Source organism: Henckelia pumila, chromosome 2, assembly GCF_033568475.1.
Source record: "Henckelia pumila isolate YLH828 chromosome 2, ASM3356847v2, whole genome shotgun sequence".
NCBI classification, from domain to species: domain Eukaryota; kingdom Viridiplantae; phylum Streptophyta; class Magnoliopsida; order Lamiales; family Gesneriaceae; genus Henckelia; species Henckelia pumila.
The window spans coordinates 149,832,328-149,885,005 of record NC_133121.1 but is presented as its reverse complement, the minus strand read 5'-3'; the positions used below and the strand labels follow the sequence as shown (position 1 = coordinate 149,885,005).

General features: G+C 36.4%; 1 protein-coding gene across 1 annotated transcript; it reads left to right on the top strand.

The window, feature by feature from the left end:
- Positions 1-24,743: 24,743 nt before the first annotated feature.
- Positions 24,744-28,110, top strand: LOC140883358 (probable polygalacturonase At1g80170). Its single transcript, XM_073289793.1, has 9 exons — positions 24,744-25,026; positions 25,740-25,871; positions 26,005-26,175; positions 26,473-26,493; positions 26,637-26,844; positions 27,015-27,096; positions 27,182-27,290; positions 27,426-27,542; positions 27,649-28,110. Exons 1-9 carry the CDS (start codon positions 24,781-24,783, stop codon positions 27,943-27,945), a joined length of 1,383 nt encoding a protein of 460 aa, XP_073145894.1. The 5' UTR covers positions 24,744-24,780; the 3' UTR covers positions 27,946-28,110.
- Positions 28,111-52,678: the final 24,568 nt, after the last annotated feature.

Sequence of the window (52,678 nt, the reverse complement as noted above, 5' to 3'; positions counted from 1 at the left end):
AAGAGACCAAATCTTAACTATTTTCATATATTTGGCTGTGTGTGTTATGTTTTGAATGATAGAAATCACCTAGCAAAATTTGATTCCAAGAGTGATAGTGTTTGTTCCTTGGTTATTCTACTAACAGTCGTGCTTATAGGATGTATAACCTTAGGACCAGAACAATTATGGAATCTATTAATGTTGTTTTTGATGATGTTGCAGATCTTAAAGGAAAAACTGCTGAAGATGATATTGAAGGCTTGCTGGAAATTCCTCCCGAAGAACACAGTATTGTCCCGGATGTTACAACACCAAATACAACACTGGTTCCTCCAGAAACTGTTCATGAGGAAAATTCCCAAAATACTGAGGAAAGTGAGGTCATTACTGAAAAGGACATTCCAAGCAAGATACAGAAGAATCATCCATCATCACAGATTATTGGAGATGTTCATGGAACAAGACAAACTCGAGCTAAGGACAAAGTTGACTACCGCAAGATGGTTGGGTTAGTATGCATGAGTTCCGTGTACTCACAGGTAATGTATTCCTGTTTTGTCTCCAATATTGAACCCAAGAATGTTACTGATGCTTTGAATGATGAATTTTGGGTAAATGCCATGCATGAAGAACTTGAGCAAATTGTCCGAAATGATGTGTGGTTTTTGGTTCCACCTCCTGATCATGGTAATGTCATTGGTACAAAATGGATTTTTAAAAATAAAACCGATGAATCAGGAAACATCATTAGGAACAAAGCAAGGTTGGTTGCTCAAGGGTATACTCAGGTTGAGGGGGTTGATTTTGATGAGACCTTCGCTCCTGTTGCCCGCATTGAGTCAGTCCGCCTATTGCTAGCTATTGCATGTCATATAGGTATAAAACTTTACCAAATGGATGTGAAGAGTGTGTTTTTAAATGGTATTTTAAATGAGGAAGTGTATGTGAAGCAACCCAAAGGTTTTGAGGATCCACACCACTTTGATCATGTTTACAAGTTGAAAAAGGCACTCTATGGCTTGAAGCAAGCTCCACGAGCATGGTATGGTAGGTTGACCGAGTACTCGAAATTGGCTTCAAACGAGGTGAGGTTGACAAAACCCTTTTTATTCAAAAGGCCAAAGGTGAAATTCTTATTTGTCAAGTCTATGTGGATGAAATTATCTTTGGTGCTTCTTCTCAAAAGCATGTTGATAGTTTTGTTGAATGCATGTCTTTTACTTTTGAAATGGGCATGGTAGGAGAGTTAACCTTTTTTCTTGGATTGCAAGTTAAGCAAACAAATTATGGGATTTTTCTTTGTCAAAGTAAGTATGAAAAGAATTTGGTGAAAAAGTTTTGCAAAGAGAATGTTAAGAACATGAAAACTCCTATGGGCTCAAGTGAGAAATTAGGAAAAGACAGTGTTGCGGCTGGTGTTGACAACACCATGTATCGCAGCATGATAGGGAGTCTTTTGTATTTGACTGCTAGTCGTCCTGATATCATGTTCAGTGTGTGTTTATGTGCTAGGAACCAATCTGATCCAAAGTTAACTCATTTAAAAGCTGTTATGCGAATTTTGAAATATGTTTCGGGTACATTGGATTTGGGATTGTGGTATACAAGGGAAACCAACACTAATCTTATTGGGTTTAGTCATGCTGATTGGGCAGGTGATGTGAATGATAGAAAGAACACTACGGGTGGGTGTTTTTATCTTGGTAATAATTTGGTTTCTTGGTATAGTCGTAAGCAAAATTGTGTGTCACTTTCGACTGCTGAATCTGAATATGTGGCAGCCGGAAGTTGTTGTTCACAACTTCTTTGGATGAACCAAATGATTGAAGACTATGGATTTAAGAGTGAACCCCCCATTGTTTATTGTGATAATTCGAGTGCTATTGATATATCAAAGAATCCAGCTCAACACTCACGCACAAAACACATTGACATTCGTCATCACTTTATTCGAGATTTGGTAGAAAAAGAGTATGATTCGAATGGAGTTTGTTGGAACCAATAACCAATTGGCAGATATTTTTACTAAAGCATTAGATCATGAGAGATTCTCAACTCTTCGTAGGTCTCTCAGCATGTGTGCATTATAATTCTGTGCCTGTGTTATTCTAGGTGTTACAACACCGTAGACAACACTGGTGTTTTTCTTCTCATGCATATCTAAGTTTTTAGGCATTCTACATTCACTTTGTATTGTGTAGTGTTTAATCTCTGTTACACTGATTTGATTAATGCCAAGTTTTTTTGCAAAAAATTTGTTTTACACACTGGTCCTTGTTACTCGAACTCTGACTAAACCACTAAGTAGTTGAGGGATATACGTGTATTCCATGTTCTTGTTCCATGTGAAAGGTGGTTTTGCAAATTCAGTGTTTAGCTTTTTAATAAGTTTGATGACCAATGTCATGAAAACAAACTTTTTTTATTAGAAGAAAATGGAAAAAGCTACCTAATTGAGTCCAATGAAGACTGTTCTTTTAGTGTGCAGGCTACCACTTCTAGAATCTTCCAAAACCAAGGATAATCAAGTGTGTAAGTGCAAAATACTTTTGCAAAAATGTGGTGTTGTTGATGATGTTGCAACACGAGAAGCAACACTATACTCGTAAACATATCATATGCGTGTGATTGCATTTTTGTCGCATGTTACATTCTGTTTTAGGCATAAAATAGGTCATTCATATGCATTTTATTTTTGGTTTTTGGATAAGGTTCCAAATAGACGAATTTTGATGAATTACCCTATTTACTAAAAATTGAATTTTTGTGTATGATTTTTGTTTCAGTAGAGTTAAGCCGATGTGGAGTTAATCCTGGAAGATTTGGGCTGAAATACGTATCTTGGATTATTGCCTTATTTATGGGATTTTATATCTTTAATCTCGGTTTTTAATATTTGGTCGTTGGGAAAAAGTTACCGTTGGTAACATGATGAGATAAGAAAATCTGAGTAATTATGGGTTTGTTAGGATTTTATTACCGTTTGTGATAAGGGTTCTATATATATGAATCTTCGCGATTATCGGGCATTATCATCTTCTCAAATTTCTTTGTTCCCGATCGAGTTTCTTGCAAACCCTACACTCTTCTTCTTCTCTAATTTTTATTTGCAATGGCCGGTTTTGATCCACAGGATATTAGAAGCGAGATGGGCCACAAAGAACCTGATGTTGCTGCCGGTGTTACAACACCGGAAAACCCATCTTCCACTTATTCTCTGCCGATCGTTCCAGTCCCCATGGAACCCGTTCCTCTCGCAGTTCTCATGCCCGGTGAACCAGGGAATGCAATTGTTCTGGAGAATCCTCCTGATTTCTCCGTACTGAACAGAGTGAATCCTCCGGCACCAATGGCTCGCAGATCAAAAAGGCAGGCAGGTTACAACCCTGACTTTACTCAGTCCAAGAGTTTTTACAAGGGTCCTCGCATCTCTATGGCCGAACAAGATCGCAGCTCTGGCGATGATTCGGATGATGCCAACTACGAGTTTGTTTCTCGTACGAAACCCTCATCTACTGCTGCTTCTGCCTCTGCCTCCACTCCTGTTGCTGAATCTGTCCCTGAGAGCGATGATTCTAGTGATTCGGATGCTGATACTCCTAAGGACACTCCCTCAGCCACTGTACCTCTAGAACCTACTGCGTCTGATGAGGATGCCACATTGGCACAAATTTTGGAAAGCCTTAAGCAAAGCAAGGCTTCTTCGACTGTTCCTTCCACTGCTCATCTCTCCGATGATGAGCCTGATGCTGAGATGATGGAGGAGTTTGCTGCTGGCAAAGCATATCAAGATTCTGTCCTTTCCTCTTCTTCCTCCTCTGAAAATTCTGATGCTGACTCCTCTGATAAGAGTGCTGATATTGGAGAAGAAGAAGACTCTGAGAATGTTTCCAGCATAGATGCTGATGAAGACCCTCTGGATCAAGAGGATGTTTCTGCTGCTGATGCCAGTGTTGTTGTTGGTGTCGTCAACACCACGGACAATACTGTTGATGAGGACTATGACATGGATGCTGCTCATTCCCTCATGTTTTACTCTGGTGATGCTGCTGCAACTTGGCCTCTCCTCGCTCACAAAGGTCTACTGGATGAGAGGACATAAATGTCCGATCCTACAATAGGTAAAATTTAATTGATTTTTTGAAGCTTCGACAGCTATATTCTACTGTTGTTGCTGTGACACCCTACTGTAAGAGGGTGATTTTGGAATTCTATGCCAACCTGACTGCAAGCATTGAAGATCCAGAATCTGTAAAGTATGTCTTGGTGTACCTTTGGGGTAGGCTGTTCAAGTTCACTCCAGTTGTGATCAACTCTCTATACTCAACCCCCGATGTTGATGAAAGAACCCATCCAGATGTTAATGAAGTTATCTCTATCCTTACTGGTGGCTTGGTCAAAAAGTTTTCTGACCACTTCTCTGCAGCCAAGTTGACTTCATTTTATTCGGTCCTTCACAAAATAGCTGTGAGGAATTGGACACCCTCCTCAAACTCTACAGTTATCACACGGCCACAGGCGTTCATTTTGTATGCCATTGGGACTGGGAGTGTAGTAGCCCGGTTCCATTTCACAAGATTAAGTGATTTTAAACATGTTAGAAAATGACATATAATTTTAAAAGTGTCAAAACATGTTTAAGGAGTCCTTATTTGGTAAAAATAAGTAGAAAATCAGATCCAAAACGTCCGAAAATGGTGGGGTAGGTCCCGGGGGTCTTGGGGGCCCAAAACCAGTTCGGAAACATGAGAAACAGTTCGGAGCTTCTGGGCAGATCGGAGCTTCCGATCTCAACCAGAAACAGGTGTCAAGGAGATTTAAACACGTGGTCAGATGCAGGAGATCGGAGCTTTCGATCTCGGCCGTCCAAAACGTGGCAAACATGCACCGATCGGAGCTTCCGATCAGGTGATCGGAGTTTCCGATCGTGGCCTATAAATAGGGGTTCCGAGGGCCACAATTTCACACCAATATCACATCTTTTCTCTCGGTTTTAGAGTATTCTAGGTGTTTTAGGGGTGATTCTAGCCTTCCTAGGCTTGGTCCGGAGGTTGGCGAGGCGCTCCAGGGTTACGGTGGAGTGGTGCCCAAGTTCTAGGGCAATCGTCATCAGTTGGCTGACGACGGACGCAGGTATAGCTCTGGCTCCTTATAGTAAATAGGGAGTATGCTATAGCGTAGTTAAGACTTTTAGAATAAAGTGGTAATGCATGAGTACTTTGCATTGTAGTGCGGACTGTAGGCTTGGACATAGTGCTGGTCTAGCTTGCCTAGTGTATGAGGTACAGAAGTATTATTCGAGATATCCAGATTGAGTATGCATGTATTATGTGTTTGCATGGATTATGTGATTGCATGTTTTATATGCCTTTATATATACAACATGTCATGACTGTATGTTGCATACAAGAGCATATTGAGCTTTTACATTAGAGGTATCCTGTAGTAGGGCGCTCACCCTACGAGTTTGTGGATGGTTGGATACGTAAGTCTTGTGTCAGGTCACCTTATGGTTGGACACATGTACTAGTATCAGGTCACCATTATCCACTGGGTATATGAGCCATCTCCTGATGCGACGGCGCAGCGTGCTATATACCCTGGGCCCGGTCTATGAGCTTGTTTCTTGACCTGAGAGTCTTGGTACCCAGTTCACTTGCATACATTCACACATAACACCGTATACTCATACTCTCGTACAAAGCTTATCATGCTTACGTCCCGTACTTTGTTGTATCTGGACACCCTATTCCATTTGGAAGGTCTGCGGCTGGACGATGTGGGTGGTTCCACGAGAGCTTAGGCGATGGAGGTCCAGCAGGGTTATTGTCTAAGCTTTTGTTTCAGTTGTATTTGGGTTAATACACTGGTTTTATTCGATATGGTTGTAAACAATATTTTTATTATTGTTTAAGTTTCCGCTGTTATTTTTGATATTTAATTTGATTAAGTTAAATACATGCTTAAGCTTCTGATTAGTAGGTGATCACGGTGCGGGTCACTACATTTATGGTATCAGAGCATGCATAGTAATCTTTGGATCTAGATTGTTGAAATTGGGATTAACTTTTAATCATCGTGTAAATGGCGGGTCATGGTGACGAGAGTAGTCACGGCAGCATAGGTGGATGCTGGGGTGATCAGGACGATCGAGAGCATCGTCGGGGCCGTCATCACCATCGCCATGATGATCACAGGCGTTTCTGCATGCATAGGTTTATGCAGATGGGTCCAAAGCCTTTAGTCGGAGGAGAGTCACCGTAGGATGCGGGAAACTGGCTACGACGTATGGAAGTTTGTTTCCGGGAGTTCCGATGCACTGAGGAGAATCGGATGGAGACTCTTGATTTCCTGGTCGAAGGACGAGCTCGGAAGTGGTGGGATTCTACTTCTGCGCCTTTTATTGCAGCCCGAGGAGTTGCTACCTGGGATGAGTTCTGCACGGCTTTTTATAAGCTTTATTTTCCTCCTGCTCTCCGACAGACGAAGATAAGTGAGTTGCTGGGTTTGCGGAAAGGATCAATGTCGATCGAGGAATACCAGTTGAAGTTCTTTAAGTTACTGCCTTATTGCCCCCAGATTTCTGATAGCACGGAGGCGAAGTATAATTTGTTCCTGCAAGGTCTTAATCCGGAGATTCATGACCGAGTTGCTGTGGGAGATGACATGACTTACGAGGGATTAGTGAGCCGATGTCACCAGGCAGAGGACAGCATCCGCCGTAACAGATCCTTCTACTCATCTAGACCCGCGAGTTCCTTGGGTCCCCGTGCTCAGTCATTCAAGAAGTCTAGTTCTACTTCTTCTTCCTCAGGATCTGGGGAGGTGATGCGTTTCGGCAGAAAGAATCAAGGTCCTTGCAAGCATTGTGGTGGGAATCATCCTGCCAATAGGTGCCGGAAGGTTTCAGGGGCGTGCTTTCGATGTGGAGAAATTGGCCACCTGAAGAAGGATTGTCCACAGGCCGGGGGAGCTGGTTCTGGCTCAGGTTCTGGTTCTCAGGCTTCAGTGCAGCAGAGGCCACGGGGACAGTCGACAGGGGGTTCTAATTTGAAACCTCGTGCTTCCAGTCAAGTATTCGCCTTGAGACATGATCAGGCGGTGGATGAGAATGAGAAAGTTATAGCGGGTACGTTCTTGTTATTTGATATACCTGCTTTTGCACTTATTGACACTGGTGCATCTCATTCTTTCATATCTGCACGTTTTGTTAAGAAATATAAGTTGCCATACATTTCATTAGACACAGTGGTTGTTGTTTCTACCCCGACGGGTCAGTCTGCGTCTGCTAACCGTCTAGTGATGGGTTGCCCTTTAGAGTTCGAAGGGAATATCTTGATGGTGAATCTCATGATATTAGCAATGGAGGATTTCGATTGCATTTTGGGAATTTATGTGTTAACTACATACCGAGCTTCAGTGGATTGTTACCAGAGATTGGTAAAATTTCATTCGGTTGGCAATGATAGCTGGTTCTTTTACGGTGAGGGAGCGCGACCTCAGATGCCATTGGTATCAGCTTTGAAAGCTTGTCGAGCTTTGGAATCTGGCGCGGAAGGCTACCTCATCTATGCAGTTGATACATTTGCTGGAAGTATTGGTATAGAAGCTATTCCTGTTGTGAACGAATTCCTAGATGTATTTCCAGAAGAAATTTCAGGATTTCCTCCAGTACGCGAAGTTGAGTTCGGTATAGATCTGATGCCAGGGACTTCGCCTATTTCTCGAGCACCGTATCGCCTGGCTCCGTCAGAGATGCATGAGTTGAAGCAGCAGCTTCAGGATCTGTTGGACAAGGGTTATATTTGTCCAAGTGTTTCTCCTTGGGGAGCACCTGTTCTATTCGTAAAGAAAAAGGATGGGTCTATGCGTTTGTGCATTGATTATCACCAGTTGAACAGGGTAACGGTCAAGAATAAGTATCCTTTGCCTCGTATAGATAATCTGTTTGATCTATTGCAGGGTACTTCGGTCTACTCGAAGATTGATTTGAGATCTGGATATCATCAGATGCGAGTTCGAGATTAAGATATAGCCAAGACAGCATTCAGGACTCGGTATGGGAATTATGAGTTCCTAGTAATGCCATTTGGGTTGACTAATGCACCGGCTGTATTTATGGATCTAATGAATCGTGTATTCAGAGAATTTCTGGACAATTTTGTCGTTGTATTTATTGATGATATCTTGGTGTATTCACATGATGTAAATGAACACGCTTACCATTTGAGGCTGGTATTGCAAACTCTGAGGGATAGACAGTTGTATGCCAAATTGAGTAAGTGTGAGTTCTGGCTGGATCGGGTGGTGTTTCTTGGCCACATTATATCCAGAGATGGAGTTTCTGTGGATCCGAGCAAGATTGAGGCTGTAATGAACTGGTCGCGTCCGACGACGATAGCTGAGATCCGTAGTTTTCTGGGTCTAGCAGGATATTATCGTCGCTTTATCGCGAATTTCTCGCAGCTCGCTCGACCTTTGACACAACTTACTCGGAAGGGCGTGAATTTTGAGTGGTCCTCAGAATGTGAGGAGAATTTCTGTGAACTTCGTAGACGGTTGACTTCTGCGCCTGTGTTGGCTTTGCCGTCTGGATCTGGAGGGTATGTAGTGTACACGGATGCTTATCTTCAGGGACTGGGATGTGTCCTGACTCAGAATGGGCATGTGATTGCATACGCCTCTAGATAGTTAAAAGTTCACGAAAATAACTACCCAGTGCATGATCTTGAGTTAGCAGCTATTGTATTTGCATTGAAGATCTGGCGTCATTATCTTTATGGAGAAAGATTTGAGATCTTCACAGACCACAAAAGTCTCAAGTATTTGTTTACTCAGGCAGAATTGAACATGAGACAGAGACGTTGGATGGATTTGCTTAAGGATTATGACTGTGAAATCAAGTATCATCCAGGAGCTACTAATCTCACTGCTGATGCCTTGAGCCGCAAGGTGCGACTGTCCGCACTACAGACTTGTTCTGTGGCAAGTGAAATTGAAGATTGTTGTTCTTCAGGGTATACCTTCAAGCATAAGAAAGGTATGCAGAGTATCCAGATGTTTGCGATCTTATCTGAGCCTTCTTTGTATTCTCGGATTCGAGATGCTCAGATGGCTGATCCGAAGACCCAGCGTTTGGCTCGTTTAGCCAGGGATGATAGTTCGTCTGGATTTCATTATCAGTTAGATGGTTTTCTTTGTTTATCTGGCCGTATTGTTGTTCCGAATGATGATACTCTGAGGGAGGATATTTTATCCCAAGCTCATCGTTCTAAATTGAGTATTCATTCGGGGAGCAACAAGATGTACAAGGATTTGTGTACCAGGTTCTGGTGGAAAGGAATGAAAAAGAGTGTGTATCTATATGTTTCTAGATGTTTGGTGTGTCAGCAGGTTAAGACAGAGCACCGACGACCTGGAGGGTTGCTTCACAGTTTACCTATTCCTGAGTGGAAATGGGAGTTGATCACGATGGACTTCGTGACCCATTTACCGGTGAGCTCGAGGAATTGTGATGCTATCTGGGTTGTGGTGGACCGACTCACCAAGTCAGCACATTTCACTCCTTATAACCGAGACTTTAGTTTTCATAGGATGGCGCACGATTGTACATCCAGGATATTGTTCGATTGCACGGAGTGCCTGTGAGCATCATCAGCGATCGAGATCCCAGGTTTACTTCCAGGTTCTGGGGGAGTCTTCAGCGCGATATGGGTACTACTCTTAGTTTGAGTACAGCATATCACCCAGAGACTGACGGGCAGTCAGAGCGCACGATTCGTACTCTTGAAGACATGTTGCGAGCATGTTCTATGGATTTTGGTCCAGCATGGCAAGATCAGTTGCCATTGATTGAGTTCGCGTACAACAACGGTTACCATCGCAGTATTGGGATGGCTCCGTTTAAGGCGTTGTACGGGTGATGATGTCGTACTCCACTGTTCTGGGAGGAAGTGGGGGAGCGACAGGTTGAGGGACCAGAGTTAGTCCAGCAGGCTGTTGATATTGTTGGACAGATCAAGAAGAGAATTAAGGTTGCGCAGGATCGACAAGCTAGTTATGCGAATGTCAAGCGCTGACCTTTACAGTTTGAGGTGGGTGAGAAAGTATTCCTGAAAGTCTCACCATTTCGCAGGATTTTTAGATTCGGTCACAAAGGTAAGCTATCTCCTAAGTTTATTGGTCCATTTGAAATTCTGGAAAGTGTTGGAGATCTGGCTTACAGGTTGGCGTTACCACCGTATTTGTCAAAAATCCATGACGTGTTCCATGTTTCACTGTTACGACGGTATGTGGCGGATGAGTCTCATATTTTACAGCCATCTGATGTACAGTTGGACTCGGATTTGACATACGTGGAGAGACCTTTGCGTATCATAGGTCATAAGGATAAGGTGTTACGCAACAAGACCATTCCTCTTGTTTTAGTTCAGTGGCAACGTCGAGGCACTGAGGAGGCCACTTGGGAACTTGAGAGTCGTATGCGTACAGATTATCCAGAGTTATTTTGAATTGTTGTATTTTCAGATTGTAACTTGTAAAATGAATCAGTTTGAATAAAAGATGTTTATTCAGTGTTTTACTGCATTCAGTACTTAAGATTGTTCGAGGACAAAATATCTTAAGTAGGGGGAGAATGTAGTAGCCCGGTTCCATTTTACAAGATTAAGTGATTTTAAACATGTTAGAAAATGAAATATAATTTTAAAAGTGTCAAAACATGTTTAAGGAGTCCTTATTTGGTAAAAATAAGTGGAAAATCAGATCCGAAACGTCCAAAAATGGTGGGGTAGGTCCCGGGGGTCTTGGGGGCCCTAAACCAGTTCGGAAACATGAGAAACAGTTCGGAGCTTCCGGGCAGATCGGAGCTTCCAATCCGAGATAGGAGCTTCCGATCTCAACCAGAAACAGGTGTCAAGGAGATTTAAACACGTGGCCAGATGCAGGAGATCGGAGCTTTCGATCCTGCGATCGGAGCTTCCGATCTCGGCCGTCCAAAATGTGGCAAACATGCACCGATCGGAGCTTCCGATCAGGTGATCGAAGCTTCCGATCGTGGCCTATAAATAGGGGTTCCGAGGGCCACAATTTCACACCAATATCACATCTTCTCTCTCAGTTTTAGAGTATTCTAGGTGTTTTAGGGGTGATTATAGCCTTCCTAGGCTTGGTCCGGAGGTTGGCGAGGCGCTCCAGGGTTACGGTGGAGTGGTGCCCAAGTTCTGGGGCAATCGTCATCAGTGGGCTGACAACGAACGCAGGTATAGCTCTGGCTCCTTATAGTAAATAGGGAGTATGCTATAGCGTAGTTAAGGCTTTTAGAATAAAGTGGTAATGCATGAGTACTTTGCATTGTAGTGCGGACTGTAGGCTTGGACATAGTGCTGGTCTAGCTTGCCTAGTGTATGAGGTACGGAAGTATTATTCGAGATATCCAGATTTAGTATGCATGTATTATGTGTTTGCATGGATTATGTGATTGCATGTTTTATATGCCTTTATATATACAGCATGTCATGACTGTATGTTGCATACATGAGCATATTGAGCTTTTACCTTAGAGGTATCCTGTAGTAGGGCGCTCACACTACGAGTTTGTGGATGGTTGGATACGTAAGTCTTGTGTCAGGTCACCTTATGGTTGGACACATGTACTAGTATCAGGTCACCATTATCCACTGGGTATATGAGCCACCTCCTGATGCGACGGCGCAGCGTGCTATATACCCTGGGCCCGGTCTATGAGGTTGTTTCTTGATCTGAGAGTCTTGGTACCCAGTTCACTTGCATACATGCACACATAACACCGTATACTCATATTCTCGTACTGAGCTTATCATGCTCACGTCCCGTACTTTGTTGTATCTGGACACCCTATTCCATGGGGCAGGTCTGCGGCTGGACGATGCGGGTGGTTCCAGGAGAGCTTAGGCGATGGAGGACCAGCAGGGTTATTGTCTAACCTTTTGTTTCAGTTGTATTTGGGTTAATACACTGGTTTTATTCGATATGGTTGTAAACAATATTTTTATTATTGTTTAAGTTTACGCTGTTATTTCTGATATTTTATTTGATTAAGTTAAATGCATACTTAAGCTTCTGATTAGTAGGTGATCACGGTGCGGGTCACTAGAGGAAGTCCTTTCAATTTTGGGAAGCTAGTATTCAAGACTGTGCTCCAGTTTGCTGATGGTGGTCTCAAGTCTACTAAGCTGCCATTCCCATCTTTGATTTATGGCATTTTGGAATCTCAGACGTTTATCCGCAATATTACAGAAGATCTCACTGATCAACCTGAGATTTTGAAGTTAGCAGCTGGTCTTCTGAAGGGAAATCGTGTACTGGATTTACCCTGGACTGCCACTCCTACTCCTGCTGCTGACATTGCTGGTTTTGCCTCTGATGATGCCAACACGGGTGACAACACTGAAGACACTGTGCCTACTCCTACCTCCCTGGAATTCACCACTGCCACTATTCAGCTGCTGATGACTCGTGCTGAAGAGAAAATTGTGCAAGCACAAGAAGATATTGCCTTCTACAGCATGGTCTTGGCTTATTGTCGGAGACAACTTGGCATTTCTGGCCAAACAGAGGGAGATAGTGCACAAGCTGAAGCTGGTCCATCTGGGAATAAGGATGATGAAAATGAAGCTTCTGATCAAGATGGATCCGAGAGTGATAAGATTTAGATTTTACTTGTAGTGACCCTTACCCGGATCACCTACTAAACAGAACTTAGGCATGCAATTAACTTAATAAAACAGATATCAGAATAAAACTGCGGAATCCAATAACATTATACAATCCCAAGTAAAGGAATCTGTAATTATCCAATATTATACAACCAAATCGAATAGCTGTATAAACCCAAACAACAGTAATAAAACCTAGACGAAGCTCCAGCTGGCCAACCACTGACTAGCCCCTCCTGGATCCACCCTCCTCGTCCAATCGCAAACCTGCCCCATGGAATAGGGTGTCCAGAAAATACAGAGTACGAGACGTGAGCATACAATGCTCAGTGCGAGAGTATGAGTATACATGCATGCAAAGTGAACTCCCTATAGACTCGAGGTCAAGGATCAGATAACAGAGACAGACCGGGCCCTGGTATGTAGCACGCTGTGCCGTCGCTTCAGGAGGTGGCTCCCATACCGAGATAACTGTGGATACGCCGGACCCAAATCGATGGAAGTCCATCCACTAACAGGATAGGGTACAACCCTACTATAGACATCTCGAAGGAGATACAGCAAGATGCAAATGAATGCAGTATAATATCATGGCATATAAATCATGCAGTCATATAATACATGCATACTCAGTCAGGATATCTCGAACAGTACTTTCGTACCTCAAATACCAGGTAGGCACTACCAGCTCTAAGTCCAAGCCTAAAGTCCGCCTACACAGCGAAATGATGCCACTATCATCAAAGTGCTCTAAAAGCCTTAACTAAGCTATTGCATACTCCTAAATATTTATAGGAAGCAAAAGCTATACCTTCGTTCGTCGTTAGCCCTTTGATGTCGATGCCTCCAGAACTTGGGCACAACTCCGCTACGACTATCGAACGCCTCTCCGACCTCCGGACCAAGCCTAAGAAGACTAGAACAGCTCGAATATGACTAGAAATAGAGAGAAAATCCGGAATTGGCAAGGAGAAATGAAGTCTCGGCCTTCTATTTATAGACAACGATCGGAGCCTCCGATCCTCGATCGGAACGTCCGAACCTGGATCGGAACGTCCGATCCTGCCATCGGAGCTTCCGAAGATCCTGATCTGCCACGTGTCAAAATATCACTTGTTGACTCCAGATAGGGGTGATCGGAGCCTCCGGTCCTGATCGGAGCTTCCGATCCAGCCACACGTCATGGATGACGTAATATCATCGGTGCCTCCGATCCTCATCGGAGCTTCCGATCGTCCCTTCGGAGCTTCCGATCCGTCCAATCCCCAATTTATTTAATTAGCATTAATCCTTTAATTACTCAATTAGGGTACGGGCTACTACATTCTCCCCCACTTAAGATATTTTGTCCTCGAAATCAGATCTTAAGTACCGAATGCAAATACAGAAATCAGAAACATTCTTTATTCAATCAAACGTTTACAGAGTTTGCAACTGAATACGACTTAAAGAATGAAATCAAAACAACTCAGGATGGTCTTTACGCATCCTGTCCTCAAGCTCCCAAGTGGCTTCCTCAGTGCCTCGGCGCTGCCACTGGACTAAAACCAAAGGAATGACTTTGTTCCGTAAAACCTTATCCTTATAATCCAGGATACGAAGAGGTTTCTCAACATAAGTCAAATCCTTGTCTACCTGAACCTCAGATCGCTGCAGAATATGAGATTCATCCGCCACATACCGTCGCAACAGAGATACGTGGAACACGTCGTGAATGTTGGATAGATGCGGTGGCAAAGCTAGTCGATAAGCCAAATCGCCAATACTCTCCAAGATATCAAACGGACCGATAAATCTGGGAGACAACTTGCCCTTAAGGCCAAATCTGAGAATTTTGCGGAAAGGTGACACTCTCAGAAACACTTTCTCCCCGACCTTGAATTGCAAAGGCCTACGCTTGATATTAGCATAGCTGGCCTGACGATCCTGTGCAGTCTTAATCCGTTTCTTGATCTGATCAACAATGTCTATCGCCTGCTGGATAAACTCCGGTCCTTCAGCCTGTCTCTCCCCCACTTCTTCCCAGAAGAGTGGAGTACGACAACGTCGCCCATACAACGCTTCAAAAGGTGCCATCCCAATACTAGTGTGATAGCTGTTGTTGTAAGCGAACTCGATCAACGGCAAATGATCCTGCCAGGCTGAACCAAAATCCATGACGCACGCTCTAAGCATATCTTCTAACGTACGGATAGTGCGCTCTGACTGACCATCAGTCTCCGGATGATAGGCTGTACTCAAACTGAGAGTAGTGCCCATCGCACGCTGAACACTCCCCCAGAATCTAGAAGTAAACCTGGGGTCCCGATCGCTGACAATGCTCACAGGCACTCCATGAAGTCGGACGATCTCCTGAATGTATATCCGTGTCATGCGATCCACAGAGTACTCTCGGCTATAGGCAATGAAATGCGCTGACTTGGTGAGTCGGTCCACCACAACCCAGATAGCATCACAGTTCCTCGGGGATACCGGCAAATGGGTCACAAAGTCCATAGTGATAAACTCCCATTTCCATTCAGGAATAGGCAGACTGTGAAGCAATCCTCCAGGTCGTCGGTGCTCTGCCTTGACCTGTTGACACACCAAACATCTCGAAACAAACTGATAAACACTGCGTTTCATTCCCTTCCACCAGAAACGAGTACGTAGATCCTTGTACATCTTGTTGCTCCCAGGATGAATACTCAACTTAGTGCGATGTGCCTGAGATAAAATCTCCTCTCGCAACTCTTCATCCTGTGGAATCACAAGCCTACCAGACAAACACAGAAAGCCATCTGACTGATAATGAAATCCAGACGAGCTACCCTCGTTAGCTAGACGAGCTAAACGCTGGGTCTTCAAATCAGACATCTGAGCATCTCGGATCCACGAGTACAAGGCTGGCTCAGATAATATCGCAAACATCTGGATACTCTGCATACCTTTCTTATGCTTGAAGGTATAACCTGAAGTACAACAGTCACTGATCGCACTAGACATCGTACAAGTCTGAAGTGCGGATAATCGCACCTTGCGACTCAAAGCATCAGCGGTGAGATTAGCAGCTCCCGGATGGTACTTAATCTCGCAATCATAGTCCTTAAGCAAATCCATCCAACGTCTCTGCCTCATGTTCAACTCCGCCTGAGTGAACAAATACTTGAGACTCTTATGGTCGGTGAAGATCTCAAATTTCTCGCCATACAGATAATGACGCCAGATCTTCAAAGCGAACACAATGGCTGCCAACTCCAAATCATGGACTGGGTAGTTGTCCTCGTGAAGCTTCAGCTGTCTAGAAGCGTATGCGATCACATGCCCATTCTGAGTCAGGACACAACCTAACCCCTGAAGAGAAGCATCCGTGTAAACTACATACCCTCCAGATCCTGACGGTAATGCTAACACCGGCGCAGAAGTCAACCGCCGCCGAAGCTCACGGAAATTCTCCTCACACTCGGAGGACCACTCAAAATCCACACCCTTGCGGGTAAGCTGTGTCAACGGTCGAGCTAACTGAGAGAAGTTCAGAATGAAGCGACGATAATACCCTGCTAGACCCAGAAAACTACGGATCTCAGCAACTGTCGTCGGACGCGACCAATTAAGTACCGCTTCAATCTTGCTTGGATCAACAGAAATCCCCTCCCTGGATATGATATGGCCAAGAAAAATCACTCTATCCATCCAGAACTCACACTTGCTCAGCTTGGCGTATAACTGCTCATCTCGAAGAGTCTGTAGTACCAACCGCAAGTGAGAAACATGCTCTTCCGTATTACGTGAATACACCAAGATGTCGTCAATGAAGACCATGACAAACTTGTCCAAATACTCCCTGAAGACACGGTTCATCAGATCCATGAATATAGCCGGCGCATTGGTCAAACCAAATGGCATCACTAGGAACTCGTAATGCCCATAGGGAGTACGGAATGCAGTCTTGGCTACGTCCTGATCACGGACTCTCAACTGATGATACCCAGATCTCAAGTCAATCTTGGAGTAAATTGATGTGCCCTGCAGCTGGTCAAACAAGTCATCAACACGAGGCAACAGATACTTGTTCTTCACAGTCACTCGATTCAGCTGCCGGTAGTCAATGCACAGCCGCATCGACCCATCCTTCTTCTTCATGAAGAGAACAGGAGCTCCCCAAGGAGATACACTAGGACGAGTGTACCCCTTGTCCAAAAGATCCTGTAGCTGATTCTTTAACTCACGCATCTCTGACGGAGCCAGACGATACGGTGCTCTAGAAATAGGCGAAGTACCCGGCATCAACTCTATGCCAAACTCGACTTCCCTAGCAGGAGGAAAACCCGGAATCTCATCAGGAAACACATCTGGAAATTCATCCACAACAGGAATGCTCTCTATCCCAATACTCTCAGCGGACAAATCAACTGCATAGATAAGGTAGCCTTCCCCGCCAGACTCCAGAGCTCGACAGGCTCTCAAAGCTGATACCAAAGGCATCGGGGGTCGCGCTCCCTCACCATAGAAAAACCAACTCTCACTCCCTTCCGGATGAAAGCGTACTAATCTCTGATAGCAGTCCACTGAAGCTCGATAGGTAGTCAGCACATCTATTCCCAGAATGCAATCAAAGTCGTCCATCGCCAGGACCATGAGATTCGCTAACAGAATGTTCCCTTCGAACTCTAAAGGGCAACCCATCACTAGACGCTTAGCCAAAGCATATTGGCCCGTCGGAGTAGAAACAGACATCACTACGTCTAGTGCAATGCATGGTAACTTATGCCTCTTAACAAAACGTGCAGAAATGAAGGAATGAAATGCACCAGTGTCAATAAGTACAAGAGCAGGTATACCATAAAGCATAAATGTACCTGCGATGACTTTCTCATTCTCCTCCACAGCCTGATCATGTCTCAGGGCAAACACCTGGCCAGAAGCTCGTGGCCTCAAATGAGAACTCCCAGCAGACTGTCCCTGCGACCTCTGCTGAACGGTGGCCTGAGAACCCGATCCTGTACCAGAACCAGAACCGCCTCCCCCAGACAGTGGACAATCCCTCCGGATATGACCAGTCTCTCCACAACGGAACAAGCTCCAGAAGCTCTGCGGCACTTGTCGGATGGATGGTTCTTCCCACAGTGATCACACTTGTCCTTCTTACCGAAACGGACAACACCTCCAGAACCAGAGGAAGAAGTAGACCCGGACTTCTTGAAAGTTTGGGCACGGGGACCCAAAGAACTAGCAGGTCTCGACTGAGAGAAAGACCTGTTCCACCGAATGCTGTCCTCTGCCTGATGACAACGGCTCACCAAACCCTCGTAGGACATGTCGTCGCCAACCGCCACACGGTCATGGATCTCAGGGTTAAGGCCCTGAAGGAACAGATTATACTTCATCTCTGAGCTATCAGCAATCTCGGGGCAATAGGATAGCAGATCAAAGAACCTCTGCTGATACTCATCGATAGACATGGTTCCCTGTCGCAGACTCAGTAGCTCGCCTGCCTTCGACTGTCGGAGTGCAGGAGGAAAATACCGCTTTTGGAAAGCTGTGCGAAACTCGGCCCAGGTGGCCACTCCTCTCGCCGCAACAAAAGGTGCAGAAGTAAACCTCCACCACCTGCGCGCACGCCCATCCAGAAGATAGCCAAGGGTCTCCACCTTCTGCTCATCGGTGCATTGGAAAGTCTGAAAAGTCGTTTCCATGCGGTCTAACCAGTTCTCCGCATCCTCCGGAGACTCACCTCCAACTAAGGGCTTAGGACCCATAGCTAAGAATCGACGCACAGTGAAACGCTCGTCGTCATGGTGACGATGACGCCGTTCTCGACGAGGCTCCCGGTTGGCATCACCCCAACGCCCACCAACACTGCCATGAGAACTCTGGTCGTCACAATTTGACATCTACAAAAATACCTCAAGATGAGACTAAATCCCAAGAAATCTTTTGCATGCTCTGATACCATAAATGTAGTGACCCTTACCCGGATCACCTACTAAACAGAACTTAGGCATGCAATTAACTTAATAAAACAGATATCAGAATAAAACTGCGGAATCCAATAACATTATACAATCCCAAGTAAAGGAATCTGTAATTATCCAATATTATACAACCAAATCGAATAGCTGTATAAATCCAAACAACAGTAATAAAACCTAGACGAAGCTCCAGCTGGCCAACCACTGACTAGCCCCTCCTGGATCCACCCTCCTCGTCCAATCGCAAACCTGCCCCATGGAATAGGGTGTCCAGAAAATACAGAGTACGAGACGTGAGCATACAATTCTCAGTGCGAGAGTATGAGTATACATGCATGCAAAGTGAACTCCCTATAGACTCGAGGTCAAGGATCAGATAACAGAGACAGACCGGGCCCTGGTATGTAGCACGCTGTGCCGTCGCTTCAGGAGGTGGCTCCCATACCGAGATAACTGTGGATACGCCGGACCCAAATCGATGGAAGTCCATCCACTAACAGGATAGGGTACAACCCTACTACAGACATCTCGAAGGAGATACAGAAAGATGCAAATGAATGCAGTATAATATCATGGCATATAAATCATGCAGTCATATAATACATGCATACTCAGTCAGGATATCTCGAACAGTACTTTCGTACCTCAAATACCAGGTAGGCACTACCAGCTCTAAGTCCAAGCCTAAAGTCCGCCTACACAGCGAAATGATACCACTATCATCAAAGTGCTCTAAAAGCCTTAACTAAGCTATTGCATACTCCTAAATATTTATAGGAAGCAAAAGCTATACCTTCGTCCGTCGTTAGCCCTTTGATGTCGATGCCTCCAGAACTTGGGCACAACTCCGCTACGACTATCGAACGCCTCTCCGACCTCCGGACCAAGCCTAAGAAGACTAGAACAGCTCGAATATGACTAGAAATAGAGAGGAAATCCGGAATTGGCAAGGAGAAATGAAGTCTCGGCCTTCTATTTATAGACAACGATCGGAGCCTCCGATCCTCGATCGGAACGTCCGAACCTGGATCGGAACGTCCGATCCTGCCATCGGAGCTTCCGAAGATCCTGATCTGCCACGTGTCAAAATATCACTTGTTGACTCCAGATAGGGGTGATCGGAGCCTCCGGTCCTGATCGGAGCTTCCGATCCAGCCACACGTCATGGATGACGTAATATCATCGGTGCCTCCGATCCTCATCGGAGCTTCCGATCCCGATCGGAGCTTCCGATCGTCCCTTCGGAGCTTCCGATCCGTCCAATCCCCAATTTATTTAATTAGCATTAATCCTTTAATTACTCAATTAGGGTACGGGCTACTACATTACTTCTTCTCTCATCTTGGCTTAGCTGTTTAATTTTGATTTTAATATAAGTGTTTTTGTTTGATCTAGTTATGTGCCTCACGTGCTCTTACATTCTTTAACTAGACTAACATCTTCTACCCCACTTATTCTCTGATATATGAATTATAGAATCCCATGTGTTATTGTCCATGTTATCCACCATGTTACGACACGAGGGACAACACTTCAGGGGGAGACTTTAAAATTCAGGGGGAGAAGATTTTTTAAACTCAAGGGGAGTTTATGATTATGGTTACTTGTGCAATGTTTTGTCCAGAAAGCAAAAAAGGGAGATTAAAAGGAATTTTATTCCTTGATATTTTTTACCCTTGTATTAATTGATATTATTAGATTTTGCTTTCTAGACAAGATAAAATATTTGGTAAATATTCTGAGTATATATCGATTATGTTAAAGATATATTTGCCAGGTTTAAATCATGTCTTGATAAAGAGATTATTTGATATAATATAATTTGATATTATCAAGATTTGATTTGCAAAATTTGATAGAGTTTATTTCCTACTAAAACATGTTTCCTTATTCGTGTAGGACTCTATCTAAGGAAATTTTCAAGATTTGAAAGCATATCTATAAAAGGGGATTTCACGCACAAGATGAATAAGACTTCAGACGATAATTCACTGCGCATACTCTGAAGAATTCTGTTGAAGAATTTAAAGAACTCTGAAGCAAGGTTTGCAACCATCGTTGTTGCTTGTCCCCGTATTGCCGTTCGTGTTGAAGACATCAGAAACAACACTGTGGGAACTGTGTTGTTCGAAGATTTGTTGTGTCTCTTCATTTTAGGCTACGGGAGTTGCATCCAATTTTTTTTATACTCTGTTGTATTTTAGGATGCAAGTTTGATTTCTCAACGTGTTGAGAAATTTAGGATTTAATGACTTTTCGTAAAATTACTAGGATTGCTTTGTAAGACTGATCTTACATTTACTAGTAATATTTAGCCTTAAGGCACCCGCACGAGTTTTATACTCGTGTAAAATTTATTACTTGTGTTTTATTTACGCTTTAAATTTCCGCTGCAATGTGTTGTCTTTGGTGTTACGAAACAAAGTACAACACTGCCTTGTTTTACATAACAACCACGTACATCGCTTCTTTCACATCAAACACAAACTAATAATTACAAGAATTTAAAACAAAATTTTATTACCAAAGGCGGCGTTGGCGGGTAGGCGGCGACGGTCACGGAGTGAAGACCATGACGGCAGATGGTGGCTCCATGGCGGGCGATGGTGTTGCGGCCGAAAAAATATAAAAACTACAAGAAAATGAAGCCTAAAACACGTAGATCTGGAATATCATATTATTTAGAGTGATAGATGTATAGAAACAGACGGCGACGGAGGGCGGCGGTAGGGTTTCGCAGAAGAAGGGAAAGAAGAAAAGGGAAGAGGAAGAAGAAAAAGGGGACCGGGGAGAGAGAATATATTATTTATTGTCAAGGTTTAAGTAAAACCGTGGCAATATAGTCACGGTTAACATACAACCGTGGAAACGTATAATGTATATTATTTAATTAGATTTGTCACGGTTTATTGTCACGGTTTATTAATAACTGTGGCAATATGGTCATGGTTAAAATACATTTTAATTAGATTTGTCACGGTTTATTTTAAACCGTGACAATATTAAATAATTAATTATTTTGGACACGTAGAATGAAATTTGTGCCACGGTTTTATTTAACCATGGAAAACCGTTGTCTATTGCCACGGTTTAGAAAAAACCGTAGCAATACTTTTGCCACGGTTTTAAATTAACCATGGCAAATGGTGACGGTGAGAAAAACCGCGTAAATTTTCCACGGTTCAAGTTAAACGCGGCAATTTTCCACGGTTCAAGTTAAACGTGGAAAAGTTTGCCACGAATAAATAAAAACCGTGGCAAATTGTCACGGTTACAATTAACCGTGACAAAAATATTGCAACGGTTAGAACAACCGTGACAAATTGCTACGGTTCTGTTTAACCGTTGAAATTTACCACGGCTTTGTTATACCGTGGCAAATTTTGCCACGGTTGAATATAAACCGTGACAAATGCCGAAATTTTTTTGTAGTGAGAAGATCTTGTAATTTTTTAATTCAGCAATTTTTGTCAATTTTCAGTGGGAGTGATAATGTAGCACAATATACATCAGTGTCGCATCAACACGACATTAGTTCCATGTCAGCGCCAAGTCGAAAAAAGGATTAAAATTGCCAAAAACAAAGATAATGAACTAAAACCATGAAATGTGATAATATAGAAGATTAAAATTGCAAAGAGGCGAGCATATATTAATTACCATAAAAGCAATTTCCCCCTAATTTAACTAATTAAGTAAGAATATTTTAATTAATTTAAGAAAATTCTGAATATACCCTTTAGGTTACAATCAAACTTATATTTTACATGATAATTACAAATGTACATTGATAACAATTACTTTTTTTAATAAACAATTGGTGCATTTTTACAATTATAACTGATGATAGTAACGGGGTCGAAACTTTTAATTATATATCAGTTCTGTTGTCTTTTGTTGTTTTAAGATGGTGTATGAAATTGTTTCTATATATGAACATTAATTTAGAGCTTTTATTTCATAAAATCTGAAAATTTATGAATGAAAAACTTAAAAATACTTCCTAAAAGCAATCTCAAATGCTTCTAAATGATGCGATAATTGCTTCCTAATAATCATCTTTTCTATAGGTGAAGATGAAAATTGATCTTTAATTGGTTCTACTATTAATATAAAATCGAAGGCTTGTTAGGAAAAATCATAACTACTGATGACAAGCATACAACTAAATATCTTCTACTCCATAGTAATCCAAATGCATGCTATGTTTGTTTTGTCAAAAAAATAAAAAAAAAATGTTATATTTGAAATCTGATCAATCAATCATGTATCAAGTACAATTTATACAATCCATATGTTATTCGACAGTAATTGGGATAATTTCTTCAAATATCCCTATTGTTTTCGTGATTTTCCATTTATGTTTCTCAAAACATTTCGGTGCTATTAATATCCCTAATTCGAACTTTAATTTCTAATAAGGGTAATGCTACATATACACTGAGAGTTACACGTTAGGTTACACATTGCAATTGAAATTATATGATTATCCTAATCCGAAAAACTCCAGAACATAAAAAAACAAAGCCTTGGAAGGTCACCTAGCCCCACAAAGATGCAGCACATTCGAAGCCTTATCGATCGGCATGCGCATTCGTTTGGCGAGCCAAGTATCAAGGCATTGAACCTGGATCCCAATTGCAACAAACGAAACTCCTGTTTGCGGTCGCGGTTCGAGCCATGCACCCGTCTCGGAGAAATACTTCGGGAATGCAATAGTTTTGACAAACGCACTGTGCACTGCCGGAGAGATACTCGAAAGCCCGCTTTCGTATACCGTAAAACTAGTCCAAGTAGCTGTTAAGATCGTGACGTACAGATGAGTATATGAGATTAGCCATAGATTATTTTCAAGTTATAACTCGAGCTAGCTAGGCCATCCTTGGCTGCGACTTTGCTTATTAATTACTACTTGGTCCAGGCTATCGTTTCATACGACGGATTTCGGCTGGGCCGGGGGAGCCGGTTGCGTTGGGGCCGGTCGGATTGCCGGGAAAGGCAGTGATTCTGTTTTAATTTGGGTTCGTCACTTTGAAAGAATGGAGTGTTAGAACTTTAATTTGGGCGTTTCCCGACTCACGTGCCATTACATTGACGACGGAGTAGTTGACCGTGGAGAATTTATTGGAAATTAAAGTTCCATATAAATAGCACCGAAATGTTTTGAGGACATAAATGGGAAATCACGGAATATGGACATTTAAACGTATTATCCCACAGTAATTTTAATTAATTTACGTATTTTCTAATTAATTTCACCTTTTTGTTTATAAAAACAATTTTAAGGATGTTTAGTTGATTTTTTTTTTTAGAATACAGGTCTTTTGTGAGACGATCTCAAATAAAAATCTAATCGAGTCGAGCCAAGTCTAACTCTTGAATGTTTGACTTGTTTATAATTGAGTCGAGCTCAAATTTGATTTAACAAATATATTCATGGTTCACGAGTTTATTCGAACTTTTATTCAATCTAAATGAGTTTAATTATAAATATAAATTATAAATTTAAATATTAATTGAATTCATTAAAACTAAATTTTATATTTAGAGAAAAATATAATATTTTTATTAAAATTTGTAATTATTATTCCAATAAATCAATTTAATAAATTTTTATATATTTGTCATAAGTAGAAGTGTAAAATCTATACATCAAATATCAAAACGATTCTTTTTCATATAAGAACTGACTCACAAGTCTTTTCAAAAGCTAATGAGCCGCATATTTGTAAAGCTTGAGTTTTGTTTGTTTATCTTAATTAACCTAATTAAACGAGCTCAAATGAATCGAGTTTCGAATAACTCACAAACTGTTTTGTTAATTTACATACATAATCTCACGGATTCATATGAATCCGTGAAAAGGATTGATTTAGTTCATATCTATAGTGAAAAAATAATAATTTTAATTAAAAAATTTTTTTTGTGTGGATAAAGCATTTCAATGTATATGCCAAATGAAAAATAATTAATAGTTTATATTAAAGATATGAAAATAAACATAAATAATTAAATAATCTCTTTTATTACGTTTCTTATCAATGATGATAGTATTTTAATTTTAGGGGTTAATTTAATGATATTTACAAAAGAAAATAGTAAAATGTCAACTTTAACGAGAAAGTGAGGAGGCTATGTGAGGCGAACGGGATATGGCTCCCCACTGGCACCAAATGCCAGAGCTCATTTCTTCGTTTGTTTCTTCATCGTCATTCAAAAATTCATTTCTGCAAATAATATATGTAATCAATTATTTTCTCTTCAATTTCGCCAATCCAAAATTGTTCGGCCCTTTATCATCTGGGATTTACGGTAACACTTCCGCCAGCTCAAATTTCCTTCTTCTTAACATCGATGATTTCGGTGCCAGAGGCGATGGCTGCACCGATGACACCAAGGTATAATTTCAAAACTCCGTTCAAATTTGCAGCAGCATTTTATTCGATTCTTGGGTCTCCGAAATGGGTAGATTTCACGGTGACTTGGAGATTTTGTTGATGTGGGATTTCAAGTTTGTGGTGAAATTTATCCGTTTTGTCTAGTGGGATGTATGTCATCTTCTATCTGTCCGTTCTAACTTTTGTTTTGAAGTGTAATTTGTATGTTTTCAGGCTCTATTTTCTGTGTGTAATGAGATCCCGTGGGGTCAAATTTTTTGCACCTAACATTCTTGCAACTTACAAGAGAATAAATTTACGAGTGATTTTCTTTTTCTTTTTCTTTTTCCTTTCTTTTTTTCTTTTTGGAAAAAAGCCCCATTTTTTTGGTGAACTCGTGTAGCATCCAGCTTAACTTTTTTTCTTGCATCTAAATTCTTGTTCCATGCAATCCTTTTCAAGTTTCTACCTTTTTTCATTGTATTACCTTCTTTGAATTTTATTTGCTGCAGAGCAAGCACTGAACTTTGGTGAGCATTCATGTATTTAATGTGAATTATGGGCATCCTAAATCTGTCTTTGATGATATAAAACTCCCATACCAAACTATGAATATTAGCCTGAACTGGTTTTCGCAGAATTTGAGCTGTTGTGCATGTCATATATGTGGTGTCTGTCGTGCGCGGTGTAAGAAACATTTGTTTCTTAATCTTATGCTAGTTTGATGGTATCAGAAATTGCAAGATGTTTGGAAGCTAGCTTGTTCATCATCATCGCGGGCGAAAATAGTAATTCCCGCGAAGAAATCATATCATGTTCGACCAACTAATTTTAGCGGCCCATGTCTTTCCAAAGTGACCTTGCAGGTGAGAGCTGATTTCTCTTGAGGATACTTGGTAATCCTTTAAATTTATTTATGAACTTAATGTGCAAATTATTCGGGTTTGCTAGTGATCTTTGACCTATACGATTTGGTTTTCTGTGGTGTACTCTTAATAGATTTCTGGTGTTATTGTGGCACCACAAGATCCTGAGGTTTGGAGCGGTTTAGACGTGCATAAATGGCTTTATTTCCGTGGCGTAGACTACCTCACGGTGGAAGGAGGTGGCAAAATTAATGGGATGGGACAAGAATGGTGGGCGCAATCATGCAAGACCAATACATCAAATGTATGTCCATTTTCCTCGTGAAATTTATCATTCTGGATTATCTGTTTCAGACTAGTGTTACATCTTTCATTCCATATTATATCGCACCCACTCTCAAGTCAGATAAATAGAATTAGTTTGGTTTTTCATGAACTCCTGATAACTAGCATAGATTTGTATGAGTAACGTACAAGAGATGCAATGCATATATTCGGGAAATAGTACAGCTATTAGAGGGTTTGGACTGATATCCTTTGTACACACAGTGTTCCTTTTTTTTTCGCGCTGAAATTAATCTTTCTATCTTTTATTTTGCAGCCCTGTACTCATGCACCCACGGTAAGTGCAGCTTTTATTCGATTCAAGTTACGATTTCAGACGTTTGACATCTCTTTTTATGTTCTCTTCATCTGTGAACAATGAGAAAGAAAGTGGTACGTTTGTCTGATGGTTTTATTGATTTTTGTCGAACTAAATTTCAGGCTATTACATTCCACAAATGCAACAAGTTGCAAGTCCGAAATATTACGTTGATTAACAGCCAACAAATGCACATGGCCTTTACTAGTTGTGTGAATGTTGCAGTTTCTGGTGTCAAGATTTTAGCACCTGCTGATAGCCCTAACACAGATGGGATCCACATAAGTGCATCAACAGAAGTTGATCTTACTGGCATCGCTATTAGCACAGGTTTGTTTGTGTTTAAAAGATCTAGCATGTTCTAAAAATGTCAGCACATTGAGCTTTGTGGAACAGGCTCAACGACAAATAAAATATTTGAAAAAAAAAATAATAATATTGTTTCTCCATTGATGTAATACAATCAAATTGCACATTCTCATTTTTTCCTTCGGCTGCAGGAGATGACTGCATATCCATCGTTAGTAATTCTTCAAAGATCCGAGCAAAGGACATTTTCTGTGGACCAGGCCATGGTATAAGGTGATACAGTTCTCTCGTCATCTACTTTGAGTCGCCTCTTGTTCCTAGATAAATTGCTGATGAATTATGGTTATTTAATTGGCAGTATTGGAAGTTTAGGAAAATACAATTCTTCTGCTGCCGTGCAGGATGTTGTTGTTGATGGCGCGGTTTTTATTGACACGGATAATGGGGTGAGGATCAAAACATGGCAGGTAATCTTTCTTTGCCACTTGCTTATATTCTCTGTGCACACTTCCATACATCAGTAAAGTTTAGTACTCAATGGATTATTATCTCATCTATTATGTAAATTCCCCACTTCCTCTATTTTCTCATTGATTTAACAGGGAGGCCGTGGTTTTGCCCGAAAAATAAAATTTCAGAATATTCGGATGCGTAACGTCTCACATCCTATTATAATCGATCAATACTATTGTGATTCTCCGGTGTCTTGTCGAAACCAGGTAGAACTTGTGCTTCAATCCCATCTCATCCTTTTCTCTTTCGCAAATATATTCAAATTTCTTATGGATTTTTCGAATTGTTTTTAAAATGAACGTTATAATGCAGACATCCAGTGTCAGTATAGATAGTGTAATTTTCCGCAATATCAAAGGAACATCAGAAACAGAGGAAGTTATCACATTATCATGCAGCGATGACTATCCGTGCACGAGATTATTTTTGGAGGATATTCAACTCGACTCGATGTCTGGAGTCGCAAAAGCATCTTGCTGGGAAGCGTATGGCACGAGCTCGGGTCTGGTCCGTCCCAGTCCTTGCGTTCTATCTGGTGATACCTTGGTTCGACGGACAGCTAAGTCATATTCAATGAGCATGTGGATTTATGATTATGCGTTCTTTTGAAGATATACAATCAAAATTTGAGGAGTATTTATTAGCTTGTTATAGAAATCTTGTACATACGAAAGAATAAGTCTCCTGAGAACACGTCTCACGTATCCACGTAATATTTTTTATATGAGAAGTAATATTTTTTTATGGATCTGTCAAAGATAATAACTTGTAAAATTGTCTCATATGAGTTTTTGTGCATACTAAATTGTACAAATCAAATTTTTTGTAATTTTAAACTTAAGTGATAATGATTTTTTTTTATCTTATTAAATTAATGTTAAATTATCCCTTGTCATTAACTCAGGTTCAGATTTTTTTCTTCATCTTTTATTTAAAAGTGCCTGTAGGTGGGATCTGCGCCTCACACACACATTGAGGTGTCAATCGGGTGGATCGGGTCGGGTTGATGCAAGATATTACTAAAAATATTTTCGAACCCCAACGCGAACACGAACTCGACTAACTCAATCAACTTGAATCAACTCGATTTTATTTTTATTTTTTAACAAAATAATTAAATAAAAATTCAAAACACACAATAATAATAGTAATATTTTAATTTCAACGCATAATAACAAATTTTTATATATATATAATTTAAATTTGAAAGTTAGTTGTAGAAAATTTACATTATAATTATTAAAAAAAATCAAAATTTTACAAAATAAATATTAAACGATGAAATTTTATTGTATTGAGATATAATAATTTTTTTCAAACATATAATATATAAAAATGTTGTCAATCTTTCCTAATTCTATATAATAATAATAATAATAATAATAATAATAATAATGAGAATAAAATATTGGGGTCCTCTCAGATCAATCTGGGTTGACCCGAACCCAACACGATTAATTTTTCGGGTTAAACCCGATCTGATCCCAACTCGAAAATCTTCAACTTTAATTCGATATTTTTCATATTGACTCGTGTCGAGTTAAGGATTGAGTTCATTTTTACACTCCTAATATCATATCACTGTAATGTTCTAAAAATTAATATAAAATAAAATTGGAGCTGATGTCAACAACTGAACATGAGCTCCAGTTTCAAAATTTAAAATCGGTGTTTGCAACGCTGCAACTTTACAAAACCCAATTAGAATCAATTAGAGTAACCATGAGGTTGAATCTCTACATTTAACTTCAGCACGAGGATTATAATGTCACATCGATCATTGCCACATCAAAATTTTTTTTTTTTTTTAAAAAAACAACTATTATAAATTTTTTTTACACAATCTTGAACCAAATTTTTTTTTTTTATGGGTCTTATCAATCATTTCTATAAACATTCCACAAATTTTTTTTTTTATCTATGTTTAAAATTTTAATTTTTAGAATATAATAAAAATATTTATCTTAAATTGTTGTGAGTACTAAAGTAATATGATTAACAATTTTTTAATATTTTTAATTAATTAATTAATTTTTAATTAAAATTTAATAACTATTATAGAATTTATGTATGTATAATTAAATAATTCCATATTTGAAAAATTTATTAATTTTATATTTTTTTTATTAATATATAATTATAATAATATATATAATTAAAATTTAAAGTGTTATAATAATTTAATAAAGTAAGAAATGATATAATTAAAGCATTCATAATTAATAATAAATCTTGAATTGAAGAATCACATCCATTAATAACTATTAAAGATCAACATAAATTAAAAAATATAAACGTAAACAAGTGATAAAGATCAAGATAAATTTAAAAAACACATACATACATAACCAACAAATTGAGTGATAATAAAGTTATCTATCACTAATCACATCTGTATCATACTTAGATTGGTCAACATAATCGGCACGAAGTTGGTGATGTGCTTCTATGTCACTTTGCTTGTTATAATTCTGGAGGTACTCTTGAAATTCTTGGGTAGAGCCCATGACAATTCGTGCTGGTAGAGAAGAGTCCTCATCCGACCAATTGACGGATTCATCTCCCTCGTCCTCAGGACCTCAATAATCATGTTGTGCAAAATAATGCATGTGTACATGATATTCCTTAAATCATTCTTATAATAAGATCGTGCAGGACTTTTAACTATTTCCCAACGAACTTGGAGCACTCCAAATGAGCCCTCAAAGTCCATTCTTGCAGGATCTCGTATCTCCTTGAATTTCTTCCTTTTGGGTTTTTGAGACACGCAAAGCTCTTGACGAACCAGCCCATTTCGGATGGATGTCATCTGTAAGATAATATCCTTTTGTATAAGATGTTTCGTTCACTGTGAAATGAACATTCAAAGAATTTTCTTGTAAGACGGCGTTGAATAACAGTGATTTGTTAAGAACAATCATTACGCGATCCTGCAGTGCAACCAAAAAAAGGGCATGACATATCCAAAAGTCTGTAGATGCGACCGCTTCAAGGTTATTGTTGGAATGCCATAATCTTCTCTAGTATATTGTTCTTTCTAAGATACGAGACAATTATTTCACTCCCAATGCATGCAATCAAGACTGCTCAACATTCCGAAGAAGCCGTGTTTCTCTTCATGCATTTGAAATAATCTTTTAGTGTCCAGACCATTGGGTCTTCACAAGTAGAGAGCCCCAAACACAACAATCACACATTGACAGAAGTTGAACAAGCAATCCAATTTAGTTCTTTCACCCATCCGTACGTACTCATCAAGAGAGTTGGCGGTGACTGCATATTCCAATTGATGAAGAGCCGATGTACATTTTTCAAGTGGGTACAAAGTCTTCTTCCTGCATCGTCTCACTTCCATTGAAAGTACTCTGAACGATTTGTGAGAACATCGACTATGAGAATGAATAACTCTCTGCGCATTCAAAATCGTCTTCGGAATACTTCTGCGTGGAATGTAGGATTTTAGGAGAAATAATCTTTGACAAGGAAATAATGCCTCTTTTCACGATCTCGATTCACATATCTCATTGAATTTCTAGATCATGCATTCCTTCGGACTGTTTGATGTCTCTGCTCTTCCTCTTCTAGTGGCATAATCATCATTCGATCTACTCATCTTCCGCATCTTTCCACATCTCATTTCGCCATAACTCATAATGAGACTTTCTGTAGCGCGAAGTGGATCTTCAGAAATTTCTATTATAAGTGTTGAGAAATTGAAAATATTGAATGATATAAATGAAAGTTTCAGACCATATTTATGAAGTGAATTTAAATTTATATTATTCATTGCACGTAATTCAATGTTATAATATATATTGCACACAATTCAATGTTACATAATCCTTTCACATAATTCAATGATATATTATCTGTTACACACAAATAATGTTATATTATTTGTTGCAACATGATGTATTAGTGGTTGATAATAAAGAATAACAAAATTATTCGCATTCGTACACAATCGAAAAATACCAAGAGCAGATTCAAGAGTTTCCTGATGATAAGGGTTTTATACTCCCTAGTTTCTCTCCTTGGGGCGCACTAGTTCTTTTTGTGAAGAAAAAGGATGGGAGTCTGAGATTTGTATAGACTATCGGGAGTTGAATGGAGTGACGTTGAAGAATAAGTACCCACTTCCCAGGATTGAGGATCTCTTTGATCAGTCGCAAGGATCCTCCGTATTTTAAAAAATTGATCTTTTTTCGGGCTATCATCAGTTGAAGGTGAAGGAGTCAGATGTGTTCATGCCACTACAAGTTCTTTGTGATGTCGTTCGGTTTGACGAACGTGCCTGCGGTTTTTATAGATATTATGAACCGTGTGTTTCAGTCGTACTTGGACCGATTTGTCATTGTATTCATCGATGATATCCTCATTTACTCCAAGGACCGAGAGGAGAATATGCAGCATTTGAGGACATTTCTAGAGGTGCTTCGAGATCGGAGGTTGTATGCCAAGTTTGACAGGTGCGAATTTTGGTTGGATAGAGTTGCATTCTTGGGTCATGTTATCTCCAAGAGCGGTGTAGAGGTAGATCCCTCGAAGGTTCAAGCAGTGAAGGAATGGTCAGTACCTAGAAATGCTTTAGAGATTCGCAGTTTTCTTGGATTGGGTGGTTATTATAGGAAATTCATCAAGTGCTTTTCATCCATTGTTGTGCCCCTGACCGCATTGACCAAGAAAAATGCCAAGTTTGATTGGAGTCCGGAGTGTCAAGAGAGCTTTGATGTGTTGAAGAAGGCTCTTACGACAACACCGGTGTTAGCTATGCCATCAGGGCAAAGTGATTTTGTTATGTATACTAATGCTTCTAAACTGGGATTAGAAGCAGTTCTCATGCAGCGGGATAGAGTTATTGCTTATGCTTCTAGACAATTGAAGGAGCATGAGAAGAATTATCCCACTCATGATTTGGAGTTGGCCGATGTGGTTTACGCACTCAAGATTTGGAGGCACTACCTCTATGGAGAGAAGTGCAAGATCTTCACAGACCACAAGAGACTCAAGTACTTCTTCACCTATAAGGAGTTAAATATGAGGCAGCGGAGATGGCTTGAGCTGGTGAAGGACTACGACTGTGACATTAGTTACCACTTGGGTAAAGCTAATGTCGTTGCGGATGCTTTGAATAGGAAGACAACAGTGATTTTCTCCTTGTCATTATCTCCACCGTTGCGGTATGAGATTCAGAGGTTTGACCTAGAGTTTTATGCCAAGGGTAGAGCACCCCGACTATCTTCTCTATCAGTGCGGACCACACTGTTTGATCCTATCCATGCTGAGCAGGCGAATGATGAGTAGTTGAGGAAGTGAAGACATAAAGATGAGGAAAAAAGCATTGGTTTGTACTCAGTGGTTGATGAGATCGTGAAGTTTAGAGGTTGGTTTTGGGTTCCTGCAGGTGACTCTTTGCGAGCTACGATCATGTCTGAGGCTCATGCATCGCCGTACTCCATCCACTCGGGGAGTACAAAGATGTATCGGTATCTTCAGCAATTGTACTAGTGGCCGGGCGTGAAGCGTGACATTGCTCGATTCTTGGCTGAGTGTCTGACTTTCCAGCAGGATAATGCGGAACATCAGAGGCCCGCTGGATTACTTAAGAAACTCCCTATCTCCGAGTGAAAATGAGAGAATGTTACCATTGATTTTGTTGTGGGGTTGCCTAGGTCAGTGAGAGGTTTGAATTCCATTTGGGTTATTGTTTACCGCCTCACTAAGTCGGCGCACTTTCTACCAGTTAGGAAGACTTTATCCATGGCCTAGTATGCAGAGTTGTACATCCGAGAGATAGTCAGACTTCATGGTATCCTTGTTTCCATTGTGTCTGATAGAGATCCATGGTTTACTTCGTCTTTTTGGAGAAGTCTTCACACAGCTTTGGGGACGAAGCTTTTGTTCAGTACAACCTTTCACCCTCAGACGGATGGGCAGTCCGATAGGGTAATTCAGATCTTGGAGGAACTTTTGAGGGCTTGCGCCATTGAATTTCTGATGAAACTTAAAATTTGTACTTATTTATATGTTAAAAGTTGTGTTTTAAAATTAAAGTTTCATTAAAATTATGAAGTATTATTTTAGTGTTATGTGTTTATATTTAAATGTTGTACTAAAAATGTTGTATTTTATGATCTGCACAGGTTTGGTAAAAATAAAATTACTCAAGCTAAAGAGGTCATACTGAAGTGATTTCAAATCATGTAGAATCACAAAAGAGGCATCTTCAACTTTGTAAAAGATACAAAATTCCAACAACCTCATTGAAATGATCAAAATGTTCAAACACCAAAAAGAAGACAGATTAACTTTTACTATGACCAGCTTGTAGTAAAAAAAATTATAAATAATTCACCTTTTATCCAAAAAAGGTGAATCATATGTCCAAACACATCTACACAAAATTTCCTACGTTCTATGTTGAGTGGAAAGTCTGAATAGATGATTTAAAGCATCAAACATGTCAATTAAAGTTGGGTCATGGTACATTCAAGGAGACAAGCAACCACTAACTTTACTATTCCACATTAAGGAGTCTTGGACTCTTGCTCTCATTTGGCCTATAAATAGATGTGTTATATAAGCTTTGAAGTATGAAAGAGAGTGTGAAGTTCCTTATAATTTGTAAAATAAATATTGTGTGTGAGAATAAGAGTTTTAGTATACATATTTCTCAAGTTCAAGTATAAAATTTCTTTTACCCTTATTCTTCAGTTTCATGTTGATGGCAAGCTAAACTCATTAATGTCAAGGTGAAAAGGTCTCATTATTGGTCAAATAAGATTGTTTATATTTTGTATATTCTTCCTTTTTTCTATTTTTATTTTTACTAATTAATCTTTATTTGTAGGTATAATTTTGGATGATTTATTGTTATCTATTTACATCAAATACTTGGTACCTTGAAAGTGGTTACCTTAATTTGTTGTTTAATATGATAAAATAAATACTACATTATTAGATACTATAAATATATATGTATCTAACTATAATTAAATTATATATCTTATTTAGGCGATAGTGTGGCTCTGCCGGTTGTTCTAAATAAAATATATAGTTTAATTAACTTAACACTAACATTTATTTTATCGCATCTAACATTTACTTTATCCCATCTATCATTTTTTTTATTGCAACTAACATTTACTTTATGCATCTTATTAAGTCATATATTTTATTTAGAGGATAGCGTGGCTCTGCTGGTTGTTCTAAATGAAATATTGTGATTTGATCTAACATTTACTTTTATGTTAATATTTATGATATATATATCATGGGTACCATGTATTAAATATTGGTTAATCTGATATTTATATAGTGGAAACTATATTATATGATATATTTGTTTAAATATTTAATTATTCTTATTGTACTATTGTTATTTTAGAAATTTTTTTTGTTAAACAATATTAAATAAACTAATAATGAACCTTTGAGCCTTGACAATTTTATAATTTGTGTACTTCAAATTTTTTAATAATCTTTCCATCTATAATCTGTAATTGTTAAATTTAAACTTAAAAATCTTCTCTGTGGATCGATCTCGTACTTACAAATATATTTTACTTGCAGAAAACCTACATTTGGGTGAATTACAATTTAAGTAGTAGCAAGTTTTTGGCACGTGTTGCCTAGGAGGTATAAATTAAGTTTAAGTTTAGTTAAATATGTTATTTATGTAAATGGTATGTTGTTTTTAATTGTATGATTGTTTGGAGTCGTAAAAAAAGTGGTAGACTTATTCGGGTATTTGAAAATATTTTAAACATGGAGGATACTTCTAATAATCAAGATGATAATAATAATAATAATAATAATAATAATCAAGAACATGAACAACCAAGAACACTTGGGCACCATATAAATCCAATTAGAACTAGTACACAATCTTGTTTAGTTTTTCCTCCTCATGCATCTAATTTCAATTTTAAACCTCAAATCATTCAACTTTTACCAAATTTCATGGCTTAGATTATGAAAATCCATATTTGCATTTAAGGAAATTTGAGGAGGTTTGCAATACTTATAATGATCAAAATTCTAACATGGATATTTTTCGATTAAAACTTTTCCCTTTTTCTTTAAAAGATAAAGCTAAAATATGGTTGAAAATTTGAGAAAAAGTTCAATAAAATCATGGGATGAAATGCAACAACAATTTCTTAAAAAGTTTTTCCCTTCCCATAAAAAAAACTCTTTTAAAAGATAAATTACAATTTGTTTTTATCAAAAACAAGGGGAAACATTTTATCAATATTGGGATAGATATAAAGAGTTACTTAATACATGCCCACATCATGGTTTCGAAATATGGAGGATAGTTTCTCACTTTTATGAATGTTTAATATCTAAAGATAGGCAAATGATATAATTCATGTATAAGGGAACTTTTGAAGATAAAAACTCAAATGAAGCCATGGACTATTTGGATTAATTAGTAGAAAATGCTCAAAATTGAGATAATATAGGCTCAATTGAACCACCAAGTAAAACCAATAATTCAACAAATGAAGTTGGTATTTATCATCTTAAATATGATGTAGAATTCAAGCTAAACTTGCATCTTTAGCAAGAAAAATAGAGTCATTAAAAATGAAAAAGAGTGATCAATTAAAAAGTGTTCAAGAAATTGTTTGTCATATATGTGACACACATGATCATCTTACAAATAATTGTCCAATTTTGCCTTCATTTAAAGAATGCCTCCATGAACAAGTCAATTATGTTAACAATTTTAAAACACCAACATTAGATCCTTTTTCACAAACATATAATCCTGGTTGGAGAAATCATCCTAATTTTAGTTGGAGGAACAATAATAATGCACAATATTCACAACAACCTTTTCAAAATAACCAAAATCATCAAGGTTATGCTCCTTATATCCCACCTCAAAGGAAACATTTTGAAGATAAAATTCATGCATACATTCAAAAGCAAGAGTCTATCAATATTCAAAATATTCAATCTATCAATTATTTGAAAGAAACTCTTGCAAAATTTGCATCTGCACTTAATATCCATGAAAAATGAAAATTTTCATCTCAACCACAACCTAATCCTAAAAATCAAAATCAAGATAAATTTGATCAAGTAAAATCTGTTATTACTCTTAGAAGTGGAAAAATAGTTAATGATCTATATAGTGATGAAAACAAAGATCAGTTAAACTCAAAGAGTAAGGATTCAAATCCTGATACTTTCGAGAAAGATGATACTTTGAGTCCTAAGAATAAGAAAGTTGATGATAAATTATCTGAAATAATAAGCGAGTCAAATAAACATCTTCCTTTTCCATATGCATTAGTAAATAATAAAAAACAAAAAAAAATGATTCTGATATTTATGAAGTTTTTAAACAAGTAAAAAAGAAATATTCCATTATTAGATGCTATTAAACAAGTACCTTCTTATGTAATATTTTTAAAAGATTTATGTACTGTGAAAAGACAATTTCATGTAAAGAAAAAACATTCTTAACTGAACAAGTAAGTTCTATTATTCAAAATAATTTTACTTTGAAATATAAATATCCTGGTTGTCTAACAATTTCATGTATTATTGGAAAAAATAAAATTAAAAAATCTTTGTTAGATTTGGGAGCAAGTATGAATTTACTTCCTTATTCAGTTTATGAAAAACTTAAGTTGGGAGATTTTAAACCTACATCTGTTACTCTTTTACTAGTCGATAGATCAATCAAAATACCTAAAGGTATCAAAGAAGATGTGTTAGTTCAAGTCGATAAATTCATATACCCTGTGGATTTTATTATCTTGGATACACAACCAATAGAAGTACATAATGAAATTCTAGTAATATTGGGACGTCCATTTCTTGCAACTTCAAATGCTTTAATTAATTGTCAAAATGGAATAATAAAATTGTCTTTTGGAAATATGACTTTGGAACTTAATGTGTTCAATTTATGTAAACAACCAAGTATTAATGAAAATGAAGATGATAATGCAATAGAAACAATCGTGGAAGAAAATATATACCAAGAAAACTTAAATCAACAATCTGAAGTTTGTTTAGTGGAAAGCTTTGATTCAAAAAATGTTTTTAAATCAAATTTGTTTAAAAAAATTAATGAAATTGAAGAAGCAAAAGAAGATGATCATCCAAAACTTGAATTCAAATCTTTATCAGTAGAACTAAAATATGTTTTTCTTGGTGAAAATCGTAAGATCTTCCACCCTCTAACCAAAACAAGAAAAAGATTTAATAAAATTACTTACAAAACATAAAAATGCAATTGGATGGGCTTTGCAAGATATAAAAGGTATAAATCCTTTAATCTGCACACATAGAATTCACTTGGAAGAATATGCTAAAATATATCAACAACCACAAAGAAGATTAAATCCACACATGAAAGAAGTTGTTAAAAATTAAGTGTTAAAACTATTATATGCTGGAATTATTTATCCAATCTCGGATAGCAAATGGGTAAGTTCAACACAATTAGTACCAAAAACATCAGGCGTCACTGTTATAAAAAATGAAAAGGGGGAATTATTACAAGCTAGGATTCCATCTAGTTGGCGTATGTGCATTGATTATAGAAAATTAAATGATGCAACTAGAAAATATCACATTTCGCTACCATTTTTAGATCAAATTTTAGAAAAAGTAGCAGTTAATCCTTATTATTGTTTTCATAATGGCTATTCGGGGTATTATCAAATACCAATATCATTAGAAAATCAAGAAAAAACTACTTTCACTTGTTCTTTTGGAACTTTTGCATTTAAAAGAATGTCATTTGGTTTATGTAATGTTCCGGATACTTTTCAAAATGCATTCTAAATATTTTTAGTGACATGATTGAAGAATTTGTGGAAGTTTTTATGGATGATATAACTGTTTTTGGAAACTCATTTGAAAACTGTCTTAAAAATTAGGAAGAAGTTTTAAAAAGATGTGAAGAAAAAAAAATCTTGTTTTAAATTGGAAAAAATGTCACTACATGGTTAAATTTGAAATTGTGTTAGAACATGTTATATCTGAAAAGGAATTGAAGTTGATAAAGCTAAGGTTGATGTTATTGCTAATTTACCATCACCAAACACGATCAAAGAAATTCGATCATTTTTGGGTCATGAGAGATTTTATAGAAGATTTATAAAAAAAATTTAGCATAATATCTAAACCAATTTCAAATTTTTTAACAAGAGATGCACAATTTTAATGGACTTAACAATGTGAAACTGATTTTAAAAAGATAATTAATCTTTTAACTTCACCTATTTTACAACCTCCTGATTGGTCTTTACCATTTGAATTAATGTGTGATGCAAATGATTATGCTGTAGGAGTCGTGATAGGACAAAGAAAATAAGGTAAACCTTATGTGATATACTATGCTAGTAGAACCTTAAATAGTCTCCAAATAAATTATTCAACAACTGAAAAAATTTACTTTTAGTAGTGTTTGCATTAGATAAATTTCGATCCTATTTAATTGGTTCTACTACTATTGTTTATACTGATCATTCTGCCATAAAATATTTATGAAATAAGCAAGATGCTAAGATGAGATTAATATGATGGATTTTTTTGTTACAAGAATTTGATCTTATAATAAAAGATAAAAAAAAAAGGAAAAGAAAATGTAGTAGCTGATCATTTATCAAGAATAATTTCTGAATCATCTCAAAACGAAATACCAATAAATGAAAATTTTTCGGATGATCAACTATTTTATGCTACTACTATGTCTTGGTTTGCTAATATTGTAAATTTTCTTGTCACAAATAAAATGTCATCTCATTGGAGTTCACAAGATAAAAATAAATTCTTGAAAGAGGTAAAAAAAAAATTTATTGGGATGATCTTTATTTGTTTAAGTATTGTCCTGATCAAATTTTTTGACGATGCATACCCGACAATGAGGTAAGTAGTGTCATTAAATTTTGTCATTCTGAGGTATGTGGAGGTCATTTTTCGGAAAAAAAAAACAGCTGCAAAAATCTTTCAATGTGGATTTTATTGACCTTCTTTATTCAAAGATACACATTCATTTTGCAAATCTTGTAAAAATTTTCAGAAAATGGGTTCAATTTCAAAACGAAACATGATGTCTTTAAACCCAATCATGATTATTGAAATATTTGACAGTTGGTGAATAGATTTTATGGGTCCATTTCCATTATCTTTTGGATTTACTTATGTTTTAGTGGTTGTCGATTATGTTTCAAAATGTATTGAAGCAATTTCATGTAGAAGTAATGATCATAAAGTTGTGATAAAATTTTTGAAAGAAAATATTTTTAGTCGATTTGGAATACCTAGAGCTATAATCAGTGATGGGGGAAGTCATTTTATAAATAAATCATTTTCTTTGTTGTTAAGAAAATATGGTATTACACATAAAGTTCCTACTCCATATCACCATCAAACGAATGGTCAAGTTGAACTTGCAAATAAAGAAATAAAACAAATTTTGGAAAAAAACAGTCAATCCAAATCGAAAAGATTGGTCTTTAATATTAAGTGATGCATTATGGGCATATAGAACTACATTCAAAACATCATTGGGGATATCACCATATAGGTTAGTTTTTGGCAAGCATTGCGATCTACCTGTTGAAATTGAACATAAAGCTTACTCGGCAATAAAAGCATTTAATACTAATTTAGATAATGCATCTAAATTAAGAAAATTTCAATTAAATAAACTGGAAAAATTAAGAAATGATGCATAAGAAAATGCAAAGATTTATAAAGATAAAACAAAAGTCTTTCATGATAAAAATATTATGAGGAAATCTTTTGAAATCGGACAAAAAGTTTTACTTTATAATTATCGCTTGCATTTGTTTCCAGAAAAACTTAGATCACGATGGTCTGGACCATTTATTTTTAAATTTGCCTATTCTCATGGTATTGTTGATGTTGAAAATCCTAAAAATAATAATTTATTTAAAGTTAATGGGCAAATACTTAAACCATTTTTATAAAATGAAATTCTTAATGATGAGTCTATGTCTTTATATAATCCAAATTAATTGTTACTTATATTTTAATTTTATTTTTTCATAATTGAGTTCACTTTTCGATTAAGTGGCGGATAACGGTACTCCGTGACTACTTTTAGTCGGTTTTATCTCAATTTCCCAAAATAATTTGAATATATATATATATATATATATATATATGGATGTTTGAATTTTGAATCTTCGTAAATATTTTCGTGGTATAGCTGATAATAAGTTGAAAAATATATATTAAGCTAGATGCGAGAGATTACGTTTACTTATGTTGTATAATATTTCTGATGATATACGCTTTATTATTGAAGCAAAGGTTCAACTTGATGGTGAAGCAAGTAAGATCATTATTAAACAAATATCTGGATTTGGAAAAAGTACTTATGCTAAAAATCGTAGAGCTAAAAAAATAGGTGGATATTACAAATGTGTTAGGTGGACTTGTCATGGACGTTGTAGGAATGTTGGAATGACATCCGCAAACAGAGAAGATAAAATATTATTCATTAGGAATGACCTGAGTAAAGAACCATTGGATCCACTTCCAATGTCTCTTGAGACGCATTCCAGTGGATACGTGCAAAACGAACTTCTCAAATTGTGGACAAAATTTCTTTATGAGAGGGATCATTATATAGATTGTCTTGCATTTAATGTAGATTTCGTATGTCACATATCACAAGAATTGGGTATCTCAACTCCAACGACAATGAATAAATGGTACTATCCCCGATGGTAATGTATATATTTCATAATTTATTTATGTGTGTGTATGTGTTTTACTATTTATATTTTGACTTTTCGTGTAGTTGTTTTTCTATAAATGCATGCTTGATTTTCTTTACTTCTTGAAAAAAAAAAAAAACATGGCAGGATCCTCTTCACAAAAATTAAAAAATATTTGTGTCTTGTGTGGTTCTAGTACTGGAAAGAATGAAATATTTGTAGATGCAACAATTAATCTTGGAAAAACGTTAGCAGATAGAAAAATTCACTTGGTATATTGAGGAGGCATTATTGTGTTAATGTGATCTATTTCAACAGAAGCTCATCTTGGAGGTAGTCAGGTTTTGGGTATAATTCCTACAGCTTTAGCTGAAGAAAATATTACAGGTAATACGGTTGGAGAAGAGTTGAAAGTTTCATCAATGTATGAGAGAATAACTAAAATGATAGAAAATTTTGATGCTTTTATTGCCTTACCTGGTGGTTTTGGTACTTTAGAAGAAATTTTTCATGTTGTTTCTTGGGCACAACTTAATATCCATAATAAACCTGTTGGCTTGTTGAATATCAATAACTATTATGACGGTTTGTTGACTTTTCTTGATGTAGTTGTGGAAAAAAAATTTATTTCAGAAAATTCAAGAAGGATGCTCGTCTCTGCTTCGAATGATGACCAATTAATTGATGACCTCCAATATTTTGTTCATCAACCTGATTCAGCTATAACAAAGATCAATTGGTCTCAACCAGCCAGTAAGAAAAAGAAACTGGATCATTGATTCAACATGTAGTGAGTTGGTTTGTGTTTGTTCCTAATCTTCAATAAATTCCAGGTGTTATCTCTTTCATCATTTACTCTTTATTCTTATTTTTAAAAAAATTTAAAAAAATCATATTCAGGTTTCGGGGGAGGGTTTATTTTTAAAAAATATTTTAAAATTTTAAAAATAAAAATATTGCTATAATAATATAATATTTATTTTTCTTTTTCAATGGCAGAGTAAGGAGTCAAAAATTTTTGAGACTCATTAATTAATTATTTATCACATTTTCACAATAGATTAGATTTTAATATTAAGTATATATTTAAAATGCAAACTACTAAGAAAATGATGTCTTTTTGAATATATGTAATATTTATACTTCTTTTTATCAATTTAATAGAAAATATATAATTGATGGGATATAAATTATAAATAATTATATGATTTTGTGTTTTCAAATAACATATTTTTCTAAAACTTTTATGAGTATATAGTTAAAGTGATATTGATTGAATAAATAATAACATGTATAATTGAAGGACTTAATTTGTAAAAGTGCAATATATACTCACATAAATTTTGTGAGTGAGAGGTGAGAATTGAGAAAACAACTTATAAAATTTTATTGATTATTAAGAAATGGTTAATTACTAGATTAAACCCATTTTTTTTAAAAAAAAAGGAAAAAGCTATGCAAATAAATTTAGCTGCAAAGTTTTTTGAAATATGATCATAATAATAATTAAGAATGATTATCATTACTATAATCCTCAATGTAAATGAAGTTACATCATTAAAAAAATGTGCAAATGAACTTTGAAGAAAAAAAATGTTACATTTTCAAAGTTTATTGTAGGTATTTGGTCATCGTAAAAAAAAAGAGGAAGAAAAACATACTTTGCAGATAAAATTAAAAAAAAAGAAAACAAAAAAGTGAGAAAAAAAAAAAGAGGGTTTATTCTTTGTAAATTATCCTATCTTATTTTCAATATTAAGTTATTTTGTCTGCTTTACATATTAGCCATTTTCAATGAGTGTATAATTTTCTTCCAACTCCATGAGTGAAAAACAGCTATATATGAAATATCATAACCCAAAAGAATATGGAGTTGAGACTTTTACATTAATATTCCTGATGATATACATGTTATGAAAATGATTTCTATTATCATTTTAATTATATTATTCTCAAAGTTTTTAGAAAATATTTATATATAAAAAATTATATATATATATATTTAATATTTTGATTTTGTGTGAAATATATATGTATAACCCATCCAATTATATATTAATATATTAGTTGATAACAAGATTCATAAATAAACGTATGATCTCCTTGCAAGTGTGTTTTAAAATTTCAAAGTTTGCAAATTTGAATATATATAATAAGGAATAAAAATCTAACTTGTGATTTTATGATATTTTATTACAAAGGGACTAGTAATAAACCGGTTTGGAGGTGTGATGAAACTTAAAATTTTTAATTATTTATATGTTAAAAGTTGTGTTTAATTTAATATTAAAGTTTCATTAAAATTATGAAGTTGTATTATTTTAGTGTTATGTGTTTATATTTAAATGTTTTACTCACATGTTTGGTAAAAATAAAATTACTCAAGCTACAGAGGTCATATTGAAGTGATTTAAAATCCTATAGAATCACAAAAGAGGCATCTTCAACGGTTAATTGGGGATAAATCCCTAATCAAAACATAAAGTACTTTGTGTTCAGTCCCCAACTCAGAAAAACTTATTCTGAAATCCCTGACCCTCTTCAGAACTTATTTTAAGCTTCCTAGCAACTAATTCACACATATTTTTCCCTTTTTTTATTTTCTTTCTCCTTCGTTCTCTCTCTGTCGTTCCCTAATTTTTTTTTATCCCTTTTCATGTTGAAGACGGAAAAACTAAATCCATAGCCACCGGCGAAGTCGACATCCACTGGCGAAGTCGAAACCCACTGTTGGAAGCCACGGACGAGGAACACATATTCTTTTAATTAGGGGAAGTTTCTGAAACCAGTTTGATTTCCAACTAAGGTTTGGATTTGTGGTCGTGATTGTGCGATCCAATTGATTAATTGAATAAATTCTCTTGAAATCAATGTCTTGTTTTCAGAAAAAAGAAATTGTGCTTGCATTACATGTTCTGTGATTTTTTATGCCTTTTGGTATTATTTTTCAGTAATGGTTCATCTTAATTTTCCGAAACTTGAAGTGGGTTTTAGTTTTTATAGCTCATGTTTGTTATTGGGAGATAAATCATGAGGTTCTCCTAAATTTTTTTCTTTAGTTTGTGATGTATTCAATTTTGTGGATTATTTTGTATTAGAGCTCTTTCATGGATGTCTTTTTATGGCCTTTTACAAATTACAAATTTTGATACGTTAAGTTTCTCACCCATTTTGTTGATGCAACTGTTACCAAAATAATTTTTTGACTACGGGTTGCACGTTGTCAAGTGTGATTTGATGTCATTTTATGGTTTGTGGTTGGTTAAGTATTGTGACTCTTGGGGGAAATTACCAATTCTTATATTTTTACTGGTATATGTACGCATTTGGTGTCGATCAATTGAAAGATTCTTATGTCCACTTTCTACTTTTATTCCTTGAAAATGTTTGCTTCCATGTGTGCGTCTTTTCTTCCCTTAATCTAAAAATTGATTGTAACCTCTTTGGCGATAAATTCTAAAGAGATGGGGTACTTTCATGATTTTGGTTCTTTTTCCACCACTTTTTTTCAAATTTTGAAGGGTTTTGTTCAATTTATTGCTTGTATTTTCCTGCAGATTGTTTCGTTTTGCCGTTGGTTTAAGCATATTTTATAGTTGATCTCTGTATTTTTGTTGTTCTCTCTTCTCTTTTATATTGTCAAATGAACTTTCTTGATATTTGGAATTTTTTCAGTTTCTAGATTGGTTTTGATTGCTTAATTAATTGTTAGTTGAGATTATGGATCTTGAATTTTAATTCACTTTATTCACTGCCTTGTTTTTGACATACCGAGTTTGAGGTGAAAAAAGTAGACTTTTTTCATAATATAGATAGATTAGATTTGAAATCTCGGTTTTTTAAGATTAATATTTTTTTAATTTTTTGAGCATTGAAATTGAAAGGTGTGACTCAAGATCAATACTTTTTTAATTTAAATTGGGTAATTGACTCTCAATAATTTGAACTTCTATGATATTTTGTATTTAAATCTCTTAGTTATTTTTATTTTATTTTTTTGGTAAAGTCTAGACCTTCACAATTAATAATTTTATTCTTAAGAATCGCGTAAGAAATCACATATATTATGGTCGAATGAGCATGAATTTGGATTGAGAAATTCTTCTTTTATATACAATATTGTGTGGTATCTAAACAATTGGGATACAGGATTCACAAATTTCAATGTTTCTCAGATCGGAAGTTGAAGCTATCGAAGCACAAAAAGATCAAAATTGAGAATTCAAACTTAAGCGGAAGAACACATATGAAGCCTAACATTGATTTAAGATTCCCTCCTACACCTTCGTGTTCCTGTCAAAGGATGGCTGATGTTAGGGTTGTTACTTCTGAGGAAAAAAAATCTAAAGGTATGTTGTTATGTTGCTCGAACAATCAGTGTGGTTTTTTTCGTTGGTGAAAACCATACTATGCTACATGGTTACTTGGACCTAGACTTGTGGGAGAAGATACAAAAATTCAGGGTAGTAGAGATAAATCCCAGACCACCCCCAATAGTGATGAAACCAAAGACAAGCAAAAAGAATTTGGCGATGAAAATTGCGTGGAAGTTGGGACAAGATCTTGTGGATCCCGTGTCGGTGATTGGTATGTGCACATTGGTTGGGTTGCTTGTTTGTTTCTCTTGGTTTTATTGATTGTAATCTCTGTTAAATAAGTTAAAGTAGTTGGTGCTTTGGTGTAAGTTTGGCTTGGTCAAGCACATTGCAAATGGTGTTGAACTTGTTTTTTTGTACCGAATGAGTAATTGCAAGTGCGTGAGTCCTATTTTAACCGTATTAATATTTCAAGTAGTTTTCATTGTATCGAAGTTTGCGACATTAGTAATAATACTACAATTAGTCTTAGTATTATCACAGTATTCTACATTAGTACCACATAAAAATTTAATTGATACTGAACATACATGAAAGAACCAAGACCATGAATTTACACTGTTAAATTTGGTACAACTTCCATACATATTTTCCATTGTGGTGTTGGTGCGTGTTCATAAACGCAGTACAAATTATATCGATACGTAGTACTTTAGCTTGCAAATGAAGTATAATAATGTCTCATTGTGGTATGAGATTCTGTTAAATTTGATACATCTTTCATACATGTTTTCCATGGTGGTGTTGGTGCGTGGTTAGAAATCCAGTACCAATTATATCGATACGTAGTACTTTAGCTTGCAAATGAAGTATAATAATGTCTAATTGTGGTATGAGATTTTGTTAAATTTGGTACATCTTCCATACATGTTTTCCATGGTGGTGTTGGCGCGTGGTTAGAAACGCAGTACCAATTATATCAATACGTAGTACTTTAGCTTGCAAATGAAGTATAATAATGTCTAATTGTGGTATGAGATTTTGTTAAATTTGGTACATCTTCCATACATTTTTTTTCATATGGTGCGTGTTCAGAAACACAGTACCAATTATATCGAAACGTAGTACTTTAGCTTGCAAATGAAGTATAATAATGTCTCATTGTGATATGAGATTCTGTTAAATTTGGTACATCTTCCATACATATTTTTATGGTGGTGTTGGTGCGTGGTCAGAAATGTAGTACCAAGTAGTACATTTTATCGCAAATGAAGTATAATAACGTCTAATTGTGGTATGATAATTTGTTAAATTTGGTACATCGTCCATTCATGTTTTACATTGTGGTGTTGATGTGTGGTCAGAAACACAGTACCAATTATATGGATACGTAGTACATTTTGTCGCAAATGAAGTATAATAACGTCTAACTGTGGTATGAGAATTTGTTAAATTTGGTACATCGTCCATACATGTTTTACATTGTGGTGTTGGTGAGGGATCAGAAACGCAATACCATTTATATCGATATGTAGTACTCTAGCTTGCAAATAAATATAATAATGTCTAATTGTGGTATAAGATTTTATTAAATTTGATACATCTTCCATACATTTTTTTCATGATGGTGTTGGTGCGTGGTCAGACTCAATACCAGTTATATTGATCAGTAGTATATTGTGTCGCAAATGAAATATAATACGTTCTTACTTTGTCATGATGTTTTTTTTAAATTTTGTATGATGATTAAATAAATGGAAATTAAACATCCATTATACCAAAATACAATATCAATTTCATCAACATAGTTATCCATCCAATCAAAGTACAATATAAAATACACCAAAAATATTATGTAACTCATTCAAACATATGCTTATAAATTCAAGAAATATGTAACAACTATGGTGATTAATGACATATATATAATTCTCTCAAACATATGTTTATAGAACCAAGATATATATATATATATATATATATATATATATATATTATATTCATGGTCATCAATGACATATAACTCACTCAAACATATGTTTATATATCCAAGATATATGTAGCATCTATGATCATAAATGGTATATTACTCACTCAAATATATGTTTATACAACCATGATATATGTAACATCTATGATCATTAATGACATATAATTACTCAATCATATATCCAAGATATATGTAATATTAATGTTCATTAATAACATATAACTCATCATGTTTATACATCTAATATATATGTAACCTATATGATCATTAATCTAATTACATGTAAGTATCTCAAACATATAAAACATATATTTACACTCAAACATATTGTTATACATCTATGATATATGTGTAACATCATGGTTTTTGTGCGTGTTCAAAAATGTAGTACCAATTATATCGATACGTAGTATTTTAGCCTACAAATGCAGTATAATAATGTCTCATTGTGGTATGAGATTTTGTTAAATTTGGTACATCTTTCATACATGTTTTTCATGGTGATGTTGGTGCATTGTCAGAAACGCAGTACCAGTTATATTGATACGTAGTACTTTAGCTTGCAAATAAAGTATTATAATGTCTAATTATGGTATGAGATTTTGTTAAATTCGGTACATCTTCCATACATATTTTTAATTGTGGTGTTGGTGCGTGTTCGTAAACACAGTACCAATTATATCGATACGTAGTACTTTAACTTGAAATTGAAGTATAATAATGTCTCATTGTGGTATGAGATTCTGTTAGATTTGGTACATCTTCCATACATGTTTTCCATGGTGGTGTTGGTGCATGGTTAGAAATGCAGTACCAATTATATCGATACTTAGTACTTTATCTTGCAAATGAAGTATAATAATGTCTCATTGTGGTATGAGATTCTGTTAAATTTGGTACATCTTCCATACATGTTTTCCATGGTGGTGTTGGTGCGTGGTTAGAAACGCAGTACCAATTATATCGATACGTAGTACTTTAGCTTGCAAATAAATTATAATAATGTCTAATTTTGGTATGAGATTTTGTTAAATTTGGTACATCTTCCATACATGTTTTTATGGTGGTGTTGGTGCATGGTCAGAAACGCAATATCATGTAGTACATTTTATCGCAAATGAAGTATAATAACGTCTAATTGTGATATGATAATTTGTTAAATTTGGTACATCGTCCATACATGTTTTACATTGTGGTGTTAATGTGTTGTCAGAAACACAGTACCAATTATATGGATACATAGTACATTTTGTCGCAAATGAAGTATAATAACGTCTAATTGTGGTATGAGAATTTGTTAAATTTGGTACATCGTTCATACATATTTTACATTATGGTGTTGGTGCAGGATCAAAAACGCAATACCATTTATATCAATATGTAGTACTCTAGCTTGCAAATAAAGTATAATAATGTCTAATTGTGGTATAAGATTCTATTAAATTTGGTACATCTTTCATACATGTTTTTTATGATGGTGTTGGTGCGTGGTCAGACGCAGTACCAGTTATATTGATCAGTAGTATATTATGTCGCAAATGAAGTATAATACGTTCTTACTTTGGCATGATGTTTTTTAAAAAAAATTTGGTATGATGATTAAATAAATGAAAATTAAACATCCATTATACCAAAATACAATACCAAATTCATCAACATAGTTATCTGTCCGATCAAAGTACAATATAAAATACACTAAAAAAATTGTTCACTCCATCCTCAATTTCCTTGGTCCATTTTCATCAAACCATATTACAAAGGAAGATTCCATTTTCAAATCAATATTCACCGGTTGTCCAACATATTTTAACCCCATCACAATGGAAAACTCTAATAACTTAAAAGGAACCGATACACTACCATCTCCAAATTTGATGGACAAAGACTGAACATCAAACCTTTTCAACACTGCCTCAACCTTCAAACAACTAAAGCTAAGCTTTGGCATCTTCAACCATTCCGAGAATGGAGAATATTTTATCCACTGTAATTGTCTTCTCTCGATTATAGGTGAAAGTTCTTCCATCGTACTCCGAAATACTGAAGCAGAGCATCGGCTAGGTGACTCATACGGCCTCCGAGTACTAGCTTTCACCTCAGATCCTACTCGTTTTCAAAATATTTCTAAATAAAAAAAATAATACAGTGTGCCATAAGTCATTATGAAAAGCAGCATAATTTAATAGATTTCTTCGGATTAACATGCACTGCTTCAAAATCAGCATAATTCAAACAAAAAACATCATAATTCAAACAAAAATCAGCACGTGTCGAAAATAGATCAGCACATTTTCAATAAAAACAAGAAATATTTGAGGAAAAAATCGCCATAAATAGAAGAAACCAACATATGTCAAAGAGAATTCGACACAAATTGAACGAACAAGCGCAAAAACCAACAAAAATGTGATGAATAATTTATTTAAATGATTTTGATTCTAGAATTTTAGGGCAAATTTTAGATTTCATCTAAGTATGTATAATACATTGTTTCATGGAAATTAAAACTTTTTTCATCTCCTTCATTAAATAAGAGCTCATTTTCAATGGCCCAAACCCCCAATTTGATTCAAAACCACAGTCACATTCGTCAAATACCAATCAACTAAAATGCAAGTTACATTCGCCACAATCAATATAGCAGTAACCAGATGCACAACCATTTCGATAAACATCATACTCATTCAAGCAAGAAGAATACGGAGGACATAATTGAAGAAAATAATCCAAAGCAAGCCACATCCATATGCACAACTATACACACACATAATACAAAATCCAATATTGTAATCCTAGATCTCATTTTCTACGCCAAATTTCAATTCAAAATCCTACACAAGCACATAACATAAAAATTAAGAAATAGAGCAAACTGGATTGAAAGCGATCAATGGAGAGTGACTGCGGCGGTGGCGGAGAGCTACGGTGGTCGTTAGGGTTCGGAGAGAAGTGAAGGCGGGAGGAGAGACAGGCAAAGCTATCCTGAGTTTGAAGCGACGCAAAGGCAATCAAATGGAGCAGACTTTGCCGGTCATTGAAGTCAGCCGGTGGATGATTTGGGATAGAAATTTCCGTCTTTTGCCGTGAAAGAGGAGGGGAAAAGCGTGAGAAAGAAGAAGGGGGAGGAAAGAGAAACAAAGGAGAAATAAAAATAAGATTTAAGAGAAATAATATTATATTAGGGAAATATTATTATTATTAATGGATATAAAAAAATTAAAAAATATAAATGAAATAAAAAGATGAAATAGGGAGTGAGGAAGAAGAGTTTATGTGCAGGAGGGAGTGCAAAACAAAAAATTCTTACATGGGTACTGAATCACAAGTTGTGTTTGTGTGTAGGGATTTTTCCCCAATTTCCCCCATCTTCAACTTTGTAGAGGATAAAAAGTTTCAACAACCTCATTGAAATGATCAAAATGTTCAAACACTAAAAAAGAGACAGATTTACTTTTACTATGACCAGCTTGTAGTAAAAAAAATTATAAATAATTCACCTTTTATCCAAAAAAGATGAATCATATGTCCAAACACATCTACACAACATTTCCTACATGTTTTATGTAGAGTGAAAAGTCTGAATCGGTGATTTAATGCATCAAACATGGCAATTAAAGTTGAGTCATGGTATTGACATTCAAGGAGACAAGCAACCAACAACTTTACTATTTCACATTTAAGGAGTCTTGGACTCTTGCTCTTATTTGGCCTATAAATAGATGTGTTGTATAAGCTTTGAAGTGTGCAAGAGAGTGTGAAGTTCCTTATTTGTAAAATAAATATTGTGTGTGTGAGAATAAGAGTTTTAGTATACATATTTCTCAAGTTCAAGTATGAAATTTCTTTTACCCTTATTCTTGAGTTTCATGTTGATGGCAAGTTAAACTCATTAATGTCAAGGTGAAAATGTTTCATTATTGGTCAAGTAAAATTGTTTATATTTTGTAAATTCTTTCTTTTTCTATTTTTCTTTTTACTAATTAATCTTTATTTGTAGGTATAATTTTGGATGATTTATTGTTATCTATTTACATCAAATACTTGGTACCTTGAAAGTGGTTACCTTTATTTGTTGTTTAATATGATACAATAAATACTACATTATTATATACTATAAATATATATGTATCTAACTATAATTACATTATATATCTTATTTAGGCGATAGTGTGGCTCTGCCGGTTGTTTTAAATAAAATATATATTTTAATTAACTTAACACTAACATTTACTTTACCGCATCTAACATTTTTTTTATTGCAACTAACATTTACTTTATTGCATCTAACATATTAAGTCAAATATTTTATTTAGACGATAGTGTGGCTCTGCTGGTTGTTCTAAATGAAATATTGTGATTTGATCTAACATTTATTTTTATGTTAATATTTATGCATTTATATATATATTATGGGTGCCATGTATTAATATCGGTTAATCTTATATTTATATAGTGGGAACTATATTATATGATATATTTGTTTAAATATTTAATTGTTTTTATTGTACTATTGTTATTTTAGTTATTTTATTTTTGTTAAATAATCTTAAATAAACCAATAATGAACCTTTGAGCCTTGAAGATTTTATAATTTGTGTACTTTAAATTTTTTAATAATCTTTCCATCTATAATCTATAATTGTTAAATTTAAACTTAAAAATCTTTTCTGTGGATCGATCTCGTACTTACGAATATATTATTTGCAGACAACCTACAATTGGGTGAATTACAATTTAAGTAGTAGCACTTTCAGGGCAGTTATGAGTCGAGGTTACCTCTGATGAAGTTTGCGTACAATAATAGCTATCAGGCCACTATTGGTATGGATCCTTATGAGGCGCTTTATGGGAGACAGTGTAGATCTCCAGTATTGTGGACCGAGTCTAGAGAAAGATCAGAGCTAGGACCGGAGATTGTTCAGCAGACTGCCGATGTAGTAGCCAAGATCCGTGATATGATGAATACTGCACAGAGCAGGCATAAGAGTTACGTTGATCATAGGAGGAGAGACTTGGAGTTTTCAGTTGGTGATCATGTATCTGTCCGAGTAGCTCCTATGAAAGGCGTGATGAGATTCGAGAAGAAGGAGAAGTTGGCTCCGAGGTTCATTGGACCTTTTGAGATATTGGAAAGAGTGGGTACGTTGGCTTATAGGGTGGCCTTGCCGCCTAACCTTGATGGAGTACATAATGTCTTCCACGTATCCATGTTGAGGAAATACATCTCAAATCCGTCCCATGTACTCAGTTATGAACCCCTGCAGCTTTCTCCACACATGACATATGAAGATAGTGCTGATCGAATTTTGGAGAGG

Coding starts and splice junctions, on each gene's coding strand:
- LOC140883358 (XM_073289793.1), top strand. CDS start 24,781: ATGGCTCCCCACTGGCACCAAATGCCAGAGCTCATTTCTTCGTTTGTT. Junction 25,027..25,739: donor GCTGCACCGATGACACCAAG/GTATAATTTCAA, acceptor TGATGGTATCAG/AAATTGCAAGATGTTTGGAA. Junction 26,494..26,636: donor CCTGTACTCATGCACCCACG/GTAAGTGCAGCT, acceptor ACTAAATTTCAG/GCTATTACATTCCACAAATG.